General features: G+C 35.1%; 1 protein-coding gene and 1 long non-coding RNA gene across 7 annotated transcripts; one reads left to right on the top strand and one right to left on the bottom strand.

Moving 5' to 3' along the window:
* Window positions 1-30,574: 30,574 nt before the first annotated feature.
* On the bottom strand, window positions 30,575-57,597 carry LOC123551902 (uncharacterized). Of its 6 annotated transcripts, none has more exons than XM_053541453.1 (17): window positions 57,507-57,567; window positions 54,335-54,382; window positions 50,594-50,690; window positions 49,412-49,941; window positions 49,003-49,129; window positions 43,341-44,553; window positions 42,455-42,626; window positions 41,062-41,175; window positions 39,709-40,005; window positions 39,397-39,456; window positions 37,483-37,592; window positions 36,786-36,834; window positions 36,405-36,518; window positions 35,758-35,844; window positions 34,704-35,120; window positions 32,285-32,401; window positions 30,575-32,049 (listed from the first exon to the last, which is right to left on the bottom strand). In XM_053541453.1, exons 4-17 carry the CDS (start codon window positions 49,896-49,898, stop codon window positions 31,853-31,855), a joined length of 3,561 nt encoding a protein of 1,186 aa, XP_053397428.1. In that variant the 5' UTR covers window positions 49,899-49,941; window positions 50,594-50,690; window positions 54,335-54,382; window positions 57,507-57,567; the 3' UTR covers window positions 30,575-31,852. The 6 variants fall into 6 exon arrangements, with proteins under 6 accessions (XP_053397428.1, XP_053397425.1, XP_053397426.1 ...); XM_053541450.1 differs by lacking the exon at window positions 57,507-57,567 and adding an exon at window positions 54,656-56,483; XM_053541451.1 differs by lacking the exon at window positions 54,335-54,382 and having other exon boundaries at window positions 57,507-57,597.
* Window positions 57,321-61,023, top strand: LOC128556407 (uncharacterized). The gene is made up of 3 exons (XR_008370629.1): window positions 57,321-57,459; window positions 58,486-58,582; window positions 59,058-61,023. It is a non-coding gene; the product is annotated as an uncharacterized LOC128556407 (long non-coding RNA).
* Window positions 61,024-72,089: the final 11,066 nt, after the last annotated feature.

Raw genomic sequence — 72,089 nt, 5'->3', positions numbered from 1 at the left:
TTCATAGTTATCTACCCTGATTGTCTCAGTCCAACTAATAACAATAATAAAATTTCAAATAAGTCCTATAAGTACTTACCGATATAAATTCATTTTGATTACAATCAGGGGAGGTAATCAGATATAAAATAACTCTGAACCTATGCTTGGATCTGATTTGTCATGGAATCCAAGAATTATTGTTGTTGAAGTTATTTTGGAAGTTTGTATCAAATAAAACCATAAATGAAGTCTCTATATGGCTGCAAAAGCCAAAATAGCAAATTTTGGGCCTTTAAGGGGCCATAACTCTGGAACCCATGAAGAAATCTGGCCAGTTTAAGAAAGGAACCAAGATCTTGTGGTGATACAAGTTGTGTGCAAGTTTGGTTAAAATCGAATCATAAATGAAGCTGCTATTGTGCAGACAAGGTCAAAATAGCTAATTTTGGCCCTTTCAGGGGCCATAACTCTGGAACCCATAATGGAATCTCGCCAGTTCAAGAAAGGAACCAAGATCTTATGGTGATACAAGTTGTATGCCAGTTTGGTTGAAATCAAATCATAAATGAAGCTGCTATTGTGCAGACAAGGTCAAAATAGCTAATTTTGGCCCTTTCAGGGGCCATAACTCTGAAACCCATAATGGAATCTCGCCAGTTCAAGAAAGGAACCAAGATCTTTTGGTGATACAAGTTGTGTGCCAGTTTGGTAAAAATCAAATCATAAATAAAGCTGCTACTGTGCAGACAAGGTCAAAATAGCTAATTTTGGCCCTTTCAGGGGCCATAACTCTGGAACCCATAATGGAGTCTGGCCAGTTCAAGAAAGGAACCGAGATCTTATGGTGATACAAGTTGTGTGCAAGTTTGGTAAAAATCAAATCATAAATAAAGTTGCTATTGTGCAGACAAGGTCAAAATAGCTAATTTTGGCCCTTTCAGGGGCCATAACTCTGGAACCCATAATGGGATCTGGCCAGTTCAAGAAAGGAACCGAGATCTTATGGTGATACAAGTTGTGTGCAAGTTTGGTTAAAATAAAATCATAAATGAAACCTCTATCGTGCAGACAAGAAATTGTGGACGGACGACAGACGAAGGGCGATCACAAAAGCTCACCCTGTCACTATGTGACAGGTGAGCTAATAAAAAACAAACAGAATTATACTCTCACTCAAAAATGATGTTGCTTCAAAAATGAAACTAACTTTCAGTATCTTGTCTAAGTTTATTTGAAAAATAAATGAATTTTGACAGCTTCAGTAATTCCTTCCTGTTTTCCATAGACAATAGATTTTGGGCCATCTACAGTAATATGGTTTTAAATATTTTCTTTGTAATTCTTTATACAACGGACATACAAGAAGAAAGTGATATTCATTTTCTAAAGAATTAAGATTACAAAATTTACATTTTATATGTTGCCTCTTTCTATTTCAAAATATGTGATGATAATCTAAATCTACTATTAAAGAGCAATTCGAATTTTTTTATCTTCAATTATAATTATTAATAAGTATTTTTCAAGATTAAAGGAATGTTTAAATCTACTATAAGAGATCTTGAGTAATTGTTGAGAATTGTTAATGTAAGCATATCAAGTTTGATACTAATTGTCCAATATTCTCTGTAGATAAAGAATTACTGTTACTATCCTGACTTATCCATATATCCGACAATCCCAGGTTTTCTAACAGCATTTTTATTTGAAACGCCCAGTTTGAATTATTATTATGTACAGTTATGTTATTGTTTGCATCGTTACGCAGTACATGATAAATTCTTTTGTAGTGAGTTTCATTCGAATTCAGTAAACGGAACCAGTAGCATACCATATTTATCCTTTTTGTTTTCTTATTCTATTATACTTAGTACGCATGCTTGTAAATTAATTCTATTTCCCTCATTTTTGTCTTTCACAAATGTATTTCTTGCTTTCTTGAAATTATTTTTTGCTATATGTAACAAGATTCATCAAACCATTTTGACTTATTAGATAATCGAGAATTTGTTATTATTTCAAATTATTGATAAAACTTGAACATGTACAGTTTATCATTATAATGACAAAATATACTAAAACATGCAAGACAATGCTGCCAATTAATTAACGGTTGATAGACTTCACTTGCCTATTTTTTAAAGGATAACAAAAACTAACAATTACGTTGTCAACAACAAATGATGCGCGATACAAACAATTTTAATATAACATTTTTTCCACAATAGATTTATTGCTTATTTCCTACACAAAATCAGCATAATATTTGGACAAAATTAATTGAAGTCCGAAAATCCCCAAATTTTGTTTTAATCAGCCAAATCATTAATCTTCTAACACTTGATTGACTTATATAATTTATTTTCTCACAATATAACAAACAAGACAAATGGGTCATTTTTTATTCGATCTTATTTTTTACCACTGATAATTTATTATACAAAATTTGCAAATATATATATATATATATTTCTATACCATGATGTAAATTATTTGATAGCGGCTTTTAGCAATGTATTTTTTTTTATGTCACAACAGTGTTAATTGATAGCAAACTTTCAAACCTTGCAAAACAAGGCTAATTTTAACATCAATAAAATATTTTACTTTGTAGTTATTATTATCAAAAGTACTTTTATTTTTTTTGAATCACTGAACATCAAACAAAGGGATTAAATATTTTTTTAGTTTTGTAACTATTATCAAAAGTACCTTTACTCATCAAAGTCACATTTTCAATCATTGAACAAACAAATGGATTAAAAGATAACCTTGTAAATAACTTATGTTTAAAGTTAATTAACCTAATTATAATACATATGAAATTATTCATAACTATACAGCCCCCTCCCCCAAAAAAAACATTATAATCATATTTAATAATAAAAACAAATAGGGGGTGAAAAGTCTTCATATGCTATAAAACACCAGACTTTTCACCCCCAATTTGGGGGTGAAAAGTCTTGGGAGGAAAAGTCTTGGGAGGAACAGTCTTGGGGGTGAAACGTCTGACACCCCTGAAATACCTAGTATTGTATCGATTCTGGAGACTCTGGCCTTCAGTAGACATATGTATCTTATGAAGGGGGCTCATATTTCGCTGCATACTTTTCATTTTAAACTCATTTAGGATGAAAATAAGGCCATATTTTTGTCCCAGGTCCGATACTAGTGCCTAGGTGCTTCCACCTGACATTTCCGGGTCGCGGATATTGGTGAAAATGCTGCAAATACAAACTCATATACAGTCAGCAGGCAGCATTCAGGTCCGATGTCGATTAAGTGGATCATATAAACACTAGGTGGAAGCTTACCCGTTAGTGACGAGAACTTATATTATCTACATTGCAAGTAATTTTCTGACAAATTCTGTCAAGACCTAGAATATTCCAGAACATGTTCTAGATTGACCCGAAGTCATTTGTCTGTGAAAGCAGTCTAATAGACATAAAATACCGTTCTATACCGTCAGGGTTAAATGGCACTAATTTATTAGTGGTATTCTAGGGTATAATTTGATTTTTGCGCTTTCATTTTAAATCCGCCAAAGAACTTCATTTAATACGGCGGATGAATACTTTTTATTCAGGCTAGACCCAAAGTATCTTGGAGCGGGAGATTTTAAAAGGGAACGCGCGCGCTGTTCTTGAGCTTTTCCCCTGTAAACATGAAGCCATTGGGCCAATGTCAGAAAACCGTCAAAGGGTAATCGTTGTTGGGCAATTGTTTAATAAGTATTGTAAATACAGCTGTTGGGCCAACGTTGAAACAACTTTCATCTTGATCTTGATTGGTTATGGTGAAACGTAATGAAACATTTACTCACCGCGCCTGCGTCAAGTTGCTAATATTTTAGAATTCACCCCCACACCCCGGAGGTAGAGAGTCCCAGTCGCAGACTGTATTTGGAATGAAACTGTATTTTAATGTATTAGTTCTTGCATAAATTCTGTTGAAATGGTCACTATGCATATTCTTTGTAAAACGAGATGGACGTTGCAGGTTATCAAGTGGAAGATTTGCCATAGAATTGAGTCCTTTGCAGAATAGAATTACTCTGTTTTGCTTTCTTCTTTCTATCAACGGAGTAAGTTCCAGTTCGCTTAAAATTTTCGTCATAGAACCCAGGTTCGTAACTGTAGTTGGAAGAAATAAATCTAGCTGATCTTTTTTGGACGTTTTCTAACTTGTCTTGTAAATACATCTGATGTGGATCCTAAGCTGATCTAACATATTCCAAGACTGGAATTTTAGTAATCCTAGGGTTCTATAATGCTTTGTTGCAGATTTCGTTGATATGTTTATTCCAGTTTAAATCATTTGTGATGTGTACTCCTAGGTATTTAATAGATGTCAGAAATTCAAGACTTATTCCACCCAAAGTGTAGTTATATTTAACAATATCTTTCTTTCTGGAAAGCGTCATCATATTACATTTAGCAGGTTGGAATCTGATACCCCAAGATTTGGCCCAATTACCAAGTTTATTAATATCTGATTGTAGGTCCAAACAGTCCTGCTGGTTTTTAATTTCCCTATAACAAACACAATCGTCGGCAAACAGCCTTATATTTGAAGAAATGTCATTTGATATATCATTTATATGGACTAAAAATAAAATTGGTCCGAACATCGTTCCTTGAGGCACTCCTGAGTGTACGGTAGAAAAATCTGAACTGGACCCGTTGACTATAACTCGTTGGTTTCTGTTAACTAAGAATGCGTCTATCCACTGTAAAATATTCGTTGGGATTCCGTATTTGTGTAATTTTAATTTTAACAGTTCGTGGGGTACGGTGTCGTAAGCTTTTTAGAAATCAAGTATAAATATATCGACTTGTTTAGAATTGTCTATTGAAGTAGCCCAATCATTTATCACTGTGACAAGTTGGGTTTCACAACTATGATGTTTACGGAAAGCGTGTTGATTTTTGTTTAAAACAGAATGTTTATCAAAATGACTCATTAGGTTCGAGCAAACTATATGTTCCAGAATTTTACAACATATACACGTAAGAGATACCGGTCTATAATTATTTGGTAGAGACCTATCGTTTTTCTTATAAAGAGGACATATAATAGCAGATTTCCAGTCACTTGGAATTATACCGCTGTCAATTGACTTTTGAAATAAATGTGCTAAAACACCTGCAATACTAGGTGCAATTTCCTTTAATACTCTTGGATGGAGGGCGTCTGGGCCCATGGCTTTGGAAACATTTAGACCTGCCAGTATTTTTTCAACATCTTTATTTGTAATAATAATAATATGATTCATTTTGTCTACTGAAGGTTTCTCATAAGGCAAAGAAGAATATTCTGTTCTAGTAAAAACACTAGTAAACTGATTGTTCAGGGTTTCTGCCTTAACTTGGTCTGATTCTGCAGTTTCACCGTTTTTAGTTTTCAAAGGGGGGATTCCTTGTTTGTCACTTTTTTGGCTGTTTATATATTTCCAAAATGGTTTAGTATCCTGTCTAATTTCACCTATCAAGTTGTTAACATAGCTATCGTGAGCGGATTTAACCGATTCCTTTATCTGACGCCTTAATAGTTGCCACTTATTTTTTAATCTGATATTACCAGTTTTTTGTTTAAATTTGCATGGGTCTTATTTCTTCGTTTCACCATACATCTTATTTCACGAGTAATTCATGGAAGCGATTTAGATACTTTAGAAACTTTACTAGGTACGTGGGATGTCACTATTTTCAATATAAAGTTTTTAATTAATTGCCAGTTTTCTTCAACAGCTCTGTTATTATGATATCCGTTAAAATACTGTTCCTGGGCAAACTTATGGGTTTCCTCCATCATGGTTTCGTAATCACCTTTAGAGTATTGGAAATAAGTCCGTTTTGGTTGTTTTTTTTTCTGTGGAATATTACATTTCAACGCTCCCGTAATAATATCATGATCGCTTAGTTTGTCAAGGGATATGACATTTTCAGTTTGACCAGGTAGAGTAGTAATTAATAAATCCAAAGTGTTGCTTTCTCTAGTAGGAAATTCAATAAGTTGTTCTGCACTAAGTTCGTGTAGTATATCAACTAATGTTTGGCCATCACTATCGGCAAGACAAGAAGAGGTTAATTTATTGAGTTTACATTTCCAGTCAATTTTTCTAAAGATAAAATCAACAAGCACATGTATGCCGGTAGTAACATTTGATTTAACCAATGACTTAATTTTGTCCATCTGTTGTTTAAAAAGGTCCATATGATCTACTGGCGCGTCAGGCTCTCTGTACCAACTACAAAAATTTGATCTTTACCGTTTAAGGTTAATTTAGCCCACACGGATTCTGAACCGTTTTCGACCAGCTTCAATGGCGCTGAACTAAGGTGTGACTTAACGAGGAGCATGGTGCCGCCCCCATTTAAGGTCCTATCATTTCTGTAGATGTCGTATCCTAAACTATCAGGAATTACCTCATTTGAATTAATACTACTATCAATTTTTGTCTCTTGTATTGCTACAATGTCTGGGTTTTCAGTGTCTAAGAAAGATTGAAATTCAAGCTTTTTCCCCCTTAATCCGTTGATATTTACAGATACAAAAACAAGTTTATCACTCTCTCTTCTGGTCTGGATCTTTGCTCTCAAAAACTTGGCCCTTGCCTTTTGGAGTTTTTTGTTGTTGGTTTGTGACGGTTGTGTTTCAGCCTCTCGCCTAGTTTCTGACAACTCCTCCTGAAGGCACTACATCTGTAAAAGAAAATAGTTCTCTGCTGACTGGAAAACAGCATTTCAGTCAGAGATATCTCTGCATTTGGCCCAACATTGATTTTCAGGGAAATACTTACACAGAGAAAACATCGTTGGCCCAACGTTGGCCCATTAGAAATAATAATATAATAATTATATATTTACATGTCACTGTTTTATCACAAGCCCTATAGGTAAACACGTTGTGTAGGTGTAACATGCAGTATTTGATTAAATACTTTTCTGCTCCAATTCGTAATCATAGTTTGGACTAATTAAACTTAATACTTATCTGCAGCCGTAATGATATTTTGAACTAAAATCTACTACCTGAAGAATCTAATTTGTGAAAAAAAATCTGCTATAACAAATATTTAATAGTGTACAATCATAAAATGTTTACAATACACCTGTTGAATATTCCAGAACATGAACTCTCGTTAACCCGAGTTATGTAAGAAATCCCAGAAATTGTGGTTAATTTTACTCTCTATGCGAGATTTCTAGCTGCATAGACGTGTGAAGTAAAGGAAACTACTATACATGTGATAGATCTAGATTTAACAAAAAAACATGACTACACAACCATCTAGATTTAGTTGTGATGGCGCTGGTTCTTTGAGATCCTTCCAGGCAGAATCAGTGCCGGGCTCTGAGCCTCGACAGAGTCTACCTCATACTAATGGAGGTAACTCCCATCGCCTTAGAGCTAGGAGAAAAGGGAGAAAATCTACTGGCCACACGGGAACAAAAAAGAAGCCAATGCAACCTTTCAGGGTTATGCATTGGAATGCAGAAGGACTCCTCAATAAGAAAATGGACTTAGAAAACATCTTGTTTGATAAAGACATTCAAGTCTGCCGCATCCAAGAGACTCACCTTAGTGAGGACAAATCCTTCAAGGTTAGAGGCTACCAGTGCTTCCGTTGTGACAGGTTGGGTAGGAGCAAGGAAGGAATCATAACAATGGCGAGAAACAACATAGCGGCAACACAGATCACCGTGCATATGGATAACTCCGAGTATCAGGTGTTATGCCTAAAACTTAGAGATATGGAGTTAAATGTTGTCAACCTCTACTCCCCAAATGACAAACCTCTATCCCTTGACACGATCCCAGTGCAGGACTCAAACTCCTAGTCATTGGCGCCTTCGACAGCCACTCACAGAGCGGAGGATATGGCCACATAGACAGACGTGGAGAAGAGGTAGAGTCCTGGCAAGATGATCATAACTTGTTGCTGATCAATAACCCCGACGACCAGAACACTTTCTATTCCAGACGTTGGAACACCACTTCCACTCCTGATCTTGGTTTCTGCACTGAAGCCATCCACAAGAATATTGCAAGAGAAGTAGGCCAACAACTAGGCGATAGCGATCACCGTCCTGTTTACCTCACCTTGCAGTATAGGACCATACAGGAACCAAGCTTACCTCGTTGGAACTACAAAAAGGCTGACTGGAAGAAATACAGAGAGCTTACAGATGAAACCTGCAGACAGATTCGCACTGAAGGCAGGGACATCAGTAAAGTCACAAAGGACTTCAATGCAGCCCTACTCCAGGCAGCCAAAAATGTATTCCTAGAGGTTCCAGGAGAGATTTCAAGCCGTACTGGAACGAAAAACGCTTCGCATTCTACGGAAACTTGCTGGTACAAACTGGGGAGCTCACGAAAAAATACTCAAAACAGTGTACCTTGGGACCATCAGACCCATCCTAGTGTATGGCTCCTCAGCTTGAATAACAGCGGCTAAGACAAATCAGCAGAGGTTAGACACGGTCTAAAATCAGGCTCTCAGAATCGTCACCGGAGCCCTGAAATCTATATCCATTAAGGCCATGGAAGATGTTACTGCCATCCCTCCATTTCCCAAGAGAAGGGAGTCTAAAACCCTGTAATAAGCCAGCAAGTACCAATACCTGCCAGATCATCCCATAAAAGACCAACTTGAAGGGCTTACAAAAATTCGTTTAAAAAGAGGCAGCTTTGTACACGAAGCCAGGAAGCTCAACAAAACCTTTACAGAGCATCTTGGACAAGCCACTACTCCTTTCACTGTTCGAGATCTAGCAGAACCGTGGAAACACGACCAATCCAACCTGACTATACATATTAACGTTCCTAGTCTTCGCCCCCTGGTACTTCTGATAAAACGGTCAAGCTATCCTTTACACAGGCCATGATCCAAGACATATACCCGCCAGAGACACAGGTGTACACAGACGGCTCAGCCTTAGCTGCAATAAAAGACGGAGGAGCTGGCATCTTCATACTGCTTACCTCGGGATGATCAGAGACAAATAGTATTCCAACCGAAAGGCACTGTACCAACTATAGAGCAGAGGTTGAAGCCATCAAACAAGCTATTCAACTCGTTGAGGAGTCTCCAGAGAGCTGTCCCAACGTGGTTATCTTCACGGATGCTCTGTTAGTTCTCCAAGCACTGGAAAATTCCAAACAAACATCCATCTCCAGGGCACTGTTCAGCCTATGCAAATCAAGAGTTGTGTCCTTACAATGGATATCTGCACACTGTGGTGTACCTGGAAATGAGAATGCAGACAGCTTAGCCAAGCTTGGAGCTACAGATAACCAGCCACAAAATGCCATTACTCACGAGGAGAAGGTGACAATGATCAAAGCACTGACAAAGCCAAGGCCAACCAAGGATGACTACCACCTACTAGACAGATGGGAACAAGTCATCATCTTTAGGCTCCGCACAGGACATAATATATTAAAACTGCTCGCCCTCAGTTTGGTCGAAAATATTCAATTTCACAAAAGCAACATTTTTAGAACAAGAATGTAAAATGAAAAGGCATGATCAACAAAATAAGCGAAAATCTACGTAACGTTCTGAGAAAATGGCTTATGAAAACAGCTTTACGGATTCACCGCTCTATATACTGTAAAATCATTTAATTTCGTGGGCATGAAATTTCGTGGTTTTGGTCAAACCAGCAATTTCGTTGGGATATGAATTCGTGGATTTCAACTTTTGAACATAAAATGAATGGGAATTTTACTTGTTCGTTGGGATTAAATTTTGTGGATTGACTCAACCACGAAATCCACGATAATTAATCCCCCACGAATATTAATGATTTCACAGTAGTTATATTGGAAAAATAATAAACCGTTTGCAACGCTTTACATTTTCCTACATAACCATATAGTGCTGTGAATCCGTAAAACTTTCTGCGGGCGAGCAGCTTTAAATGCCCACATGTGCACAAAGCTTAAATTGTCTCCTTCTCCGATGTGGCCTGGAACAGCAAACTGCTGAGCATATTCTGCAGAGATGTCCATGTTTGGAGAACCAAAGGAAAAGTATGTGGCCAAACAGCACCCCAATGAAAATCAAACTGCACGGCAAGATGGAGGACCTGAAGAAGACGACATCCTTCACAGCTGTATCAGGGGTGATGGTGTCGGTGGTGAACGCAAAGAAGAAGAAGAACAAAAACCAGGTCTTTTGTTTGTTTTGGATTTAACGCCGTTTTTCAACAGTATTTCAGTCATGTAACGGCGGGCAGTTAATCTAACCAGTGTTCCTGGATTCTGTACCAGTTCAAACCTGTTCTCCGCAAGTAACTGCCAACTTCCCCACATGAATCAGAGGTGGAGGACTGATGATTTTAGACACAATGTCGTTTATCAAATAGTCACGGAGAACATACGCCCCGCCCGAGGATCGAACTCACGACCTCGCGATCCGTAGACCAACGGATCGCGGGGTCGTGAGTTCGATCCTCGGGCGCTATAAACTGTAAGTAGAAGTTTTTGTATATAGGTTTTCTTTTTGATAAAGTTGTGAAAACTTATACAGAATTTCTTTTTATAGCCTGTATGCATGTAGTATCCATATGACTTTAGCATATGTTGAATACATTTATTTAAAACTGGTGGATGGCACTAGTGTTGAGTATTTAATTCTGTAAATATAATAACTCATATTTTCGTTAATTTTAACATATGTTTCTCGGTTAAATACAGACAAAAATAAATTTCATACGTTTTACTCAAGTTTATGTCCAGAGGTATATGTGCATCTGTATAGTTATTGTTATTAATTTGCCGTAGATGGTTTAATTAACATTATGATGTTCTAATTTTTACAGGGTGCTGTTCAAGAGACGCCTAGCACTGTAGTGCACAGTAAAAAAAAAAAGAAAGAAGCTGCAACTTCAATGAGAAAAGAAAACAATCAGACAGAACTTGGATATATAATAAGTTAAAATGCAGACAGTAATTCATTTTAATAGGATTTAATCAGTGACTGAAAAAAGAAAAATAGATTTAAAATAGGCTGGAATCAATATTTGACATGTTGTCGTGATGAAATATTCGGTTATATTTTTCCAAGAAACTAGCAGACAAACTTTAAATAAATTTAGATTTCTTCTTATTAAATGTAAAATAAAATCACAATTATTTGAAAATAAAATGTGTATTAAATAATATTAGTTTTTGTTTACTTTTTTTCAAATTCCTAATAGTTGTGATAGCTTTGGCATCCTTCTTTTGACCAACCATGATAAACGAAAAAATGCTGTTAGCCCAATGGCGGGCCAATGATAAGTGTAGGATACCAGTTGTTGGCCCATTGGAGGGCCAACTATAAGTGTAGGATACCAGTCGTTGGCCTGTTGTGCCAACGTCGCGCCAGTTAGCAAAATGGCGTTTGGCCAACGTTGGCAATTTTCACTGGGCCAAACGTTGGGCCAACGCCTGTCTGCTATCTTGGAGATCATTACATCTTTTGGCCAGGACGTCACGAAAGTATTTCTAACGGAAGCTTACGGAATCGCATTCATAATTAGATTTAAGCACAGATACTAAAATCTTTTACTAACACTAGGTCCAGGAGGAACTGACTAGCAGCAATGCAAATATGACATTTTGATTTAAGGGAACAACGAATTTATATAGACTTACACTCACACTTAGATATTTAATCACTTATTTCTAGCATAAATATATATTTACAACATATTTATTAGACCTTTAATTTAAATAAAAAATAACCCGTTCTTTGAAATGCCGTCTATACTGTTTTGAATTTTGCCCATCTGTCAAGTCCACTCACAAGTAGACAAAGGTTCTTTGATTTCTCAGCAGTCATCGCCGTTTATCCCCAATATATAGAGCAGAGTGGTTACGCATTACGTACAATGGTGTCAGGATAGATGTTAATAAACTGTTAACATCTAGAACCCCGGAGCATTGGGATCAACAGGACGTGTATTTTTTTTTAAAGAAGAGAGCCTTGGCGGACGCATTTCATGGAAATTTGGGCGGATCCATGGTTTTTCAACATATTTTTGACGGAAATCTTGTAGGACAGTTTGACGGATTATTTGACATATTTTAACGCATTTCTCAACGGAAATATTAACTGATATTTTTCCAGATCATCTGACGTATTTCAAATGAATGTAACGGAAATTTTTATGGAGTTTCCAGGGGATTTTGGGCGCGAATTTTGTAGTTTTTTTTTACCGAGGTTTTGACGGAAATATTGACAGATCATCTTACGTAGTTTTTAACGTTTTATTTTGTTACGGTATTTTGGCGGGAAAAATTATTTAATTTTTAACGAACGAGATTTTTGATGGATCTACTTGGACAGGTATCTCATATTTTGGAGACTGTACAGACCTGGGACAATGATCGGAAAAGAAAAGCTGTTGCATTTAGCTACATCAGTGAAACAACTGACACGGTTACATTATGGTTCCTTGACCCCACAAGAGAAACGTTCATATAAAATATACTTACCCTGCGACTGGTTCAACGATTTGGAAACAAGAGACAACAGACAATATGGCTGTCGAAAATGCAAAATAGGACCCGTGGGAAGAACGTTTGTGTGTTTGTTTTGGATTTAACGCCATATTTCAACAGTATTTCAGTTATGTAACGGCGGGCAGTTAACCTAATAGTGTTCCTGGATTCTGTACAAGTACAAACCTGTTCTCCGCAAGTAGCTGCCGATTTCCCCACATGAATCAGAGGTGGAGGTCGAATGATTTCAGTCACAATGTATTTTATCAAATCGCCACGGAGAAGATACGCCTCGCCCAGGGCTCGTAATCACGACCCCGAGATCCGTAGATATGCGCTCTCCCTATTGATCTAAGCAGGCGGGCTCCGTGGGAAGAATGATTCCATAGCCACATTTGGGGACGAGATTCGTCTTCATGCACAAAAGGCGTACATGATTCTTAATCCTGAGGCTCAGGAAATGCTCGCGCTGCAGCATTTGTATAAGAATATATCACCTGTGATGAGATATAGATTGATGGATAATGACTACAAGAGCATCATAATATAATAATATATACACTGTCGCCGTATGAGGCAGACGTACTTTCTTTGCTCTTGAATCTTACCATAATAACTCTGTTATTTGTGCTGAGATTGTGCTGAAAATTGGATATAATGGATATGGATGTACATTTTGTACTTTGCATCTGTGTGTGCTTTTATGTTGTGGTAGCTTCAGTGATTCAGTGGATTGCATCCAGTGAGATTAATTTTCTTCATGAATTTACATCAGGCATTACCTGTCGTCCACCTGTAAAGTATACCTACACTACAGATCAGTTATTGGATATTGGATCTATCGAACAATAGCGGATTAGGAAAACTAGACCCTGCGGCATATAGAATTATAAACCTGTAAAAAGAAAACGCATAGAAGTAAACGAGGTGGTAAAAGTAAAGTTATTCCTAATCAATAACTTTAAAAATTTGATATACCCTTACAAATGCAATCAGAATAAAAAATATACGCGGACATGTATCTTGCATTACTCTGAACTGTAGATCTGTTGTGAACAAAGATGATTGTGTGGGTCAATACCTCATGGATGAGAGAATAGATTTCGCTCTTTTGACTGAAACTTGGTACTCGGACGTATCAGTTTGAAACTTCTGATTTGAACCAGAATGGATATAAATTAAGCGTAACTAATAGGAAAAATCAAAAAGGCGGTGGTGTTGCGATCACTCGAAGAAACACGAGAAACAGTATCAGTTTGAAACTTCTGATTTGAACCAGAATGGATATAAATTAAGCGTAACTAATAGAAAAAATCCAAAAGGCGATCACTCGTAGAAACACGAGCAATATGCGAAGGGTAACTCACGGCACTGTTCGAAGTTTTGATTATGGTATTTGGAAACTCGTTTTCAAAAGTTTAACCCTACACGTAGTGGGTGTGTATAGACCCCCGGCTCTATCGACTGGTAACCAGTTCGTTGCTGAATTTTTTGATTTCATCGAAAATATTTTACCACATTATGACAATTTACTTACAATGGGAGATTTCAACTTACATATAAACGATGACAACAGTTCTATTACAAACTTCAAGAACTACCTAGTAGCAATGGACCTGGAACAACACGTTGATTTCTGTAATCATACACGAGAACATAGCTTAGATCTAGTCATAACTGAGTCACTAAATGCCAGTTAATGGTGTTCATGTGGAGAAATGTGAGCCTGAACCATTTTTATCTGATGACTGTGTTGTTAAGGTTCTCTTAGATGTTTAGAAAACGACTATTATTAGTAGGAGCGTGTCATTTAGAAACTTTAGAAATTTGAACGAATCAAAATTTTCCAGCGACCTAAGTGCAATAAACGTTTTTTCACAGAATATACGACCCCCTGAATTTAGCGACTCCCTGTCATATGCGACCCTATTTTATGCTCCGGACGCAATTTACTATTAAAAAAGTCTAAATTAAGCAACCCCCTGCCTTACGCGACAAGCGACTGTGAAATCAGGCTTCCGAATCGATATTTAGACCGTTTTCAGCGGCTTTGAGACGCTCCCTCGCAAGATTTTACACGGTAGAGTTACCGTTCTTTATCTCGCGTGGAGTTGTTTGAGACGAGAACTTATTTGTTTACAAAAATTGGCTGATGAAAAACATAAAAAAAGAACCGTTTTGACATTAGAACAGCGTGTTAAGGCACTTGAATTGCTCTATTAGGGAAAACCAGCATATAAAGTCGCTGAAGAATTCGGAGTCGGTGCATAAATTAACTTTATTCCTGGTGAATCAAAAATATGGCGGTATTTAACAGGGAACGACGAAGTAAACACAGATTAAAGATGCAGTCAATAATCGAATAAATGTCAATGAACAATTAGTACACAAAAATATAAATATCATAAACCTCAGTGTGTAAACAGTTCAAATGGAACATTTATATTTTAATGCTCCCCTTTATTTTCTTGCCAGATCATGAGCTTAAATTTGTTTTATCAACATCATACGAATGATGCAAATTATTTGAAATTGATATTTTATCAATATGCAATTAAAGAAATAGTATTTAATCATTTTCCACTCCTACCTTAAAAGAGGCCAATATATAAGTATGCGATATTCATGTATTTTAATTGAAAAAATATATGAAACCAGCGTCATCCTGTTAAGTGAGACTGTTTTAAGAGACTCTCTGTCATATGTGACCTTTTTCGCTGCTTCCCAAAGTCGGTCTCTTAAAACAGTCTCAACTGTAGATAAGTTTGTGAAAGAGTTTGAATCGGAAATAGAGGATGTCCCGAATAAGCACGCTCTCCTAAAAGAAAAAAAAAATAATTCAGAGAGCACACAAACCGTGGTTCAGTAAAAGATTGCAACATCTAAAGCAACAAGTTAGAAAGTCCGAGCGTACATGGAGGCGTTATGGTAAAACAGATCAGTTTGAGTCGTATAAACAAGTAAGAAATGAATACAATTTTGAAATCAAACGTCAAAAGAGAAACAAACTCAGTGAAAAGATAGAAAACGCTAAAGGTGATTCCAAGACTCTGAATGGCTTGGTATCTGAACTAACTGTACCAAATCTGAAAACCCAATGCCTCAAGAAGAGTCTAATAATTGATTGGCCGAAACATTTGTTGGCGTTTTTATGGCAAAAATCTCAAAAATACGTCAATCCCTAACTTAATACCAAAACTTTGAACCGCAATTAAAGGATATACAAAATTTAAACAAATTTACCGAATTGATTCAAGATGAAGTGAAAAAAAATCTCATCAATTAATTGAATGCTACGTCTTCAGAGTTAGATATTTTGCCAACACGTATTCTGAAATCCCATGTAGATGAACTTCTCTCTAGTATCACTAAATTGGCCAGTCTCTCATTACAACAAGGTGTTTTCCCTTTGAAATACAAACAAGCAGTAGATAGAACTCTGCTATAAAAATGCAGGTCTTGAACTAGAGCTTTCCAATTATCGTCCTGTGAGTAATTTATCATTTCTATCAAGACTTATTGAGATAGCTGTTCTTTACAGATTAAACAAACATGTAAATCAAAAAGGTCTTTTGTCTAAGAACCAGTCTGCACATAGGAAATACCACCCCTGTGAATCTGCGCTACTTCGGTTGGTCAATGATCTTCTAAGTGGTATGGAGAAAAAGGAAGTCACAGCCCTTATTGCGATTGACTCAAGTGCGGCATTTGACACTGTCGACCACGACATTCTTCTAGATGTCCTAAAAGGACAATATGGCGTCTGTGATACAGCTCAGTGGGTACTCCTATTTAGGCCTCGTACTTGTAAGGTAACTATCAACAATGTATATTCATCAGACCGCCATCTTGATTGCAGTGTGCCCCATGGCATTTGCCTTGCTTGGTCCGTGGCTGTATCTTACCTATGCTGGAACTCTTTTTGATGTCATTCCAAAATCCATATCAGTCTACCTTGAAAGGTGCGCAGTTATAATCAATGACTGGATGAATACAAACAAACTGAAAATGAACACTTCCACAACTGAATTTAGTATGTTTGGTAGCAGACCTCAATTGAACAAATGTTTTACAAGTTCCATTAACACTGCTGGTGATGATGTCAAACGTGAAAGCACAATTAGATATCTCGGTGCATGTTTTTACGAAACCTTGAACTTTAGAGATCATGTAAATCGCAAATGTCGTACAGCCATGTTGAATAACCTACGAATTAAGAACATCTGAAAATACTTAACAAAAGCAGCCATTGAAATTTTAGTTTTGTATCTAGTTATTTCACATCTGGATTATTGCAATGTCAAACTGTATGGTGTAGCTAACTGTGAGGTGCGTAAGACGAAAAGTATTCAAAACATGTGCGCAAAACTTGTCATTAACAGGAGGAAATTTGACAGTTCCAAACAAGCATTGTAACACTTACATTGGTTGCCGGTGAAAGCAAGAATTGAGTTCAAGATACTTCCTTTCATGTATAGTTGTCACATTGGCAGAGCACCTCTGTATTTAACAGAATTGCTTACAGAGTATATTCCTAGTAGACAAGGTTTAAGATCGTCTGAAAATTCTGAATGTCGTAAGTGCAAAACTTTCAATGATAGAAGTTTCTGTACTATTGGTCCAAAACTTTGGAATGAACTGCCGTTAGAACTACTCAAAAGTAAATCACTTGACACATTCAAAAAAAATCTTTTATCACTGTATTTCAGAGATTTCGCGGCTTTTTGATAACTGTTTCTTATGCGAAAACAGCAAGTGATAGTTCTTAAATTTTTGTAAAAGGTTTTGCATTCAACATTTATATTTCCAAGGTTTGTTTAATTAAACGCACTTGTTGGTAAGGCTTTATGGGTAGGGTAGTGTGTAGTATTTTTATCTTAAATAGTATATGATGGCGCCATTAACAGGGGGGTTTGAACCTCTATATGCAGCTCGTCTGGGCGTATCATGTGATGCTTTAAGCACTGGTATTCGCAATGGGGGTAAAATGACCTCCAGAGGAGTGATGCGGTCATGACTGTTTGTTACAATAAGGCTGTTATTATTGTGATTATTAATATTGTTATAATAATAATAATAAATATAATTATTATGTACAACGCCACTGAATATATCATTGTATAAAAATAGGCATTTAATAAAATTATTCAGTTTCAGTTTCATCAGAGAAGCCGTAGAAGTGGTCGAGAGGTACGAGGTGGTGTTAGGAAAAAAGGATGCGAATGTAGGGGTGTCACATGTTCGCGGCACTGCAATTGTTTGAGGGAGGATAATAAGAAAATACAAGGCGCTGTTACACAGGCAAGCTCAAATGATATGAAAGAAATTAAGAAAGCTATAAGAAAAATTGAGTATCGCCTAGAAAAGGTAGAGAGTATATGAGGGGAAAGTATAAGGTCTGCTTTTCATGTGGTTCCAGTAATCACAGGAGGTGCACACATTGAAACCATCAAGAGGGGAAATCTCTTCAGGACCAGGAAAACTCATACGTCACCCCTCTAGGTCGTGATGTGATGGAAAATTACCAAAATTCGACCTAGCCATAGCAACATTTCAAGCAAGTTGAATGGAGTATCTAGGATTGGTCAAGTTGTGAAGAAAATCAACCCCCTTGGACAATGGATTATATACAATTGCTAAAATTGGAAGTATTGAAGTAAATGTTCTGCTTGACGGTGGTGCAACGTCTACTTTACTGTGCAAGGAAACTTATCAACGGTGTGGTGGGAGGGTTTGTTTCCCTTTATCAATATGATCTGACTATTCAATGTGTGGATGGTACTTGGATTCAATGTTGTTATATTTTCTGGTCCTTTGGGATCATGGAGTCCATTCAACATATGTGTAATAGAGTTCCGCTTAAGCCGGTGCTAGGGGCGTGAGAGGTGTTGTACATTTCATTACCTCTCATGAACAGACTCAGTCAAACCGAGTCTGCTATTATTCTTCTTGGTTGCATTCTTTGCTTCCAAAGGATCTTTTTACAGATCTTTTTAAAAAATGTTTATGGGCACGTAGATGTAGAACTTACATTAGGAGATTTTACATTGAAGACATCCATCATTGTTTGTGATATATCCTTAGATGGTATATTAGGACAGGACTTTATAATGGAACACATTAAGACATGGAACTTAGAGACACATGAATTGTTCACTAAGTGCAACAAAATAATTAGGTTTCATACCAGAGGTGGGAATAACCGAGTATGCAGATTACATATTAAGGAGAAAACGGAAATACCACCAAAATCCTTCAAGCTGATACCCGTGAAGAACTAAATGTAATTATGCTTCCTGAAACGGAATGATGCCGTCTTCATAAGGTTATTAGAGGAGTTATGAACCCGAATGGCAAGGGAACCGCTGTGGGGTTACTAAATGAAAATTAAGTTGAGGAAACGGTGGAAGATGGTCAAGATTGAGGCGAATGTCACCCTATTGTGGAGAGTCTGGAGACAGATGGCACTGAGAGCGAAGGGTGTGCAGGGAAAATTAATGTTGACTGTACTGAAAGTCTGAAACCAGTTCGCCCAGTGTAGCAATATTACCAGATCATTGATATCAAATGTTTGAAAGAAGTTCTGATAATCTGTAACCAGCAGATAGGGAGAGATTTGCTGCTTAACTGAACAAGTATCAAAATAAAAAAGTGGAAAACCACAGGTCGCCCAACACGACATAAATGAAACTGTTGCAGACTCGGATGTATTTACGAAATCTTCTGACGACTTAGACTGTACAAACATGGTCAAGCTTACAATTAATACTGGGAATTCAAATCTTATCCATCAACCAGTCAGACGACATCCTTATGGGAAACGTGACACGGAAACACAAGAAGTGGAAAAGATGTTGGAAAAAGGTATAATAGAAGCAGCCAGTTGTTTTGGTTTCAAAGAAGGACTGCCTTGATGCCCTGCCTGGATCGAAATGGTTCAATTGCACGGATCTCTGCTCGGGATTCTTGCAGATAGAGATGGATGAAAATAACAATTTTAACAAGCAGCCATGGATTATACCATTTCCATGTGATGCCTTTCGAACTTTTAATGGACCTTCCACGTTTCAACGGCAAATGAAAAATGTATTACGTGGCTTGCAATAGGAAGAATCTTTATTGTATATGGACGACATAATCACACCAGGGGAGTCTATGGACCAATGTTTGGACCGCCTAGAGCATGTATTTCAAAGATTGAGTGAAGCAAAATTGAAGTTGAAACCATCCAACTTATTTTTCATATAGTTACTGAAAATGACATTGAAACAGATCCGGACAACGTAAAGGCTGCAGGGACGTTCGAAGTTTTAGTGCTATTATTAGTCATCCACCTCTGATTCATGTGGGGAAGTTGGCAGTTACTTGCGGAGGACAGGTTTGTACTGGTACAGAATCCAGGAACTCTGGTTAGGTTAACTGCCCACCGTTACATGACTGAAATACTGTTGTAAAACGGCGTTAAACCCAAAACAAACAAACAAAATATTATGGAGTGTGTAATTGTAGATGACAGGTTTTTTGGTTCCGGGTTTATCCCGCTACCAAAGTTAAGTGTATTTCTGACAATCATGTAGCATCTTTATTTGATTCCAAATCACATCCAAAGGAATTTGTTCATGTGCTACACAAAGTAGTCCCATTCATGAACAATGCGGATGAATTATCAATGATCAAGCAGTTCTTATTCATCCTCTATCCATTCACAAGGTCTGTCAATGATTAGGTATTCCAGCCCATGGTTACATCACTGACTTCCAGCTGTTCATGTAAGGTCAGGCAGAGTTTATCTTAGATATGAGGCACATTAGTATTTGTTTCTTATACATGTATATTTATAGATTGGCATTTAAAATGAAAATAACTCTAGCAAAACCTGCAACCACCAGACATCTCAAGGCTTTGATTTTCTTTGGAGTAATCCTCAATACCTCACACTTATCCGGATTGAACTCCATACATACTTGATACAGATATACTGTAATGATATATGGTAGTAAATACGTCTCTACCGCATGACTAACGAAGTAAGATAATACATAAGATACAGATATAGACAGATAGATAAACAGGCATACACTCTCTGAATTTTTGTCAATATTTAGTTCCAGTCTTATTAACCGAAATATGAAGGAAAAAGTAAGCATATTACATGATATTCAAACATGATGTGATCTTCTACAGGTGACATTTTTATTATTCACACTTATTGCATATATATCATACGATGACAACGATATTGTACACAGACATAAATCTAGCCTTTATTCTATATTCGAAATCACTTCCTGTTTATGTGCGACTGAAAATTAAAGTAAAGTAAAGTAATCGGTTGAAAGTATATCAGTTGAATGACCTCAGTACAATGTAATACAAAACTATCCCTCATCGGTGTGGGTTCGAGCCTCACCCGGGGCGTTGAATTCTTCATGTGAGGAAGCCATCAAGCTGACTTACGGAAGGTCGGTGGTTCTACCCAGGTGCCCGCTCGTGATGAAATAATGCACGGAGGGGCACCTGGGGTCTTCCTCCACCATCAAAGCTGGAAAGTCGCCATATGACCTTAAACTGTGTCGGTGCGACGTTAAACCCAACCAAAAAAAAAAAACTGCCGTACGAATAGCCACCTGCGGGTTATTTCACTATTCATACGGGACCGTACAATTAGCCATTTCCTTTAGCGTAGTTACGGACGTATCCGAATGATGGCAGTTGTGTCACTGAGATCGAAAGTAACATTTTTATATCCATCTCCATCGTCGGAATCTATTCAGCCAATGTCTTCGTGAACGGACGTTTTATGCGTTGCTGTAGAAAAATGACCTTCCTATTACATTCGCTACAGAATCCTATCTGGCCAGAATTATAACTTTAAACAAGAGCTTCGCCAAGCGGGGCAATATACGCCCGAAGGGTTTCATCAGATGATGGGAGCAAAATTTAAAGAACTTGACTGTTGAAGCCCCAAGGACAGGAACAACAAAGGGAAGAAATTCACAAAAAAAAGTTCTAAGTCCACAAAAAAATCCTTACCGGGTAAAGGTATTGGAGGTAACATCCATGTTGTACCACAGAAAAGTGATCTCGGTTTTTCCCTACGGCCAATAATAAAAAAGTTTCAAAATAAGCTATTTATAGAAAATTAAAGGGAAGTAATTCAAAAATATTTTTATTGTAAGTGAACAAAAAGGGATCTGCCAAATAAAAATAAGAGCACTGCAATGCAGAGCAATATACACAAAGCAAAGTCATATATGACCTTTGACCCCTAAGTGTGACCTTGACCTTGAAGCGGGTCATCCGAAACATGCGCTCTGCACGTCGTCTCGGTGTGGTGAACATTTTGCCAAGTTTCTTTGAAATCCTTCAAGCAGTTCAAGAGTTACAGAGCGGACACGAAACAAACTGATATGACCTTTGACCCCTAATTGTGACATTGACCTTAAAAGCTAGACATCCAAAACATGCACTCTGCACGTCGTCTCGGTATGGTGAACATTTGTGTCAAATTTCTTTGAAATCCTTCAAGGGTTTCAAGAGTTACAGAGCGGACACGAAATTGCTAACGGACGGACGGACAGACGGACACCGGGGGTATAACATAATACGTCCCTTCGGGCGTATAATAAAGTAAAAGGTCACAAAATATGAGTGAATATATATCGAGTTTTGTCCTATGTCTTAATGTCTGCCGGGCGAAATATGTACACCTGTAGTTACTAGGCGTAGGAAAATTGGACAAGGGGAGGCACTCCCTAAAGAGTTTGGGATTAAAGTATGCACTGCCCCTCACCCACCGTCTTCCGAACTGCAACATGTTATTTTCATAAACTCATTTCTTTAAAGTATACATTCCTTGAATATGGCATGTCAAACGTTGCTTAATTATATATGTATGTTATTATTATTGCATGTTTGTTATTGCTATTCAATGTCGTGTCATTCATATTCTAAAATTTGCTATTGTTATTGTATATGTCGTTATTCTTATGGTATGTTCGATATTCTTTAATAATATGGTAAAAGTCATTATTGTTATTCTATGTTTCGTTATTGTTATTGTATCTTTGATATTGTTATTCAATGTCGTGTCATTCATATTCTAAGTCTTACCATTGTCATTGTATATGTCGTTATTCTTATGGTATGTTCGATATTCTTATGGTAAAAGTCATTATTATTATTATTATTATTCTATGTTTCGTTATTGTTATTGTATCTTTGATATTGTTATTTAATGTCGTGTTATTCATATTCTATGTGTTACCATTGTTATTCTATATGTCGTTATTCTTATTGTATGTTCGATATTCTTATTGTAAAAGACTTTATTGTTGTTGTATATTCTTTATTGTTTTTTGTAAGCTTGATATTCTTAATGTATGTGCGATTTCCCGCGATATAAATAGCACAGCGACGCTATACAAATACAATCACATAACATAGAATAAGAATGACACGTTTTGTAAATAGAATCGTCAGATATTGAACAACAGTGATGACTTTTACCATAACAATATCGAACATACAATAAGAATAACGACATATACAATAACAATGGTAATACTTAGAATACGAATGATACAATAAGAATAAAGAAATAAAGAATAACAATAATGACTTTTACCATAAGAATATCGAACATACAATAAGAATAACGACATATAGAATAACAATGGTAAGACTTAGAATATGAATGACACGAAATTGAATAACAATATCAAAGATACAATCAGAATAACGAAATATAGAATAACAATAATGACTTTTACCATAAGAATATCGAACATACAATAAGAATAACGACATATAGAATAACAATGGTAAAACTTAGAATATGAATGACACGAAATTGAATAACAATATCAAAGATGCAATAAGAATAACGAAATATAGAATAACAATAATGACTTTTAGAATATGAATGACAAGACATTGAATAACAATAACAAACTTACAATAATAATAACATACATATATAATTTAGCAACGTTTGACATGCCATACTTGAATACATCTATAAAAATATGGTGTCCATAGAATTGGGACTAAAATCGCGCCGAGAACACGCCAAATTGCACGGTTTGAATTTAGTAATTTTCTTGGGCGAGATATACACAAGGCTTATATACACCATACCCAAACCCATACCACACATTTCACTGATCTTCCATTTTTCTATAAACAGAGAAAAGGGACTTCACAAAAAGAGAATAAGGATCGCACCTAGAAAACTCGCCAAACCGCACGTTGGAATATTCAAAATTTACAAACATCCCTAACGGGAGGGGATCACTCCCCCGCATTTACTCACTTCCCCTTTTTAAGACTGCGTCGCATCCCTTTTTCATTATCCTGCCTACGAGATTGTAAAAGCATGTTTTTATTGTTTGTATTCTTGTGGACTCCAAATAAATCTTCTCTTATCTTAGGCAGATCGTCACTTAATGAATACATGTAGCAATATATAGCATCATTTTCAGGCAGATTATAATGACTTTTTAACCGGTGCGGTTAAGGATTTTAATATATTTTATATATATATAATAATAATGATTTAAGGTGGACTGCGCCTAATTTGAAGTTACTGGGTTTCGTTTCGAAAATTTGATTAAAATAAAATTCAGCATATTCCTCATAGACTGCGTATTTTACTTTTTTTTTTTATATTTCTGTAACTTTTTTCTCTGCAAACCTTCAAAAACGACCACTGACGTCCATTTTTGATGAACCGCGATTTCGCGTCCGTCAGACGATTTCCGTAAATCGTTCTGTTCATTCTACAAAAATCGATTTGCTTTCTACTCATAATATTTCATTTAAAATGGTGTATAATTTATGGAGATCATTTTAACGTAGAAGTCGATATTTACGTTAAAGTGACGTCAGAGCGCCAAATATGACGTTGAGTTTCGAATGAAAATTTTGCTTCAATCTTGTCTCATGTAAAACCCAAACGATAGAATTGAGAAAATACTAACATGATGATGAAAATTTTATTTTCTATCGATTGAAGGAATAAAATTATGGGGTCACCGAATTCATTTTCGCGTAAAATTGCATTACGCTACCCCTACCCCCAAATCACAAGATAGCGCAATTGAGTATTTTTTCCAGTATATCCTCTTTTCTTCCATAAATCTACTATTTTATTTTTCTTAGTTCAATTAAATCATAATACTCTTTAAAACTCTGCTATCTTCGGCGAAATCATTTCAGTGTAGAACTTAGATTTTAAGGTTTAGATTCAATCGTTCAGAAAATGCGACAAAATCGACACCGCATTACCGTTGCCCTGAATTACATTACTCCATCCCTATCCCAGATTTAAAAAAAAAGAAGATTTTCTTATGTCTTGGTATAAAGACAAACACATTTTGAGTTCTTTATAACTGTGCAATAATTTCATTTAACATTAAGATTGAAATGATTTATTTTGCAAGTTAATGGTAATACATGAACAGTCCTGTATCGATGCACATTTACAAAAAATAAATAAGAAAACAATAGAATATAATTAAAATCTTTTATTTGAATTATCTCAACCTTTTAATTTTAACAGTTACCTGTACAGAATTCCATGACAAGCCGCTATTTCCGTTACGTATTATCTGAGCGTAAAACTGGATACACACATAAAGAAATGATTTTTTATGCATGTAATAGCGTAGAGACAAACAAATAGAATACATCTTTAGAAAATTTCAAAAGCCCTAAGGTAATTTATATCATTATGTTTGAATAAACTTTATTAATTTATTTAAATACTACATTTTTTTTATTTTGGGAAATATTTCGATTGTTTAGACAATAGTCGGACACACCGACTTCGAATGAAGTGCATCCTCTGTGAATACCTCAGGGGAAACAGAGTATAGGTGTTATACGGATGTTGTTGCTCTGAAAAGGTTAATTTATTTAGTAACTTGGCTAGAAGAGAAAAATCATATTTTGCTAAGAGGTTTTAGCTCTCCAGCCAGTGTTTCTGGATTCTGTATGCTCAACAAATTACTTCCGACTTTACCACATAAATCAGAGTTAGAGGACGAATGATTTCTGACACGTGCCTCCTATCAAGTCGTCATGCCCTACCCGGGGATCGAACTCACGATTCATATATCTGCGCTCCTTCTACTGAGCTCAGCGGGTGGGATAAAAGAAAGAAAGAAAGTAGCGGTTGTGACTGAGACCCTCCGTAATTCAACAGCGGTTGATTGTTAAACATGTGTAATTCTATGTTGCCATTATCTATATGTGAGACTCAAGAATCGTAACTTTGTACGGAGGACTGGAGGCTCAAACTTGCAACCCTTGCTTTCGTATTTACGAGATATTAGGATTTGTACGGGCACGTGTATATGTGCAAGGTTTCACTTCTTATTTTAATAAGCGTCTTAGGTGTCCAAATTCAGAATGTAGCGATTTTCAACATTCATCGGAAGTTTATAAGGATATGCTAACGCGTATATGTAACCTAGGGATATTTTCTCTTATATCATGATTACGGAAATTATAGAAGTTATGATTTATTTCAAATAGCGCCTGTGGCATAAAATTTCAAAAGAATAAAAAATAAACTCTGACCTTTAAAACCGAATTCTGCCGTCAATATATATGAACATTTGCGTACAGCAGGTAATTTACCGGACAAGCCCGTGGCAACTAAATGGTCATCTTATGGGATTTGCGTGCGTGCGTGCTTTCATGCGTGCTAAGGGAGTATTAGGGATAATAAAAATAAAAACAAGATTCAAACAACCTTTACTACCGTGGCGGGGCGGCTAAGTCAATGGTCATACGTCTGAAATCACAAACTTTTAAAAGATTTGAACTTGTTGTATAATATTTAATTATTATATTTTACAATAATGATGTTTCAAGTGTGAACTACATATACAATTGCATATGCATAAATTTTTCATTTAAGCAGTGTATTACAACGGAAAACTTATTTATTGGTATTTTGAATAAGAAAATGATGAAAAAATAATCATTATTATAAAGAAATAAATTTAAAGCGATTTTTAAAAATAACATGATCAGTATTTTACGCAAAGTTGTCGCGTTGGCGTATGTAAAAATTCTGTATTGAAACCATTTCGCACCGGTCGCCAGTTTTACAGTTATAAAGACCTCTTTTGAAAAAGAAAACCCCTTTTTTCACGTACCAAGATTCGTTTCACGTCTGTAGTGAGCCTCTGATGAATGAGAGTGTAAAATACTAAGATTTTGATAGAGATATATCAGAAAAACACGTAAACTAAGCTATGTTGTGATTTGGAGGTAGGGGCAGCGTAATGTAATTTTACGCGAAAAAGAATTCGGTGACCCCATAATTTCATTCCATAAATCGACAGAAAATAAAGTTTTCATCATCATGTAAGTTTTTTGTTAAAATCTATCGTTTGGGGTTTACATAAGACAAGACTGAAGCAAAATTTTTATTCAAAACTCGACGTCATATATGTCGCTCTGTCGTCACTTTAACGTAAATATCGACTTTAAAGACATTTTTAAATTAAAATGTGATGATTAGCAAGCAATTCGATTTTTGTAGAATGAACAGAACGATTTCCAAAAATCGTCTGGCGGATGCGAAATCGCGGTTTATCAAAATGTAAGTCAGTGGTCGTTTTCGAAGGTTAGCAGGGAAAAAAGAAATATCAAAAAAGTAAAATACGCAGTCTATGAGGAATATGCTGAATTTTATATTAATCAAATTTTCGAAACGAAACCCAATATCTTCAAATTAGGCGCATTCCACCTTAATAAATTATATATTTATTGGTAATATCTATACCAACTCTTGACGGATGATTTGTCAGTAAATCTACTTGAAAGATCTACAACATGAAGAATTACACTCGCTCAGCTGCTACCTATAATAACCATTGTTTTCAAATGTAAATACAATCTAGTTACGAACTTGGACTCGTCTTACAAAGAGGGATAACTCCAATATATTTGTACAACGAGTCTGAGAAGTAGAACAATCAACATTCCCCGAGAGTTGGACACTATTTTTCAAGTAAAAATCTGTGAAAATATTCTTTGGAAGCATAATCAACATAATAACAGACTCGGTTTGATTGAGTCTGTTCATGAGAGGAAATGAAATCTGCAACCTAACACTTGCTTAATTGTAGTACAATGAATGTGCCCCATGATCCCAAAGGACAAGAAAATAAAACAACACTGAGTCCATTATAGGGGAGACAGCCACCACAGGGCACATAAAACCGTTGTTGTGAAAAATTTACGTCCGAAATTGTTTAAGTACATGTTGAGTAAAATGACCCTGAACAAGATTTATTTTGGAATAAAATCATTTATGAAACATGCAGAACCAAACTTTTATAACATTCTTCACAATTAGTTGTTTTGTCTCATTTGAGGGCCCCAAAACAGCTCAAAGAAACGACGACCTCCACATATCAAAACATAGACATGACTATTTTATACCTTCAATAAATTCGTCAATTCGAAATCTACGATGCTGAAAACGCGATACTGATTGGCACGTAGACATAGAACTGATGGATGCAAATATCCGTAAAGTTCAAAATACCATAGAAACCCACTTACCTAATGAAAACAAAACAAGCGAATGTGAGATAAATTTAGCAGGTATCCGCCATTTTGTAAGTTTGCAACTATTTCGCTCGCTAGAATTAAGTGTGCAATCACTTCACCACTTGCCCCTTAATAAATCAGCAATGAGTGGGGCGCAGTTAGTCCCCAAACGGATACCACTTACTTGTCTATATTAAGTTTTATTGTCAAATTTAATAAATATGCTATCTAACAGAAACCTATACAGAAGAATAGTTTTAGCTGTTTAGTTAATAAAATGAGGTCTATATGCACTACAGCGACCAAAATCATACCGAAGAATATTCCTCCGGCCACTAATCGATAGCGGTCAGATTTTTTATATAGAAATAAGAAGGTCATGTACACATTTTACTTAATAACAAAATTACTAAAAATAAGAAACCTTAGCTGCAAAAATATTACCAAAGTTCAACATTTGATTCATCACAAGGTTTTTTTAAAATTAAATTTTATCTTAATTTTTGATTCGTTCTTCACATGAAGTTAATGCCATCATTTCGTCATTTTTCCCGTCTTTTTTCCATATAAAATGTGCAAAAATCTCATACATGCGTTTTTTCAAAGCATTTTTTTTGTATAAAACCATTGATATGAAAGCTTAGGTGCAAGAAATTTCCTACTCTCATTGAATTTATCTATTGAATGATATTTATTTCATTTTTGTGAAATAAAAATTTGATTCGTTCTCAGACGGTTTATTTCCACTAATTTGGAAGAAAAATTAACTTCAGCGCGAAGTTGTTGTTGTAGCGTCATAAGCAGACGATATTATTATGCCGCGTGAACATGCGGTATTGTGATCAAAAGGTTAAAGTAATGATTTAATCATTTAATGTAATTTTACTTCGCAAGTAATTCATTTTTTGTTAATATCACAAATTAACAATATAAGAAATGCAATTAAATATTGCAGTTAATATTTCGGTTCTAAAAAGAAAGAGATGCGCATTTCTTCTTATGTTGTTATTCTCACCTTATTTCATATACATTTAAATATCAGTGTCAATTATGCCAATTATGTCAATTAAACATTAAAAGAGATAGCTTTTCTATCGGCCCTTGGAACACAAATGCAAACACTCGCTATTTTTTCTACTCAGTTACAGTACAAAAAGGTAAAATATAGAATTTTTTGTATATTTTACTTAATAAATTTTAGTAAATAAATTCAAGGTCCGCCTTGATCAAATTAAAGGTGGAAAATATGTCCGGAGTATCAACGGTTAGCCATTGTTTGTTACTGACTTTAGAATGCCAAGGCAGCAGAAATACATGTCTCTGTCTACTTCTCTAAAGCCGTGCAATGAATTCATAATGGATCTTCAGCTTCTAGGTATCCAAAAATGTGGCATTCCCCAGTCCACCCTTAATAAGGGCCATGATAGGGGACGTAGCTTTGGATACGACACGCCCAGCATGTAAATCCCTGTACCGTAATCTATATTCAGTAATACGCCAGTCTCTTGTTTTGTCAAGTCTAGTCCCTAGTTTAGTATAATCAGTCGAGTCTAGTGTCAAGTCTATTCTCTAGCCTATAGTCTCTAGTTTAGTATATAGTCTAGTCTAGTGTAAAGACGTTTAGTCTAGTCTTTAGTCTAGTCCACGACACTCTCTAGTCTCCAGTATAGTCTAATCTCTAGTTTGGTCTAGTTTGGTCTAGTCCAGTATCTACAGGCAAGATCATACAGCACTGTTATTATAAAACTTATTTACCAAACATTTTAACGATTAAACAATTGAGAAAACAGAACAGCATTTAATATGCGCGTGCAGTTTTATACTTAATTCTAAAAGCATGCATGCGTTACCTTTAAGTGCGTCACATTATGCACGTTACCTTTTTCCGTTTGACGTCACTTTTTATCGTCGGGTAAGCATATTAAAGGTAACAAAAATACTGAAAGGTGAAAATTCTCATTATTTCGATAACTTAAGTCTATGAATTATTCGATCTTGATTGAATAAAAACATGGCAAAATTATTTTAAGCGGTTTTATCGAAAGTTATACGAGTGTACCAATTTTCCACAAATCTAAAAATTTGAAAACGTCTTTTTTCTTTTTTCTTTCCAGCATTTTGCTGTTAAAAGAAACAAATATTATCTAGCATTGAAACGCATATGTAAATGTAAGTTACATTATTAAGGTGGAGACAACTCCACCGCTTAAAAAAAGCAAACTAAGGACTAGAAAGCTTTAAAAACATACACGAATATATTTAATTAACATCATGAATCTAATGGGGAAGGTGAGGTTGCAAAAATAAACCTCTCTAGGTTATCCAGATGATATAATCCGTAACATGGTACCTTTCCTACCGTACGGACCGTGTCTTCTTTGCCGTAGAGTGCATTAGGGCAGCCCAAACACATTTAGACCTGCGAACTAAATAACATTTGAACGCTCCATGTTTAGTAATGGTGGTGCATCGTAGTTAATTTGCGGATCAAGGAATAGAAAGAAAAAACAGCAAATGTATGAAAATGTCATTTAATTTTTAATTACAAAACATACACAGAAAGCATCAACAACTCTTACTGCTCTTAAACATTATGAAATAACCTATAAAAACAGGTATCTATATGAACGATACACAACGGTTGGGATACAAATCCACAATATTAAAGCAACAAAGTTGCATCCCCACTCATTTCTGATATAGAAGTTTGGATAATTTCAAATTTATTACTGGAGAAAATACAATTCATTTCAGAACAGATCAACTTTTGAAAGTGAATAAGCACTACTTCATTAATGAATTAAAATTTAACATTTTATTGCGATATATAATGAATGAAATTTAAAATTAAATCCCAAGAACTAATCTATCAAATAAAACAAACTCGTTGACCAGAAAATACCACTGTGCATGCTATACCCTACCCCTGGATATACTGTAAGAAGCAAATAAAAGTGTCCTTTTACACCTGATTACCCGTACAATCTGTAGAATAATTGATAAAAAAAAAATTATAATCAAGACTCTACTATATACGAAGTATATATAAAATAGTTATGTACAAATACATACTCATGATACTAGTACATTTATCATCTGAAACTAATTTTAAGCCAAAGTTACATTTTCATTAAAATATGCATGTACCATTGCAATTATTTTATCAACATGATATTTTCTAGAATGATCTGTAATCATGCACATTTGGATAAATAGTGTAAACCATCGCCTTTGTAGGCATTATTTTATTAACTGTAAATGGGATCCAAGTAACTACTGTTGCACTCTACGACACCGACCAAACTTCTACCAAGCTGATCTATTGTTCTTCAGAATAGATACAAATGAATGAACCCAATAACCTAGACAGTTTCATGTTCTTTGAATTGCCCTGTTGGTAAATGTTAAGCCTTTAGTTAGGAGCAGTCTCGTGTATTATGATTTAACAATCAATAGATTAACAAAAATAAAAAATAAAAATGCATAAACAAAATTGAAAAATAACTATGTTCAGCATTAGGTGCAATATATGTGTTTTACTTGCAATCATCTTTTCAAAACAAATATTTAAAATTTAGAAAGAGGATATTTGTCATTCCCAAAACCTGTATCAATTATAAGTTTACGTATGTTTTCCCCTTTTGTTCATTCAAATCATACCCACTCTAACCTTGGCCAGAACAAGATTGAGGAGCTGTGCTTTCTACAGGCTAAAGTAGGACTGTGAGGACTTCCCAGGTTGTAGTAAAGAGACAGGACACATGTAACAATTTTTATAGATGCTTGTAGCTCTTCAGGACATGAATGTCTTCACTGTTCCCTTAATTCTCTTTCTGCATATAGGGCATCTCTGTAACCGTGCAGCACAGGTATCGCAGCATACTAAATGGCCACACGGCAATAAGGTAGTGTTGACTGCTCGCACCATACAAATCTTGCAAGTCTGCATTTCTCGCAACTTTTCGTTTTCTGCCTTCAGTGATTTTGCATCTAGAAAAAAAAAACCAGAAAAAAATTGGTTTGAAACATCATTTTAAACTTATTGTAAACTTAAAATTGTAAAACCAGCCATTCTATATAATAAGATTTTTTTCACTGTTACAGTATCAATCCAAATATCTGTTGATGTTTCACTACATGCTATGACAAATATTGTTAAATCCATAAACATAATATCTTATCTTGTATTATAGTTGTACTTGTATAAAGTACAGACTAAACTTACCTAAATCTCCCCCTGTAGCACCTGTTGTTTCTGATTTTATCCCTGCTTTATTTTTAGCTCTTTTCTTTGCAGTTTTCTTCTTGGCTATTTTATTGGTAGGCTCACCGTTGCTAGCATCTGAAGGACAGCATGGGGTTTCATAGTATATACATACTTCTTATATTTCAAAATTTGATATTTTGTTTCTCAATACCAGAGGTTGTTTACTTTAAGGAGGTTATGCTGGCAGTATTTAAGGCTGAGCCATGATATATTTGTTCCATTTTAATTGCTTAATATAGATAACATTCTTGATATATAAGCCATGGTTAATTTATGAAACTGTGACAAAATGTCGAGTAAAAACAAGCTTTTCCTTTGATTTAACTAAGTGACCTAGTTTTTGACCCTACATGACCCAGAGTCAAAATCATACAAAACTTCATGATACCAAACATTCTGACCAAGTTTTATGAAGATTGAATGAAGAATGTGGCCCCTAGAGTGTTAACAAGATTTTCCTTTGATCTGATCTAGTGCCCTAGTTTTTGACCCCACATAACCCAGATTCAAACTTGGCCTGAAAATCAACAAGATAAATATTTTGACTAAGTTTCATGAAGATAGGTTCATAAATATGGCCTCTTAGAGTGTTAACAAGTTTTTCCTTTGATTTGACCGGGAGACCTAGTTTTTTACCCAACATGATTCAGATTCAAACTTGGCCTAGAGGTCATCAAGATAAACATTCTGACCAAGTTTCATGAATATAGGGTCATAAATATACCCTTTAGAGTGTTAACAAGCTTTTCCTTTAATTTGACTGGGTGACCTAGTTTTTGACCCCATATGACCCAGATTCAAACTTGCCCTAGAAATCATCAAGACAAACACTTTGACTAATCCTCAAAAGTTTCAAACTTAAAATGTGGTACCTAGAGTGTTAACAATATTTTCCTTTGATCTGGCCTAGTGGCCAAGTTTTTGATCTGACATGATTCAGATTCAAACGTGGACTAAAGATCATCCAGATAAACATTCTGGCCAAGTTTCATGACGATAGGATAAAAAATGTGGCCTCTACAGTGTTAACAAGCTTTTCCTTTAATTTGACTGGGTGACCTAGTTTTTGACCCCACATGACCCAGATTCGAACTTGACCTAGAGGTCATCAAGACAAACATTCTCTCTAATTCTTATGAGTTTCAAACTTAAAATGTGGTATCTAGAGTGTTAAAAAGATTTTCCTTTGATCTGACCTAATGACCTAGTTTTTGACCCGACATGACCCAGATTCAAATTTGGCCTAGGAATCATCAAGATAAACATTCTGACCAAGTTTCATGAAGATAGGATCATAAATGTGGCCTCTAGAGTGTTAACAAGCTTTTCTTTTGATTTGGCCGGGTGCCCTAGTTTTTGATCCAACATGAACCAGATTAAAACTTGGCCTAGAGATCATCAACATAAATATTCTGACCAAGATTCACGACGATAGGATCATAAATGTGGCCTCTAGAGTGTTAACAAGCTTTTTTAAAAATTTGACCTGATGACCTAGTTTTTGACCCCGGATGACCCAATATCGAACTTTTCCACGATTTTATTGAGGGTAACATTCTGACCAAGTTTCATTAAGATTGGGCCAAAATTGTGACCTCTAGAGTGTTAACAGTCAAATTGTTGACGACGAGGGACGACGACTGACGATGACGGACGACGACGGACGACGGACACAGGGCGATCACAAAAGCTCACCTTGAGCACTTCGTGCTCTGGGGAGCTAAAAATGTCACATGTAACATAAATATCTTACTAAAGTTATACAAATCATTTCCGAAATAACATATGTATAGAAATTTCTGTGGTTTAGTGTACAAAAAAAACAAAAGTTGGATTTCAAAATATGTTTAAAAATCTAATTTCATTTAGTTTTCAAGAAAAGGTAGCCATTATTTAAGTCGAACAGTAAACTATTTTGTGCCAGAGGTCTCGCTTCAAACACATATTCCGGACGAAAGTCGGATTTTCTACTTTTGTACACAAAACGGTGAAAACATGACTATACCTGTGGTTATTCGGAAATAATTTACTTAACAACAACTAAGATTTTCAGACTTAATGTGTGACATTTCTCTTTTTAAATTTTCATTTTACATGTCGATATACAGGTACATTAAATTCAAATCTGTTGAGACAAACTTTCTTTGGCTGCTGATTTGGACTCGTCAATATAAAATTAGATGAAAATAACATTTCTATATTAATCTGAGGCTAGACATCTATTTGGTAATGTGCAACTTTAATCTCCCTTTCAGTACTTCTTCTCCAGAGAATTAGTAAAAAAATGATAGTATAACATTTATGATAATAACAATATTATGAATTATCAATTTACACCATAAAATTAATGATCGAAGCTAAAAGACAAATGTCAAACCTTCTTTGGTTGCAGACTTGGATTCTCCACTGTCACCACCACATGCTCCGGACTGCTTTTCTACACTTGTTTTACTAGCTGAATTAGAGCTGGAACTATTTCCTGAACCAGTCTGCTGATTCTCATGTGCAGATGAGCTTCCTCCTGCTGTAGCAGAAGCTGAAGTGCCCGACTGTTGGACTTCGGCTGTAATAGAAACTGATGATGAACTCACAGTAGATGTAGCTGTACCAGCACTGACTATGGAGGTTGCAGTAGATATGCTTGAAGTCGTGTTCACAATGGAAGTTCCTATACTGGTTCCTGTGTGTACAATTGAAGATGGGATACTGGTTACTGTATATACAACAGAGGAAGGAGTGCTGGTTCCTACTAAAGAAGTTGCTGTAGAAGTAGGTGGAGGTTGAATGCCTAATTCTGAAATTAAAAAAACAAAAAACTTATAAGATAATCGTGTTATCATGTTTTGACCAAATTGTTTTCTTCAATGTTGAATTTGAATTAACTATTATATTTCAAAATATCAGGACATAATGAGAAAAATATAAAAAAGTGATGAAAATATAATGGAGTGCTTACTTTTATTTATGCATTTCGAAAATTCTGAAATACACCCAAGCTGTCAACTTTTCTCACTTAAATACATTCGTTTGTTTGTGTTTTGTTGGGTTTCAATCCAAACTGTAACAGTTTAGGCCAAACTATGACTTTCCGGCTTTAGTAGTTGAAAGAGACTCAACGTTTCTCTCGTATATTGCTATGCATCTGTTTATAAACAGTGACTTTATGTCAGCCTGCTGGATAGTTTACTCCCATGAGAAGCATTTGATCCCAGTTGGATTAAAACCAATAATAGTGACTCAGTCAGCAAATATAACCATTGGGCCAAGGCAGCCCTTCCATTTAAAAATATCAAGAGGGCGTCACAGAGCAGTCAACATAACAATGCTTATGATGCTTAAAGATTCCAAATGCTCCGTTAGAAGATTTTAAAATGTCCTTGCAGCTAGGACCAGTCATTCCATACAGTGTCAACAGTTATACAATAACTTACCTGTATTGCTTGAATTACCAGTTAAACGTCTCTCTTCATCATTTAGTAACCAAGTTAGAACTTGATGGGTAGTGACCATTGATGACCCTGTAGTAAGAAAAAACATAGATCTGTAAACATACCTTGTGCTCATCTTTAAAATGCTCATCTTAAAACTAGAGATTGTTTTTCAAGAGTAGAAGTCAACAAATCAATGACCATAACCCCGCTGAAAATCATTAAACCAGAGCAAGCCGATAATATGCACAACGACTTGGAATAGATCTGTGGACAATGTAAATTACGACAAATCAAGGGCCATAACTCATTTGAGAACATGCTGATGACAAGCACAACTCGGTTTGGCAGAAGTTTTGTGTGAATCCGCCGTATGGTGTCAGACGGGTTGCGTGGACATACTTTGTGACAGACAAACGGACCGCACCAAACAAAAAATACGTCTCCGCACCACTTTGTTGGCGGGAGACACAATAATCTATTTCTTAGTTACTAAATTCACCGTCATTTTACAATAACCACAATCAAAATGAATCTGTACAAAACAATTACTTATAGGAGTATCATATAATAGTACATATTCCTTTTTTATCTATGATATTGACACTCAACGATTAAAATGCTTAGAATGCAAGAAATGTAAGACAAACCTGTTTGTCGTCTAACAGCTAAGATCGCCTCCCTTGTTCGATCAGCAGAGTAGCCCATCTCCCGCATAACTGCGGCAGCTTCTGTTGTCATTGGATCGGGAGGATTACGAGTTTCTAAAAGATCAACACAATTTTTAGCGTTAAGTTCTGACACTAAAAAGCAATACAGAAGCACTTGCATTTATCAAAATCACTTTTTACTGAGCTTGAATATTTTGAGACTTAATAAATATCTCTGAAATTGGTTCATAATATTACTATTTCAATTAAAATGCTCTAACTATTTTGCTATCCAGTAAAGAAATGTAAAGAATATTTCAAATTGGACATGATAAAGTGAAATATGTTCTTTGAGTATCTAATATAAATAATGCAACATACCATCCCGTCTTTGTGCAATCTCTATTTGTTGTCTTTGTTGCTCAGCCATCTGCAAAACAAGTGAAACTTGCAGAAAATAACTTTTTCAAATACGGAGCACATGACTTCTACTATCAATACAATTTAACAATAGACAGTATGTCTGAAGTCATTTGTCCGTCACCTTTGATTCACAGGAGACAATTGTCAGCTTAAAGCTAAGAACAAATCAGTTATTGTATAGATTGAAATTTTTTATTTTCTGAACAATGTCCCTGTTAATACAACTAAATATGCTTTCAAGCCACGCTTTTCCACTGTTGGGTTTAAGGTGTTTCTCTAATGAAAAGCCATTACTAATAAAGGTACACACACCCTCGCTTAAACATTTTAGTGTTGTATAAATTTCAGATTTCTTCTACCATGCAGACCTAAAATCATTTTGAACATCTTAAAATTCCTGAATTTCAATCAATAATCTAATTAAGTATCCCACTGGATTTATTGCAGGTTTGAGTGTGTAAGCTATCCAGTCTTTCCATTAAACTCGAACAAGGCTTAAGCTAACAAAGTAATGTGTTTCATTTAAAATCATTCTGCACTGCCAAAAACAATTATAAAACTTTTATTTCAGTTTCTTTGGAATAAGACGTATCATCCCTCCACTCTGACTAGCTTTATTTCTACAGCAAAAGAAATGCACTACTTCTAAACTTACATGTTCTTGATGCCGTCTCTGTACTGCAACCACATATCTCTCTCCTTTCAGTTTGTTGACATATTCACAACGCGGGAACCATCTTGTATGTTCCAACATCGGATCATCACCTGTTAAACATATATCGTTGAGAATACAAATCAGAATCTGACACATTATTGTAACTATTTAACTATTGTGACTTACTTGACAAAATATCAAGAATACCTAATTCAATTGGAAGTTACTGCCTAATATTATGGTATGTACTGATATGCAAGTTTTTGTTAATTTGAAAAATAAGGGAACATAAAAACTGTTTTGATAAAGTAAAAATTTTGAAAAAAAAATATCTAGATGTTTTGTTTTAGACCAAATCCTTCAAAAATAGTTTGCTGTGTTCTGACCCGACATCTTAGAGTTGGGTAGAGTTGGGTAGAAAAGGTGACTTTGATATATTTTCTTACAGTCAATACAAATCTAGTTAAAATCTAATTAAACTACTGAGGGGCCTCCGTGGCCGAGTGGTTAAGGTCGCTGACTTCAAATCACTTGCCCCTCATCGATGTGGGTTCGAGCCTCACTGTGGGCGTTGAATTCTTCATGTGAGGAAGCCATCCAGCTGGCTTACGGAAGGTCGGTGGTTCTACCCAGGTGCCCGCTCGTGATGAAATAATGCACGGAGGGGCACCCGGGGTCTTCCTCCACCATTAAAAGCTTGAAAGTCGCCATATGACCTATCATGTGTCGGTGCGACGTTAAATCCAAAAAAAAAAAAAAGTTAAACTACTGACAGAGCAAAATTTACAGTTTTTGCATGACTCGAACGACTATTTCTGCAATTATGACTGAAGAAAGAGAATAAGATATTACACTTTTAAAACATTAAACATAATCTGTCAATTTTCCAGGGAGCAGAGCGAACAAATTTATTCATTTTGTATTTGTATGAAACAGAAACAACTTCTGTTATTTCAGCTTTGCCATAGATCCTCAAGATGTGATGCAGTCTCGGTCATGGTTCTGTGAGTTTTGACATAGTGTTGGATATGTTTATTAAAACGTGATGTAGCCTAGGCTGTGGTTCATTAAGATGTTGTGTAACCTTGGCTATGGTTCAGTTAGATGTGATGTAGTCTTTCCCATAGTGTATAATAAGATTTGGTGTAGCCTTCGCCATTGTTTATCAAGATATGATGTAGACTTGGCCATAGTACATTAAGTTTTGGTGCAACCTTGGCCATGATTCATTATAAGACGTAACGCAGCCTTGGCAATAATACATTAAGATTTGGTGTAGTCTTGGCAATGATTCATTAAGATGTGATATAGCCTTGGTCGTAGTACATTAAAATTTGGTGCAGCCTCGGCCATGATTTTCTAATATGTAACTTTATCATTGGCCATGGTTCATTAAGATATTATGTAGCCTTGGTCGTGGTACATTAAGATTTGGTGCGGCCATGGCCATGATTCATTAAGATGTAATATAGCCCTGGCCATGGTTCGTAAGATGTAATATATAATTTATTATTTCCCATTCCTACACATTTTATTCGATTGTGTATTTTGAGGAATATGCTCAAACCACTTTATTAATTTCACAAGATCAGAAAATATCAATTGTTTTTTTCCTTAATTATTGAAAGGCAAAAGGAAAATGATTGTTTAGATTGTTTCAATTGCACATTATTCTAACTAAAGGATTTCAAAAATGTATCACGTAGTGTACTTTCAAGGACACGTGTCTATATCTACACTTACTGCTCTAGATATTTCATGATCTGTCTCATGACAGTCAGAGAGACAGACACAGACAAAGAAAAGTATCCTGTTTTGTTACTCTGCTGTATGACGGACAGTATTAGATACATTATTCATCAAAAAGTTATTCATCAAAAAGTGAATGAAACAAAGTCTCATCATGCAACCTACCTGGCTCCCAGTTCCGCAGACCCCCACCACAACAATAGCAGCGAGTGAAATCTGCAACTCCTGTAAAATACACGATGGTTTATTGTTATTAAAATATATCCTGATACAAGTTCATTGTTGTTTCTTTTGTTTTACGTTTCCAGTATGTCAGTGAAAATATAACAACCTCATATGTCAAAAGCTTAATTTGGCAAGTTATCTAACTAATTAATGCAAGTGTGATTTTCTCATTTTGCACATTCCGTCACTCTCACCAGAAATAACAGATACAAAACCATATAATATGTTTTTCTTTAGACGAAAGATACCCACCAACATAGAAGAAACCTGCTTCTGACATCTGTCTAGGGGTTTGATCCAGGTAATCTGGCCATCCTTGGTATGAGCTAACTCTAGAATCTATATTGACATAATCTGGATGTTTAGGATTATCTACCACCACTGTTATTGTAGGGTCTGTTCTTCCTCCAGCACCAGGTGCTGGGTTAGTTTGTCGTGTACCGGCAGCTGCTTCTGCAGAAGGTGATGGAGTATTGCTTTGTTGTAAACCTTCTGTTGCTCTTGGAAAAGAAGTCAGTGCACCTGTGCTTGGGCCAGCTGTTCTCAAACCTAACCAAATCAAATATTTTTATATCGTTTGTTTGATTTCCTTTCAATGGGACTTATTCAAAAGTTTTTCAAACATATTACTTTCAGCTTCCTCAATCAATACGGTTACAGGATGTATCCGGCATGTGAAATGTTAGGAAACCGACCGCATAAATCTGTTCTTTTTGTTAACTGCTAGTATTATGTTTTTCAATGAATTAGGAATTGGTGATATCATTCCTTTGTAACTAAATATAAGGATGAGAACAAGGTATATTTGGTAATCATTTTAATCCCTTTGATATCATAAATTACAATAGGCTTTGGCAAGAATCCATTATTTTACCTGAAGCAAAGTATAGATACAAGTCAAAAATAAAAAATATCTAAAAATACCTAACTGGATTTCGTCATATTTGTGTCTACTTTTTGATCCACCTAATCTGACCTCTCAGTGCGACATTGATCGTCCACCTAATTACTTGTATTGTATGCTATGCACAACGTTTTGATCAGGTTAACAACTGATACTAGTTTTATGAAAATCTTCCCAGCAGTTTTGGAAAATATGGAGCGGGCACAAAGATAAGCGGTTTAGACAAAATGGAGTGGGCACAAGTTTTATATCTTTGAGTGTGACTTTGACCTTGGACTTACTGATCTGGGTTTTGTACTCTGCATGTCGACTTTGTGAGGCAAACACATGGATATAAGTTTCATGAAGATCATTCAATCAAATTAGACAATATGGATTAAACACAAGCAATTTAATCTTTGACCTCCAAATGTTTGACTTTGCACCTTGTCTTGATGAGGTTAACAAATGACTCTAGTTTAAGGGAAATATTTTCAGTGGTTAAGTAGATATGGAGCGGTTACAATGGACATACGGACCGATGTACATGCGTGACTCCAACTTAACCCTGCACATGCTAACTATCTGGAGGTATAATAATAACAAATGTAATGTCTGTCAAAAAAGTAAGGTTGTTAGGTTACTGAATATCAACATGTTACGCCGAAAATTGCGACTTATTCAACCAATCTACTAACTTATTATAAAGATCATGAAATTACCTGAAAAAGCACCGGCCCCCACTGGCCCGCCTAGTATGGAGGAGGGGCGGGTACTTGGTAGCTGACTCATTGTAACTGAAGACGAGGAACCACTGTTGAAAGGACCAATGCCAACTATAAAGAAAAGGAATAAATAATAAAGCACATAATAACTGACTTTCGCCAAAGTAACCATTACTATTTTTGAATATACCAGTTTGCAAATTATTTGTCAAGTTGGAATTAAACTGGCATTAACTGCAAGATGCTACATTCTCAACCTGTTAAACAAAAGTGCTTCTTTAAAAAACGTCTGACATATTTAATTGTTAACCAAATGTGTAGTTTAACCAGTATAATATTATCTATGTAATCAGTTGTATGAAAGTACAATCTGGAAGGCCACAAAACATATATTGTGGTTCAGGTATCATGTCGGAAATAAATGTTCGATAGGTACAAACTTGATTTTCATTCCTAATTTTATTCAGTAATTTGTGCAAAAAAAAAAATGATGCATTTACGTGTGTTGTTTTATCATTTATTTATTTGTCTGTCTATTGATATATACATTTGTTCAAAATCAGTTTTTTGTTACTTTGTTTCTTAATGAAATCAAGCACTTAAGAATATCGTCTTTGTAGGCAAGAAATCTTAATAGCATTTACAGCTTTCTTTACCAAACTTCAAACTGTGACCAAGTCACAAAAGAAGCACAACCTAGTTTACCATCGACAGTATGTAACATACATCACAGGGCAGATACTGATTGATTCGGGCTTTAAAATAAAACCACTGTATTTTATTCAAATGATTTTTTACTTTAATCACAATCATACTGAACTCAACTATTCATGAGAGCGTGTTACATAAATTTATGACACCAATTACTGAACAATGGGAGTCATTAAATTTTGGTCAAGTACTGAGTCATTTGTCTTAATCACCAGTTTATTTAACATTATAATATACCATATCAATCTGGCGAAACCGGATCAAAACATAGGAAAGAAACATACTGGTATCTGATCCCAGAGAACAAGTCAGACAGCAGATCAACTTTGGTTGTAAATTAATTATCCTTATTGATCCTGTAAGTTTTATTGAGAAATAACTCATTGTTCCAAATGTCAGCAAGGTTAAAGCTTGCACTGCGACAATAGAATGTTATGGGTAATATCTCTTTCCTGGTATAATGACATCTGAGCAAGTGTCCCTCCGGGCATTGTTTCAGGCATGGTAGAATCACTAACCTGTGAGCAACCTAGATGGCTTCCTCACGTGAATTATTCCATACCCCAAGAGAAACCGCATCGGTGAGGGAAAATTTATTAGAAGTCAGCAACCTTACCCTACGGTCACACAGTCCCCTCATCGTGTTAATGATAGCTGAGTAAGTATGCCCTGTACTTACTATTACTTACAGCACCTGTAGCAACATTGTTTCTTCTTGGTGCTATTATAGTGGAATAAGACTGCCCTGTCCGCCCGAGGGCTCGCTGTGTACGTGGCTGAGACAATGCCAGTAGGGAACGATCTCTACTCTCTGGATCTTCTGTTGGCTGTAGTGGAATGCTTTCTCCTCCCTTAAAAATACAGATATAGTCATACATAAATTGTTTTCATTACAGTATTTTCGAAACTGGCACGAATCAGAGCAATTTCCTTTTTGAAACCTTTCATTCGTATACAAACAGGACGAAGTCCAAATAAAAGACACTAGATGGTTTGTTTTCAACAGTTGAAGTTAATTCTATTTGTGTCTAAATGGCTTGGACGTTAATATCGTATTTTTTATCACAGGTCTAGTGCCAGAAATGTAACAAATGACAAAATAGTTACTGGTTATCTAATATTGTTACGTGTTTACAAGTTGCTGTTAACCTTTTTCAAAGAATTATTTCCGCTGAAGATACTCATGGTTAGCGTGTCTAACAACGGGGTATCTGCAAGGCAACTCTACTCATACTGCTTAAATAGTATTTCATTTCTGCAAACATTTGTGATTACAGTATGACATTAATAAGGTAATAGTATCCTGTTCTACGGCAAGGATATAAGTTTTAATGGGTGTAACGCTGAATTCACTTATTCATTCTAAGTAACTGACGACTTCCTGACATGAATAAGAGATGGAGGACAAATACCCTAAGAAACGTTGTTTTAGTTCAAACATCATGGAGACATTCAACCATGATGGAGAATATAGGCTCGTCTGAGATTCGATCCTACGATTTCCTGACTGGAAGTCTTGTCCTTGTGATAACATACATTATATTGTACACATAAAATAAACTTACACTATTGCCAATATTAGTCTGGCTAATGTTAATTCCTTGGAAACTGCTTGAAACTTCTCTCACAGCTGCAGCACCTGTACTCGTAGATGATGATGAAGTGACAGAAGAAGTCACTGAACTACCTATAGAACTTCGAGAACATCTAGCTGGGGTTTTACTATTGTCTCCATTTGTTATTGAAATGTTCAAGGTTTCTTCCTCTCTGTTATCATGAAAAGGACAATTTGGTGATTGTCTTCTATGCTCTGCAGAAATGTCATCAAACATCTCCCAGTCAGAGCGCCGAGCTTCACAGAGATAGCACCTCGTTGACATAGGTCCTTCATTGTGATCATGGTAAAATCCATTTCTAGCAAGAGCCAATGCATTTCCATTTCCCGTGTAATTATGGAATGAAGCCAATCGAATCCATTCATATTGCATCCGTTCACGTGTTGTAGGCGGTGGGCCATTATTAAGTCTATCAAAGTAAGAATCTAATCCAAATATTGTTAAATTTCTATGTTCAATATGCAATTCTCTAGAGATTTCTTTTGCCACAAGTTGTCGTTCTACATCTTCAATACTATTTTGTGAACAATCATGAGTCTGTTTTGCAGAGCTTTGTCCACAGAATGTGGGGAACTTTGTTGTCTCGGAATCAAATTCAGCTGATTTTCCAGACGAGTAATTGTTTTCAAATAAACCTTCCTGTACTGGAAGTGGTATAATAACTCTTTCAATTTCTACGGAGTTACCACTGTGTTCAGAACAGTCTTCTGTTTCTGTTTTTTTTTTCTGACTTATATATTTTGCCTTATGTGAACACTTGTATTGCTTAACTCGAGTTGCTGACGTACACCATTCATTCTCTGATACTGCTGCTTGATTTTCAGTTTGCTGAGAAACACAGATAACGCTATTTAATGTACTACTAACTTCTCTATTTGCGGACAACAACACCGTAAAATTCTCACTTTGCTCGGATACCTTATGATCATCTGGCTTGGATTCCTTATTCAGATATTGTTTAGTTGCCTCGTTATTATTTTGATTAAATGATCCATGAACATTTTTCTCGGTTGTATCGTTATCAGTTTGCTTCGACACCCTATTCAAATTTTTATTCTGCCTTTTTCTTCTTCTCTGCCTTTGTGATCTAAGTTCATTGCTCGGTATCTGTGTTGTGTGTTCATGCTTCTGACTGTGTTCGTCTCTTCTCGGATGACTATAACTGCATAAATAGAAATAACTGTCATATGCTTTAAAATCAATTTAAAACTATGAATCATTACTTAAGTTTTAATATACATATAATTGATAATTACAAATGTATGACTACTACACTGTCTCATATTTCTCTTAACCCTTTAACTTATATGTAATTTATATATATTTATATCTAACTTTTTGACATTTTTTTCATGCATAAACTGTTCCAAATGAAAGGGAAAATCCTCATTATGATTAGATGTCTCATAATCAATTATTGATCATTTGTACCATATTTAAAATCGATATAGCAAACTATTAAAAGTGGTAATATGTGCAATACTAATACGTAACAAGGCAGTCTGAAAGACAGCTAAATCCCCCGCCACTGCTATGGATAGTGAAAGGGTAAACCTTTGATTTTAACTGTGACCTTGACCTTGAACTGACATGGCTGACTCATGAATTCTGCACAACGTCCTGATGAGGTGATCATTTGACCAAAGTTTCATGAAAATCCTTCAAGGGGTTTAGGAGATACAGAGCTGAAACCTTTGACCTTCAGTTGTGACCTTGACCTTGAGTTGACATGGCTGACTCATGAGTTCTTGATGAGGTGATCATTTGACCAAAGTTTGATGAAAATCCTTCAAGGGGTTAAAGAGATACAGAGTGGACACCAAATGGAAGGCTCAAACCTTCGACCCTTAGTTGTGACCTTGACCTTGATCTGGCATGGTTGACTCATAATTTCTGCACATCGTTCTGATGAGGTTATCATTTGACCCAAGTTTTATAAAATTCCTTCAAGGGGTTTAGGAGATATAGAGCGGACACGAAATGGAAGGCTCAAACCTTTGACCTTCAGTTGTGACCTTGACCTTAAGCCGACATGGCTGATTCATAAGTTCTGCACATCGCCTTGATGAGGTGATCGTTTGACCCAAGTTTGATGAAAATCCTTCAAGGGGTTTAGGAGATATAGAGCGGACACAAAATGGAAGGCTCAAACCTTTGACCCTAAGTTGTGACCTTGACCTTGAGCCGGCATGACTGACTCATGGGTTCTGCACATCTTCTTGATGAGGTAATCATTTGACCCAAGTTTTATAAAATTCCTTCAAGGGGTTTAGGAGATATAGAGCGGACACAAAATGGCATGCTCAAACCTTTGACCTTAAGTTGTGACATTGACCTTGAATCGACAAGGCTGACTCATGGGTTCTGCACATCGTCTTGATGAGGTGATCATTTGACCCAAGTTTCATGAAAATCCTTCAAGGGGTTTAGGAGATATGGACCGGACACGATTTTGTCACGGGCGGAAGGGCGGACGGAAGGACGGACGTTCTAACGAAACGGTATTTATGTGACACCCCCATTGTTCTCTCTATTGTTCTATCAGTCACATAAAAAGAAAAAGGTCACATAAACAGAACGGAATGAATGACATCAAAGAGAAAGTACCGTTATGCAGTCACTTAACCATCATTTCGCGGGCACGGACAGACGGACGGAAGGACGGACGCAGACCATTCCTATAATCCCTCCGCCACGGCGGGGGATTAATAAACATAGGGCTATGGTAGCCCTATATTGCACACATGACTTTCACAGCTCAATGAGGTAACCCTTTTAGAAAGTCATCAAAGAAAGTTTCTGCTTTTGTAGCAAGACTGAAGATTCAGGAGATAAGACTTTCAAAGATTTCCAAAACAGCCAACCATTTTTAACAAATCACAATGAATCAATTATTTTGGTGCAAAGCCATCAAATGAACATTTCTACTAACTCATTTTGAAATTCGGCAAGTGGTTTCTGACTTGGATAGAGGGAAAATATTTACGGTAGCAATGTTTTGACGAATCTAAATAAATGTGACAAAGGCGCTTCAAGAATTACGAATTAATACATGTAACAAAAGGATACTGGTGGTACATTCCAGTCTATGGACATTTTACAATATTATCATATTTCATGACATAACAAAACTTGTTATAAGATGGCGACGGACACTTAACGCTGAAATGCGAACTGTCCAAATGTCCGGAAGAGAAGCAAAACAAACAGCAGACAGGGACCTGCAGCGGTGACCGTACGTAGAGGATTAAGTCAGTACAGAACTTTAACATTCGGGACAGTTTCAAGGAAAATCTATAAATAGTCCTTACTATTCACATACTAGTATAGGAGAAATGTGAATATATTCCATAGTTGCAAAAGATCTTGACAAAATTAAATAATTTGAACATTCTTTGCAGTGGATCGGATCATCCAACGAACATTTCTGTGAAACTCTATAACAATCAGAACTGCGATTCAGACGGAGATGCCATTTGAAAAGTTTCTATTTTTAACTCTGGCCACCATATTTTAACGAATCTAAATAATCAGAATATTCATGGTAGAAGGTCAACTTTTGAATCTTAGTGTAAAATTAGCCAGTAATAGGATTTTTGACAAATCTGTATTACGACTCCTTCCAACGTTAGTGTATTTGGCAAATCTAAATAATTTGAATATTCTTAGTAGACAAAAAGGATTAATAAAGATCAACTGACCGCAGCCTTTTGATACAAGAAATAACTATTTTGATATATGTATGTATGTGTATATCACGTAAATAAACAGAAAAACATAGACAAAGTAAAATATTAAGAAAACAAAGATACACAATCAAAGTGGAAGTACAAAGTAGGATATATGCTTGGAACGGTCTTAAAAACACGACTGGGAAATTCAAATTGCAGGTCGCTGACGCACAAAATATCAATCTTAAACCCCACCGATTTCCAAAGTTACATGACAGTGTAAATACAATTTATCACCGCAATCAAGTTTGACGGTCACAAGTTTGAACATGTAAGCAACTGCGCAGAAACAAAATCTCTATCGGACAGGCGGACGGACGATCGAATAAAAAAGTATGGCTACAGTTTAAACTAGAACTGTCACAGGAGTGACTCATACCCCCACCATACGGTCTTGTCACAGAAGAATGGCAAGAAATCTTAAAAATACTTAGTCTTTGGAGTACTTCATCCTGGGCTTCCACATATAAGTAATATTAGTATAATACTAGTATAGTAATACTAGTAAATATAAAAAATCTCTAATATTACAGATACACTAAAAGTGAATACAAAAAAAGTGTCTTACCGACCCATGTTACCACAGAAAAATGTATTTTTTTTTACATAGGACTTATAATAAAAAAAGTTAGAAAAATACCTAAAATATTGAAAATCTAAAAATAGGATTTCTAAAAATAGACTAATTCCTGGAATTTAAGGGGAAGAAACTCAGTACAAAAGTTAAAAAAAGGTTACTTCCCTTTGGCTCTAAGCCAATCAGAATGAGATATAGTGAAAATACATCAAAATTAACCTTAAAATCTAGGTAAAAGGGGACACAATTCAAGAAAAATTAGTGTCAGAGTTATGCACCTTGTGTCACATGATGTAAGTGATGAGGTGGAACATCTATTTTAAGTCTGAATCAAATCCATTCAGTAGTAACTGAGATATAGTGAAAATACATCAAAATTAACCTTAAATTCTAAGTAAAAAGGGGCATAATTCATGAAAAATTGGTGTCAGAGTTATGCACCTTGTGTCACATGATGTGGGTGATGAGGTGGAAGATCTGTTTTAAGTTTGAATCAAATCCATTTTGTAATAACTGAGATATAGTGAAAATACATCAAAATCAACCGTAAATTTAAAGTAAAAGGGGACATAATTCATAAAAAAAATTATGTCAGAGTTATGCATTTTATGTCACATGATCTGGCTGATGAGGTGGAACAACTATTTTAAGTTTGAATCAAATCCATTTAGTAATAACTGAGATATAGTGAAAATACAACAAAATTAACCTTAAATTCTAAGTAAAAGGGGACATAATTCATGAAAACGTGGTGTCAAAGTTATGCACCTTGTGTCACATGATGTGGGCACATGATGTGGGTGATTATGTGGAACATCTATTTTAAGTTTGAATCAAATCCATTCAGTAGTAACTGAGATATAGTGAAAATACATCAAAATCAACCTTAAATTCTAAGTAAAAAGGGGCATAATTCATAATAAATTGGTGTCAGAGTTATGCACCTTGTGTCACATGATGTGGGTGATAGGTGGAACATCTATTTTAAGTTTGAATCAAATCCATTTAGTAATAACTGAGATATAGTGAAAATACAACAAAATTAACCTTGAATTCTAAGTAAAAGGGGACATAATTCCTGAAAACTTGGTATCAGAGTTATGCAACTTGTGTCACATGATGTGGGTGATAAGGTGGAACATGAATTTTAAGTTTGAATCAAATCCATTTGGTAGTAACTGAGATAATAGATTTCGGGACGCGACGGGACGCGACGCGACAAAACGGACTCCTATATACCCCCCCCCCCCCACTCTCAAACATGTTTGGTGGGGGTATAAAAATGTCTTTAAACAAACCATACCTCCAAATGACAAACACGAAAAGCATTGAACAAAGACTAGTGACTGTAGCTATAAAAGATATCACCAAGGACAGCTCTAGTGAGGACAGCAACTTGTCAGAAGGTCCCTTCTCATGCAATCTTTCTCCTGAAATAGTTAGTAAAATTATAAAGTCACGCGTAACATACATATGTATGTCTAAAGCAATATTGTTAAAGCGGGCTGCGATTACAAATTTTGGTGAAAAATTGCAGTTTCTGCTGCTGAGGACTATATTACATTTTGAAGGTGTGAATATATAAGATTTACTTGTGTAATACATAATTTACTTATACAATTATTTACAATCTTTGGACAGCAGTGAATATAAAATCATAGTGAAATTTACTATAAAAGCATGATTTAATGTGATACTGTAAATAACTTTACCTATAGTACAATATTCAGCTGAACCACATGTCCTCCTCTTGCAGCATTCATAATGAGAGTCACTAGTTAAATTGCTTGATCCGAATTCAGATCTTCTATCATAATTGCTTTTCATGTAATGTTCAAATGTTTCAAAAGGATAAAAAGCGTCCGCATGTATACAGCCACAAAAATCTCCAGGTGTCTGTTGTTTGCAATATTCTTTCTTACACTTTCTACACCAATCATGTGTATTTGAGTCGCAAGTCCATACACATTCTTTCTTCGCATTGAGACAATCTGTCGTTGACATTCTGCCTGACCCGATTTTTATTTTGAAATAAACACTTCCAAAATGTTTACCAAGGAATGGATCCAACAATATCAGATTATCTGTCACAGACATCAGCTGGCACTTCTTTTGATAACATTCTGCGCAAACATGGGCTTTTAGAACGGTGCAATAAAGTATAAACACTGCACACGGATGTAAGAATGAGATGTTCATTGTGTTTTAATTGCAGGAGAGCTTCAAGTACCTTTCATTTCAGCTGAAAATTGTATAAAACATTTTCAATTCACGTAAGTATAGGATTTTAATTTATGATACATGATACTATGTTTTACTGAATTGAAGTTTCGATTAAAAATCAACTTACTAAACAGTTTTTTTTCTTCATTGATATAAATACATTTATGGTTATGCACATTACAACAAACAAGAGGGCATTAATGGTCCTAATTTCATACCCCAAGGTATAGTACGCGAAATGACGTCGGAGATACACTTCGAATTTCTTCTTGTATTTTTTAAACAAAACAATCCTAGAAAATAACATTTAGCAGTGCGATCTTAACCGAATCAGCGAACATCCTAACATAACTTTTACAATGATACAATAATGAATTAATCAGCGCCACGGATGCATTGGCACTATTTCTGGATGAACTCTCATACACAGAGCCTATATATAAATGTTATCCCAGTCTCATTAATAGACACAACCGGTAACCCATATGCGCAATTCCTGGACATTCCAATTCCAGAAGCTTCCCAATTACCAAGCATCAAAAATACACACTTCATTATCCAGCAACGAAATGCTGGTTAAGGCACACTGAGCAAAATTGTAAGATCAGATTTTGGCTGATAGTGTCTACCTATGGCTCTGGCTAAAAGTGAGAGAAATGAATAATACTTACAAATGCCCTCCTACTTTCTTACTCGGGGCTTGGGACCCGAAGTCGGCACAGTTACCTCTGTAGAATTTGGATTTGCTTCGTAGGGTTCAGTAACAGTCTGCAAAGAGACAAAAATATCACTCAAACTTACTTACCAGTAGTAGTAGTAGTAGTAGTAGTAGTAATAATAATAATAATAAGAAGAAGAAGAAGAAGAAGAAGAAGAAAACAACAACAACAACAACGATGAGAGAGGACCTTATAATAATGCTACAGACCAGGTTTGATGAAGACCCATCGAGTAGTTCCTGAAAAGAAGTCTTTAAAGGCTTTTTCTACTTTCAGCTTTGGGGCCTCTAAAACAGGCCAAGCAAAACCATTTGAACAAACTTGATAAAGATCCATGCCAAGCTGCTACTGACCACGTTTAGTGTAATTCTTGCCAGATTTTTCGAGAATAGTATTGAAATCTGAATAAAAATATATACGTGGCTCAAATTTCTTTGCTTAAGCTTCAGAAACAAAAAAGTAGGTGAAGAGGTCATGGTAAAGATTATTCAAGATAACTACTGAAATCAGTATGAAAATTTATACAGGTGGTCCAAATGTCTTTGCTGTAGCTTAAAAAACAAGAAAGTAGGTCAGTAGGTCAGGGTTATTAATATTTAAGATGAGTATTGAAATCTGTATGAAAAGTTATACACGTGATCAAAATTTCTACGCTGTACCTTCAAAAAGAAAGATAGTAGGTCAGTAGGTCAAGATTAAGACTATTCAAGATGAGTATTGAAATCTGTAGCAGAAATTATACATGTGGTCCAAATTTCTTTGCTGTAACGTCAAACTCAAAGAACGAAGGTCATTAGGTCACGATTAAGACTATTCAAGAATAGTATTGAAATCTGTATTAAACATTTTACATGTGGTCCGAATTTCTTTGCTGTAACTTCAAAAACAATACAGTAGGTCAGTAGGTCACAAAGACGAGTATTGAAATATGTATAAAAATTATACAGGTGGTCTAAATCTCTTTCTTGTAGCTTCAAAAACGAGAAAGTACGTCAATTTGTCATGATTAAGACTTTTCAAGATGTATCAAACATTATACTTGCGGTCCAAATTTCTTTGCCATTGCTTCAAAAACAAATAAGTCTATGTAAAATAAGAGATCACCCGAGGCGCAGTCAATTTTGAACACAGGGTCATGATTTGAACAAACTTGATAGTTGACCACTATACAATACTAAATACCAAATATCTAAGGTACCTTAAGGTTCTGGAAAAGAAGATTTTTAAAGATTTTATAAGTAAATGTAAAACAAAAGTCCCCCACCCCCGGGTGGCATATATTAACCCAAGTCACGATTTGAACTATCTTGGTAGAGAATCACTAGATGATGCTACATACAAAATATCGAAGCCCTACGCCCTGTTGTTTTGGACAAGAAAATTTTCAAAGGTTTTCTCTATATAAGTCTATATAAACCATGTGACCACTAGGGCGGTGCCATATTTGACACCAAAGGAAACATTTGAACAATCTTGGTAAAGGACTACTATACGATGCTACATACCAAATATCAAAGCCCTAAGCCATGTGGTTTTGTACAAAAATAGTTTCAAGTTTTCTTTATATAAGTCTATATAAACCATGTGACCGCCAGGGCGTGGTCATATTTGACCCTAGGGGATAATTTAAACAATCCTAGTAGAGAACCACTAGATGATGCTACATACAAAATATCAAAGCCCTAGGCTCTGTTGTTTTAGACAAGGAAATTTTCAAAGGTTTTCCCTATATAAGTCTTTATTAACCATGAGAACCTCAGGGCTTGGCCTTACTTGACCCTTGTGATATAATTTTAACAGTCTAGGCCCATTAGATTATGCTACATACCAAATATCAAAGCCCTAGGCCATATGGTTTTGGACAAGAAGATTTTCAAAGTTTTTCCCTATATAAGTGTATGAAAACCATGCGACCGCCCACTGGGCGGATCCATATTTAACCGCAGGGGGATAATTTGAACAGTCTTGGTAGAGGACTACTAGATGATGCTACACACCCGATATCAAAGCCCTTGGACAAGAAGACTTTTAAAGTTTTTCCTTTCGGTTGCCGTGGCAACCAGAGTTCTATACGGAATTAAATTGAAAGAAGACATTTAAATTGGCCTGAGGGTTTATGAGATGTTGTTTAAAGGAAAATGTTGACGGACAATGGACGATGGAGACGTACGACGGACAATCACTGACCACAATAGCTCACCATTCAGCACTTCGTGCTCAGGTGAGGTAATGATGTTTGATTGAATATAGCAGTAGTCTATCCCAATAACGGGTTGTACACCGGATTAAGTTAAAATCTGATGTCATCGCTTTGTTTTTAAATGTTTTAGAGTGAAGTTGTACATATACATATAATTTCAGTAATGGAAGTCTTTTTAAATTCAGACTTGTGTAACCTGGTTTTCAACAAAGATCAAGGTAAAAAAGATAAAACATAACTGTAAAATAGATAAACGTAGTTTGACTACAGAATTTTAGGCGTATTATACGGAAGAACAATATCAATCTGACTCCTACTTTTATTGTCATACTCGCGTTTTAAAGAGTACTTAGAAATCATTATGTCACATGTGTTTTTTTTGTGGTACATGCATGTTAAACTTGATTTATGTAATCCTCTACCTGATTTAATTTCTGTTGTTTTTAAGTTTGCATTTGAGTATGAATTGAATGTACGTGTTTAGGTTTATGTCAGTATAAGACATTTTTTAACTCTAATACGGACTCTTTTCATATATTATATATAATTATACATGTATATACATTTGTTTGATAATGCATTTGATTTATATGTTTTGATACGATTGCAAGTTTGTTTTTTGTACTGTTTTTTGTCTTGTTTGTCTACTTATTCTTTTACAATTTTCACATTATGGAGGATATTAAATAAATAATAATAATGGTTTGAGAGTTCAATTTATAGACTCATCTTCGGCATGATTTACCTTGCCTTGTTTTGGTAGGAACCACCATCGTACTGAATAACACTACCTAAGTCTTCTATATACAAATTATAAATAAAACTATAGGTAAACTCAAAGTACTTATTACAAATATTTCTTCTTAAAATCCATTTCAACTTTTACATTGTACATGTTGACTATATTTAGTTTGACCTTTACCGTAATTTGAACAGAACTACTTTCACGAGCGTAGCTGGATTAAAAATTTTAAGTCTCTCCCCCTCCAAAGAACAACGTATTTTCTTGTTATAGTTATCCATTGTGGAACATAATTTCTTTCTAAATATGAAATTTATATCTATCTTGTTTCGGAACCACTGTCAGTATATTAAAGAAAATGTGTTTTGTTTTATGCCCTTGCTGTATATGTAAATGTACCCGGGTTGAAATAAAAGAATAGTTGAGTTGAGTTGAATTGACTTCCCAGTAAACATTTGACGTCGGTTAGACGTCGTATAGGCATCGGACCCTGACGTCGAATTAACGTTGGATTTGGGTTGGATTTGCAAACCGTTTAGACGTCGGATCCCGACGTTGGCTAGACGTCGCAATCTGACCATTTTCCAACCAAAATCTAAGCACTTTCCAACCAAAATCTAACCAAATTTTCAACATAATTTGCAATCAAACAAGTAATCAACACATGTATTTTATCATTTTTATTTCACATGATAGCGACATAAGTGTAATATCATAAAACCAAAAAGGTAATCCAGTAATTGAAACTTACAAGTTCAGTCATGTCTGCATGATTCTTCAACTCCGCTAAAATTCTTTTCTGAAATGTATAAAATTTGACTGTTTCATCATTTCATAAAAATCAAACATTTATACAATTATGCTAGTGCTATTACTAAAGAACTTAATTGCTACGTGCAAAACAAACATGTTATATTTTAAATTCTAAAAGAAATCTCTATAACCTCGTAAAATGTAATGAAGTTTATGTTTAACGCTATTGCTTTTTAAAGTAATAAACAAAATGCATCAATCGTAACATTAAAAAGAATAACTATTAAAATAAGTACAAACCCAAAAATTTGCTACTCACGTTGCGGATCCCTTTGTGTAAAGTATTTATAAACCCCACAAATATCAAATTACCGGAAGACTCGTGTAAACCGATGCAGGCTTATCCTGCGAATGCATGACTAATGAACATGTGTAGAAGAAGATCCTTAGGTGAATTCAGAATAATTTATTCATGTGTATAGAACGCAATTTTTCCTGAACAGTTTTAAATTGGTAAAAAAAATCCGTTTCTGAAAATAGACAATTTCATACGATTTTGTAACATAATTAATAATAATGTTTGATGTGCGAATGATTTTTGTTTTGTTTTGGTTTTAACGCCGTTTTTCAACAGTATTTCAGTCATGTAACGGCGGGCAGTTAACCTAACCAGTGTTCCTGGATTCTGTACCAGTACAAACCTGTTCTCCGCAAGTAACTGCCAACTTCCCCACATGAATTATCAGAGGTGGAGGACTAATGATTTCAGACACAATGTCGTTTATCAAATAGTCACGGAGAACATACGCCCCGCCCGAGGATCGAACTCGCGACCCCGCGATCCGTCGCGACCCCGCGATCCGTAGACCAACGCTCTTACCTACTGAGCTAAGCGGGCGGGCTGATGTGCGAATGTGCGAATGAACTATTATTTATAAGCGCGCATGTTCAGGCATAACTGCCATTAAACTATACTAGCAAAATTACACCAGTTAATTTTATAACTGAAAACATTTAAACAAACTTTCTATCCAACCTAATTCCAACGTCTCCTAGACGTCTAAGTCTGACGTCTATAAGACGTCGTGGTTATGACGTTGGTTAGACGTTGGATTCAGGTCGCCGACGTCCCGACCAAAATCCAACATCTAACCAACGTCGGTACGACGTCAGGTGTTTACTGGGTTAACACAAACTCTATTTCGCCCTTGTATAGCTGTGCACTCTGGCTACGGGACCATTTATTCCGATACGATATGAATGACATATTGCATAACAAATACTATCAACGAATAATATGTAACTTTCTTATTGTATCTTATAAATGTAATACTGGTAGATAATATAAAATTTGTTACTGTGCAATTCCATTATTACAAACTTCTATCTTTCATTACATATGCCATTCTTGTATAATCAAACATTTTGCCATACAAACAATATTACAGTCAAACCTGTGTTAAAGACCACCTCTGAACAGAGACCACCTGGCTCTACAGACCACATGTTTTGTTTCCTATTTTAACATTTACAGTGTATTTTAACCTGTGAATTTTAAAGACCACCTCCCGATAAATACCACATTTAGGGTGGTCTTTATAGACGTTTGACAGTATTCTGAAAATTCGTATCGGAATTCTCCATATCATTGAAAAACACGACGTCCAGGAAACAACAGAGAATGTGGCTCTGAAAACCTGTGTCCAAATAACAATTCAGTGCTTTTCTCAATTGTGTGCGTGTGGGCTTTACACATTAAAATCATTAGTTTTAATTGCAACACAAAAATTCTTTATGTTAAAAAGCAAAAATTAATTTAATTTCTTATAAAGAGCTTTCTTTCTTGTTAACAAGGAATTTTGACTCACTTATGTGCTAAATGTAGTATATGCTATAACTAACACTTATCTACAGTACTTACTTATTATAACTTATGCTTATTTTCAATTTCAATTATGAACCAAGGTTCCTTATCTAAAAGCAAAATTATTCAAATCCTTATAAAAAATACTTTCTTTTTATATTAAGAAACTTGAAATTCATACATTGCTAAATAAAGTGCACGCTAGAACTAACAAATATCTACAACACATTTTACTTGTAGCTTATGCTAATTTCTAATTGGCCAGTTTGGGAATAAACAAATTCCCGTTGGTCAATATCTATACATACTCGACTAGTGCGGTTCAATAAACCATTAACGGACCGTGACCTCGAAAGGTGACGCTATCGTACTGTAGACTATCCCATGGTCTAGAAATAATATAATATTACATCTGTAAAATCGAATTTATCAACGGTGCTTAATAGATTAAATAATTCTTCTAAAACATTTAAAACGAAACTAGAACTAAAATACGTAGAACTTAAAACAATTTATAGTTTATACGTCATTCATACGTTAATAGTAAGAAGTCCGGTTGTTTCACTCCTTATTTACGCAATCATGGGTTTACCAACAATTAACTACGTCGTACGATAACGCAACTACAATAATAATTACAACAGCTACTGTTTCAACAAAATTCTACTGTAATGCAGTTATCAGTTATTAAAAATGCACCACATTTTCGGGATACATGGGCTTAGGTAAAAACTGAGATTTTGCAAATCCTACTGGCCTGGGTAATTTAATAACGGGGATGAAGGATACTCTCTGACTCAGAAATTCGGAAATTTTGAAATTCCGCAAGACAAAATGGTGCATTTTAAGTCATTTGTATTTGTTTTTTTATCGTTTCACTCCGGAACTCGGTTTACGTCTGGTTTTTCCAAGATTCAAGCACGCATTCGGGTACAAACAAACCATTCTATAAATAGATTGCGCTATGTAGCATTGAAATATGTCGAAATATTAAACCCACACACGAACACAAATTCAACCTTATTTTATAAATCCAATACATAATGACGTTAACAGATATGTCTTTAGTAAATAGTATCAGTTTGGCTTGTCTATTCAAAGAAATATTTGATGTATTAAAGGTTAAACTTTAATTTAATAGTTTATACAACAAATCGGCGATATTTGTACCTACACTGATTTGGGAAAACCCAATGCCGGATTACGACTTAGTACACTAGCAAGATTATTTGTAAAACACATAGAATAATATTTCTGAGGTTAGTTAAAAATTTAAAAGTAAGATAAATAAATAAAAAAAACTTACATTTTTAATTGATTAAATTCTACTTCTTTCTGTCGTATAAGTTAGTGACTGATGAAATGTTATAGTCCATCTGTTTTAAATAGACGCGCTGTACATATTTATAGCTTAAGCGGGAAACCAGTATACTGGAGTTCCAATATTAAAGATGATTTTCTGCGACCAGAAGTTTTACAGACCAGAAATTGTTATTAATGTATGTGTGACCACTCCGCAAAAAGAAACTTATGGGTGAATAACGTGCTTGTTTTTTTTATAATACACAATTACGCTTTAATGTAGGAAATATTACTCCATCCTACATGATATACAGGTAGATCTATGAAATATTTTTATATTCAGAATACAAATAATAGTATGGCCTGCTTGATATTCTTATCAATAAACACAAAAAACACTTCCGGCTATGATTCATCAATAACTGGACAGTCCTCTGGTTTCAAAATTATCACAAGCATGCACATTGCGCCTGCATATTGTTTAATTGTTAATAGGTTACGGCCATGTCAAATTGGTTAGTAGTGCGTCGGAACGACCGTATCATAGATTTTATTTTCGATAAAAAAAAAAAAGAAATAGAAATCACCCGCTCACAAGTACAAAAAATCTTCGATTTTTTGTTTGTTTGATTAGACGGCCAATCAATAACAGCAAAATTCAGTTAACAGGTCTTAAACACTTCTTTTACTAAAAAACGGACCCTGATCTCTTAGAATATGAATCCCTTTTGTTAGCGCTATTTCTATTCTCTGGAAAGTGAACAGATAATTCGATTTCAAAGCAATTTACTTATAGACGGGACACCCTGATTTAAACTTCATTTTCTATTCCTGGACACGGTTCTGTAAAACCGGTAGTTTGGTGTTATCATTACCTATTACTCTTCTTATAGAAGTATTTGTGCTCTATGTACTGAGCTAACTACCCAGGGCATTTTTATCTTACATTTCAGCCTTTTTCAGTACTTTTTTTCATTTTACAGATCAACCACTGAGGATTGTTTGGCTTGATGCAATGACCTTAAACAGTTAAAGGATTTTCCAGGAAGGTATATACACCACAAGCTGGATTGTTTGGGGGTTTGTAAATTTATTCATACATTTTTACAGTTACTATACTGCTATTCCAAGAAAGATAAAGAAATTAAAGTAACATAAACATAAATGATCTATTTTATTCATAACATTTTAAGAGAAAAGATTTTAATTATAGGCCCATTCAACAAATATGTGTTAGTATATTAAGAAGTGAATAAGTAATGATATATAATAATTAAATATAGCATGTATGTATGTTTACATTATGTATGATTGCATGAATTGTGTGTCTAGTCTGTCGGAATCTTAGCTAGCTTATGTATTCTTGAAAAGCTACTTTTTCTGCTTGAATACTGTAAGATTCTTGGATGAGTTTACACTTATCAATTTTGCTTTCATTCAGCTTTTAACAAAAAGACTCTCTTAAGCTTAAAAAGATGCTTTACAGTCTTATATTCTGTAACCTTATACTAATCTTAAAATGATGTTCTAATGTTGTTGAATTTTTGTTTTGCAGTGATGAAAGAACTATGAATATGTGAATGGGAATGAAACAGAAGGAATTAATATGTTCTACTGATCATCCAGCTGAAATCGTGCCTATGGAATAGAGTGCATGTCACAAATACTGATATGAGCAAATTACTCCATATTGCACAAATAAGGTCATGTTTCCTGCCCTCATGACCTCAAAAAGTTAAACATTCTAATTCAAATTACAAATGTGTTTCAAGAAAAAGTAAAACTGTGAGAAATATTGGGTAAAAGTATTTAATAAGTGTTTTGTTGCCATGACAGCTGTGAAGTGGTTTGAAAAGCACTATCTTAATTGTTCTAACAATACAGAATTTAACTTATGAATTTTCCAAAACTGCATGCATGAAATACTAAGACATGTCCGTTGAATGAATCCTAGTTGTTTCAAAACTACAACATGTGTGACATTTAAAGCACAACCTTTGGATGAAAAATTTTTACAATCAAAACTGCCTTGCCAGTGTGAGTGTAGGAAGGATTTTCCCAGAAATGGCCATGACAGAAAACTTCCAGTATAGCAGAAAATATTTGTTACTGGCTAAATATAATATATTTTATTTCAAGAATTAATCATGTAAATCCATGGTTATAATTGTGTTAAAAGATATTTTTACATGAACTTTGCAGAAATAGCTATTTTTTGTTGCAAAACATTGTCAGTTGCCATGGTAACACAAATTTGACTTAAATTTAGATTTGTTTGATTACGTAGACAGCATGTTTCTTGTTTATATTCTACTAATCAGACTGTTCTGCAAGAAAATATCTTTTATGTGTAATCATTGCATTAACAAAACATGTCATAACACAAATCTGCCATAAAATGGCAGAGTTGTAATGCAGGTAGGCATATCAGGAAAATATGTAGTTCTCAAAGTTAAATTATATTACATGAAATATGTTTTTTTTTTTTATAAATGATCATAATTGACCATTTGTGGTGTAAAACAAATGTATACTGAACAGATGCTAAATGAATGTTCTGATTCTTTCTGGAAAATTTACAAAAATACTACTGTTTTAAGAAAATAATGCATTGTTGCCATGGTAACATTAATTTGACTTTTAAATTATTTTGGATATCATCATATGTAAACAACATCTTTCTTGTTTATATGTTATATTTTTTAAGCTGTATTATGTTAGTGAATATATTTTCGTATGTAATAATTGCATCAGCAAAGCACTTTGTTATCACACAAGTCTGCCTTAAAATGGCAAGAGTTGTAACTGAGAGAGGTGCATCCGAAAATTACGATTTCTCAAACAATATTACATTAATTTGCATGGAATGATGTCTCTTACTTTTAAATAAGAAAACAGACAGCTTTTGATGTAAATATATGGAAAAACACTTCAAATATTCAAATTATTACAAAGAAATTGACAAAAATGTTAGTATTTTTGTAAGAAAATACCACATTGTTGCCATGGTAATGTTAGTATTTTTGTAAGAAAGTACCACATTGTTGCCATGGTAATGTTAGTATTTTTGTAAGAAAATACCACATCGTTGCTATGGTAATGATTCACTGATCCGTATTATCTAAGTCTTCTGAAATTTTAGCAAACTCACAGTTGATAATAACAGTCTATAATTATATCTTCTTGTCTGATTTTCTTTCTTACTGTTTGATAGATAAGGTGTCTATAACAATAAGATTAATGTCCTAGTTTTTGGGATGTTGTCTAATTTGATATCAAATAAAATCTGAATTTTGTTCAAAAGAATGTCATAAAACAGTTGTCTGTAAACTGTTTGCACACTAGAAAAAGTTAATTGTGTATTTATTTCACATTCTTTGTAATGTATTGCTAGATTCATCATGAGACTGTTAAAAAAGAGGTTAAACAACAGTGTTGCTATAGAAACGATTTTTAGAACATAAATATTTTTATACAACATGAAAGAAAGAGACAAAAAGAAATACATTCCATTAATTGCGTGTTGCCTTTGTTATTTTTTCATATATTCTATCTTGATATTATTTAAATATGGAGTCATTATGAAGATATACTGCCTCAATTTTGATAATAGACAAAAACATGGTGTCCGAAAAGTGGTAATATCTCCATGATAACTGCTGATTTTTGTTGTCAAATTGAAGATTTTTACCTAGAACGGGTCAATCTGTCAGATTAGCCCAAAACCCCATTTTTGACCAAAATTGCATTTGGACCCAAAATCTCATGCTCTGTCACATATGTTTAATATGCATACAATCTGCAAAAACGACTACAGTGCGAAATGTAGAGACATTTTATACTTTACGACCAAGTGATTACAGTAGTTGACTTTAAATAACTCTCCCATTCACCTGTGGGTTCAGAAAAATCATTCAGATAGTTTAAGCTTGCTGACCTAAATGCAACTCTGAATTGATATACGTATGACATTTAACCATTTTAGAGCCTAAATAAATCAAAATCTAAACCTTTATTATTATAAATTGTAATCAACCGTTTTTGTTTTTTTTAAAACAATAAAAAAACAGAACTTAAACATGTATTTTTGTGACTTATAAAAATGTGGATGTGGTATTAAAATCTAACAAGGTCAAATACAGGATTTTGACCTGGGGTCTGATACATTTGATAACGACAGGTATAATGCGCAGGCATAACATGTCACACAAAAAAGAGAGAGCATTATTGTAAATCGACACAATTTTACAATGACAATTCTAAAATTTATTCGTCAAGTTTATTTGTATTTTGTGACTTGGAAAAAAATATTACAAAATAACATGTTTAAAATACTGATTCTAGCGTTAAAATGATGGGATCGTAGGCGTTGGAACAAGGAGGCGGGCCAGTATATACGTTTATCCCCACCCCTACTCCACGCCACCCCATTATTTCCGTGACAAACTGATTTTGCACAGAAATAACAGTAGATATAAATGAGGAAAACAAATTTCTTTATGTATTACGCGCATTAAACAGTTAAAGATTAAAGATGTATATTTTGTTGCTACAATACGGAGAATTTTTATTGTTAGATGGGTGAAAAAAATAAGATAAAATAAGCCTATGGGTAGGATTAAACCTATCCTACGCCAATTTACACTTCCATTTGTGACATAGAAATAAATAATGGCACTGACCTGTAGATCGTACAAAAATAGTTATTGTAGATATGGGGAAATTATTGCTATATTTCTTAAAATGTCGTTGAAACTTAGTTACTGATCGGTTATACATATTGAAGCACGTGTAATTTTATTGTTTTTACTAGTTTTTCGATTCAATATTGAAAAGCGTTTGTAACGGGGTACCAAGGTAAATTGCTAATGTTAAACGGTCGTGTTTTAAACGAATTCCTCCGTGGTGTCATTGGATAATTTCTACTGCCGAGGCGGCCCGATTTCGATTCCTGGCGAGGACATTTTATTTAGTGATTTTGCATTTTTTGAGATATTTTAAAAAGAAAAACATGTTCTTCAAAACCACTGGACAGATTTACAACAAACTTCACAAGAATGATTCTTTGGTGGTCCCATTTCAAAATTGTTCAAAGAATTGAATTTCACACAGAACTCTTGTTGCCATGGCACTCGAGAGGAAAAACTTTTAAAAAATCTTCTTGTCCAAACCCGCAAGGCGTAGAGCCTCGATATTTGGCGTGTGACATCATCTAGTCCTCTATGAACATTGTTCAAATTATGCCCCTGGGGTCCCAAGTTTTACATAGACTTATATAGGAAAAAACTTTAAAAATATTCTCGTCTGAAACCAAAAGTCCTAGGCCTTTGATATTTGGTATGTAGTGCACCGTTCAGTTTTTTCGCTTAATTCTATGTGTAAACCGTTCACAAAGGAACGTGTCTACGCCGCTCAGCGTGAATATGTTGGTGTGGTCTGCGCCGCTGTGTTGACAATTTGAAGATCGTAAAAGGGTTTATATTTCCAGGTATGTTTTGTGGGGTCGGGCATTGCCATCGTGAAGAGCCGGTAAGGGGCTTCAGGATACCACAGAGATATTCAAACAGATATAAATATTGAGTGGGATACGACCGAAAATAATGTGCGTTCCTCGATTCGATTTTACTTTCATCAGATTGGCGCATTTTGCGTCAATGTGGTTCGAGAAACAATGAGGTCAACGGGCTCTTGGATAATGCCGAGGAGGAGCATGTTATTCCGCTATCAATTGCTGTGGGTGTGGCTGGTGGGGGTGTTGAGGAGGACATGTTATTAATGAAAAGCTGGAACGCCTGCCTGTGTTGACTTTCGGCGTCCGCCATCTTGGAAGTGTCTAGGCGTTTGCGGCCGTACAGCTTACAAGACAGTGCTCACATGACTTAAATTTTTGCAAGTGTTAATAATTTCAGATAGATCTAGATCTGAATATTATTTCCAGTTAAATTTTTCACCTTATAACTAAATTGTTTCTGAAAACTTAATTGTTTCTATTAATTTTAGAACACTAGATCTAAATATTAAATTCACGTTTTGCACAGAATAACTTACAGTAAATTCGATGTTATTTTACTGTTATTATCATATAGTAACGCCGTGTTACTTTTACACATTTGTTAAACGCATGTAAGTTACATGCACAATTATTATTGTTAATTGCTACAGTTGTTGATGTTGTATACATGTACCTTATTGTATATTACGCACAATACTTGTTACGGCGTGTGTGATAAAGATTGTTTTATTCGGTCTGTTGATATAACCTGTATATAGGCGCTGTTTATGTTTACACTTCGATACAGGCATATTGCGCAATATATTATGTATAAGTTTAACACATTTAATTCAGTCAGTCTATACATGCTATTTTAACAATTTAAATATGATTTGTCTGATGTAATTACCTTCACTTCGTCAAAATTGTCCCGCAAGTTTCTGTAGAAAATGGCCGTAATTATCAACATCTTTTCACTAATTGTCATCACTTTATTACGTCAGTTTAGTTTATTGTTTATTTCAGTCTCATCCATTTACATGTTTACAGTATAAAAACATGACATATACATAATAAAACACAAGTAAATGGCCACTCAAATTTGAATTACAAGAGACTATATATATAAAATTTCTACATATCACATATTTCACATAAATCAATTCTCATATATTACAGTAAAAAGCAAGACATGTCTGCTAATCATAACACAAAGATGTGTCCTAAAATTTAATTAAAAAAAAGGGTTATAAGACACTGAACCAGATTAGACAGGTGCACTAAATGTGCGCTAGTAAAAAATGGCTTAAAAAATGGCCGTATCCTAAGTTAATTGGCAATTAATACAGTTAGGTAAAATATTTTTACAGTCAGATTCATGAATGATATTCCGTTCTTTATCATTGTTATTATGTACAATTAAGTTCATGATCTATATTCCGACTATGATTGTACCTAAATCTTGTATTGCTAAGTACAATTTACTTTTGCCTAACGTCATGAAGTTCTAGATATGTGTATTGTTAGATATTATACAGTCAAGTTCATAATTCTTAGCTATGAATGATACATTGGTATAACTGAAATATTGTTTAATTTGTTGGTGATCGCTTACATATGATACATGTTACTTGTTAATTATGCAGTTCTTAAAATTATTAAGTTCGGGACGAACTTTTAAAGCGTAGGGGGTAGTGAAACGGCCCTGTCTGAGCCCATAAACTTTTAAGTCCAAAAATTTACCATGAAAGTTTTTCCCTATTTCTTTCTCCCTGCAGATATGCTGGAACAACAACATGTAATCGATAATGCTCATTCATCTTTATATGTCAGCCAAATAACTATTCATGGCTCCCAGTAGTTTACTTAATATTTACAAATAAGTGCCGAATTTCTTAGAATGTTCGCTCCTTGTCCGCCATTTTGTATCCGGTCATGGAGGCTGCCATATTGGCGTAACCCGGCAACCCTCAGCCAATCAAACGAGCAATAGTGAGCCAAAACGTTCTAAGCATAATTTGACCAATCAAATTAGCTCGTAGGCACCGAACTTTGGCTCATTTGGTCCTAAATATTTAAATTAGCTCAGTAAGTGACTTCTGGACATCCCCTTGACCATAGCAGCCGCTCTTTTCGTCAGGTAGAATTTCCTTGTATTATTTACGGTCTGTCACTGTATATATATTAATATTACCGTTTCCGTTATAATAAAAGCCCTCAAGTGCGTTTACTATTAAACTTGAATTTCCCGTTTAACCTAAGGGTTACTCATAAAAGAAGCCAGAGCGCTTATAAAGGAGTAATTAGTTTGTACATTAAAGGTATATTAATACGATAAAGGCCTGCGAGGCGATAAAGGTATTTTATACATAAAAGGTACAAACTTAGTCAGCGGTCATTGTCCATCTCGGCCCTGTCCCCTTTCGATGTTCCTTTTGGATATTGTGAGGCTCGTAGTTTATCAGTGTTATACAAGTACTTGATCATAAACTAATGTTAGGGAAGTAACGCGTCCCTAGGTGCATACAGTGACAGACCGGCTCCCGCGGCCCGGCCAGTAAGAATACTCCCTATATTTATCAAATATTAGAATTGTATTTATGAATGTTTACATGTTCTGAAATGAATGTTGAAATGTATGCTGAATGAAAATAAATGAAATGAAATAATACATATTGTGATTGTAAACTATACTTGTGTTGTGTTATCAAACTACAATAAAATGGTCAGTCGAGTTTGTGTCCTCAAGTCCTAGAAGTCCGTCGTTCTGTTTTTCCTCAAACAGAACCGCGTTAGATTTAGGTGGTTAGCTATTCTTACTAATATTTAACTCCCGCGTAATCTCTTGCCACAGAGGGTCGTCACAGTAGCATTGCCTTCTGGTCCTCTACCAAGATTGTTCAAATTATTATCCTGGCATGAAAAGAGGCCCCGCCCCGGGCGGGGGAGGCGGGGCCTCAAAGTTTTACATGGACTTATAAAAGAAAAAAAATCTTCTAGGACCACTAGGCGATGAAACATACCAAAAATAAAAAGCCTAGGCTTTGCAGTTTCAGACAAGAAGATTTTTAAAGTTTTTTTTCTATATAAGTGTATGTAAAACTTCGGGCGGGTCCTCCAGGGTAATAATTTGAACAGTCTTAATAAAGGACCATTAGATGGTGTCACACACCAAATATCGAGGCTCTACACTTTGCGATTTTTGGACAAGAAGATTTTTAAAGTTTTTCCTTACGGTTGCCATGGCAACCAGAGTTATGTGTGGAGCACAAGGCAATGCTACATACCAAATATCAAAGGCTAGGTCCTGTGGTTTCAGACAAAAGATTTTTAAAGTTGTTTTTTTTCCTATATACTAGTAAGTCTACGTAAAACTTGGGACCCCGGGGCAGGGCCTCTTTTCACCCAGGGGCAGAATTGGAACAATCTGTTTAGAGGACCATTAGATGGGGTCACGCACCACATATCGAGGCTCTACGCTTTGTGAATTTTAGACAAGAAGATTTTTTAAGTTTTTCCTTTTGGTTGCCATGACAACCAGAGTTCTGTGTGGAGCTCAATTCTTTGAATAACGTTGAAAGGGGGACAAACAAGGATCATGCCTATGAAGTTTGGTGTAAATCTGCCCGGTGTTTTTCAAGAAGAAGAGTTCTTTAGAAATCGTTGACGGACGCACGACGCACGACAGACGACGGACAACAAGCGGTCATAAAAGCTCACCATGAGCCTTTGGCTCAGGTGAGCTAAAAATAAAATAAAATTTTATAATCAGCAAATAGAAGCCTAAAATACTTAAGGTGAAAACCGATCACTTATTTCGGTTAAAGACATTCATAAAAAGCATGAAGCAATACCTGCTAAAAGCTATTTCCTGATTAAAATACAGATTACCTCTCTAAGGTGCCACACACCTTTATGCCTTGATTAGTGTTTACACTATCTACTTATTTTGATTAAAACCTGGAAAACGGACTTGCGCTTTTAAAAAAATATAATGACAAAAAAAAAAGATTTTCAATTCAATTCACAAAAGGTATAACATTGTAATTGGTTATTCAACAATGCATATAGAATTAACACAGATTTTTGCATTTTAATAAGTCTCCCAGAAAATGGTTTCATCGAATGTTATAAAATGACCTTGGTGATTTACAATTGTAATAATACAATAACTGTTATTCGTGTATCACAGATAAAAGAGCGCGGCCGCTGAACACGTTTCATGAAGTTAAGGTGATAAATGTGGCCTCAAGAAACAACTTAATAAACATAAAATGAAAACGATTTTCAATGCACAAAAGGTACAAGAGATAATTTGTTATTCAATAATGCATAAAAATATTAACACAGAGTTTTGCATTACAATACTATTCTGTGTTTCATTTAGCTTGGATTAAACATCATTTTTTTAAAAATAAATGTTATCTATTGAAAGATTTCTCACCTTCTAGATAAGAATTTAAGTCATTTATTCCTTACTATGTCAAAACTCTCAAAAAATAGTTTAGCCATTCTAAATTTATATACTCAATATCAATCAAATATCTTTATTACCCTTGCTTTTACAGTCACTTCCACAATTTTCCAAAATAAAACATTTATAAAGTGGCATTCAAGGACACTACTTCAGTAGACAACATTGTTAAATGCTATTATCATATACCTCACTATAAATATTAACAAAAAAGCCGTTTAAAACGATCATTACGGTCACCATTGAAGGATCTATAATGGCGCAGAGTGACTTATGCGCCATAATCGTAATGGCCGTAACTGGAACGTCAGCGCATTCTGACGTTAGAATTATGAAGCAACGTCTTCATGGCAGTGAAAGTGCTGAATAATTTTCAGATCGAATGTCATATTATGAATGCATTGTTGATAGAAAAAGGCAATACAAATGATACTTTTAAGTTTGCTGAAAATATGTACGGTGAAAATAGAAAAATAGATATGAGGCAAAAGGTCAATAAAAGACTAGTTGTGTTTTCCAGCTATAATGGCAGACCTAGTTTCAAAATGATCATCGGGCTAAAGCCCTCAGGTAATTATGGCACTAAGTGTGCCACTATGGCAAGAAGGAACGACTAAACCGTTAAAGACACTGATTCTGCTATGCGAGGTATGTGGCCTATGGGGATGATACGGTCTGCGTACTGACGGTAAGTGCCAATATACAAGACTGGACCATTGACAGATTAGCCTCTCTTTATCATAATAAGAACAGAACAGAACAAAAGTTTATTCAGTAATTTGTACATATAGTACCTCATTACATAATATACATTGACATATAAGATATGATCATGTGGCAAAGTTGTTGAAAATTTAAAATTTAAAATGGAGAACGGATTGTAACAAGCCGTAACGGACTGGTCTTTTTACCCCAAGACACCCCAGAACACCCAAAACACAGCAACCACCATGACACCCAGCATCAAAATAATCACTTATTTGATACTGTGAGTGGGTAACTATATAACATGATAACTCAAGGGGAACAACCCAAAACCGCTTAACTGTAAATAAAGATGTTGCAGTTATTTCCCTTTCAATTGGTGCGATTTTGACAGACAAACAAACCTAAAATGTACACTGGGAGGTCCCGGGGCAAAAAGACCGAATCGTAACGGTCTTAAAAATAAAGATGATGATGTTGCGAAGGAACACAAAAACCGTTACAATAACAACATCAGTGATTGCTATTCAATATTGATATGGTAACATAAACTGTCTGAAAGAATGAATTATGTATAATTCACTATGACAAAAAATAACTAGTTGTTAGTACTGCTGGTATTAATGTTTCCATGCAGGTATAATTGTCAATGTTTTTATGCAATGTGGGATGAGCACAATTAATAATTTCAATTGCCGTATACACATGAAACAATCATATCAACACTACAAATAGAGCTGCTTTTGAGAAAAGGGAATGCCTCCCACAACTGCCTAATCATCTAAATTGCAAGTCAAGTCTTTATATACAGATTACTCACAACAATTCAAGGGCCCAAACTCCGCTTTGGCTCATTATCGAACTTGTCCGAGGTCTTACGGTCAAACACATTTTATACAAATTTGGCGAAGATCGTATTGGAAATGTTCAACTTAGAGTGCGGACAACAGCAAAAAAGCCGATTTTTCGGTAATTCAAGGGCCGTAACTCCAAAATGCCTGAACCGATTTGGCTAGGTATCCAACTTGGCCCTTTATGGTCAAACACATTTTGTTCAAGTTTGGTGAAGATCGGATAAGAAATGTTCGGCTTAAATTGCGGACAAGAGCAACAAGGCCGATTTTTCGGTAAATCAATGGCCGTTACTCCAAAGTAACTCCAATATGCCTGGACCGATTTAGCTAGTTATCGAACTTGGCCGAGGTCTTATGGTCAAACACATTTTTTCAAGTTCGGTGAAGATCGATTGAGAAATGTTTGACTTAAAGTGCGGACAAGCTTTGTGACAGACAGACAGACACACACAGACCGGGTTAAATCAATATGTCTCCCACACCATTGTGTGGTGGGAGACATAATGAACATGTTGCCTTATTATCTAAGTAACATAGTATTCCTTTTATCGCTTGCTAGTCTGATATATCTACATAACTCTAACTGAACAGATGTTTTAGTACATTGCAATAGTTCGACAAATTTATGCATATTTGGTCTTTCATAGTAGTACTTTTGTATACATTTGCTACGATATTCATTATAAAAGTTACATTTCAAAATAAAATGAAACTCGTCCTCAATATCGTGGACATTACAGAGTTGACAAATTCTTTGGTTTCTCTCCAATCTATCTCTACCATATCTTCCAGTTTCTATGCGCAAACTATGTGCAGACATCCTAATACGGGTTAAATATTGTCTAGTTTTTTTTACAAACAATTTTTTCTAGATAACTTTCCATACCAAATACAGGTTTAATATACATATGCAAAGTATTTAATACATTGTTGTTTACAATATCAGAAAACCACTTTTGCTTAAAACAATCTATAGCCCTTTCTTTAAATGTTAGTAAAACACATTTGACTGATAAGCAAGTGGGTTATTCCATATATCTGAAAAACCATATTCTTTAAGCAAACATTTCACTTTGAAAACACAATTTTTAACACCTTTCTTACATTCATTTAAAGCATTGTCATACACTACATTTAGTAAAATATTGTTTGTATTCAATAATTTAAACCAGTACTTGATTATATGAACATATCTATTTATGTATAAAGGGTATCTTCCCAATCCGCCATAAACTGCCGCATTACTGGTACTAAATTTAACACCCAAAATAGATTTACAGAATTTTAAGTGGATCCTTTCTAGATCCTTACTTTTGGTAAATCCCCAAACTGGACAAGCATAATTTAAAATAGACCCAACAAATGAGTCAAACAATTACAATACAACATGTGGTGATAATTCGTACTTATTTACATTATATGACAAAACATTTATAGCCTTTAAGGCTTTCCCACAGACGTACTCACTACTGGTTATTAAGTACAAAAGAACCTGTATAGTTAAAAACAACACCTAAATAATTGAAGTCATCAACAACTTCAATTTGTTCATTATTATAAAACCAAGTTTCATGGGAATAGATATTACCCCTTTTGCGAAAAACAACTATTTTGGCCTTTGTAGTATTGACTTCAAGTCCCCATAATTGACAGTATTCATATAAACTATTAAGACTAGTTTGCAAATCTTCTTGGGAATGGCCCAATATTACCATATCATCCGCAAATAATAGTAAAATAACACAAATTTCATATAAAGATAATCCAGAATTTATATCGTTCTGTAAATACAGTTCCAAATCTTCTAAGAATAGAGCAAACAGAGCTGGAGAGTTATTTTGACCTTGACGTAAGCCCACTGATATGTTAAAAAAATCAGATAAACTAATACAATGTCTTACACAAGATTTGACAACATGGTACATGGCTTTAAAAATCCTCAGCAGTTTGCCATCAATGCCTAATTTGAAAAGTTTATACCACAGACCATTACGGTAAACTGAATCAAATGCCTTTTTCAGGTCAATAAATGCACAAGGTAACCTTAATTTTTGTGACAAAACATGTTCAACTATACTATGTACGACAAAAGTCGCATCTACTGTACTACAGCCTTTGCGGAAACCAAAGTGGGCATCTGACAAAATATTGTACTTATCAAACCATCTCTCCACTCTATGCGTCAATATACTAATAAATAATTTACCAAAATTACTTAGTAGGGTTATGCCCCTGTAATTGTCTGGAGCTCTGACATCTCCTTTTTTGTATATCGGTACAATATAACCATACGACCATGATTCGGGAAAATGTCCCTAATCTAAAACTATATTAAACATATCTGTTAAATGGCCAACTAATATGTCAATAGAAACAATAAAATATTCGTTCAGTAAATTATCACTAGGACATGATGCCTTATTTCTGTTTAGGCGTTTAACAGCATCTCTTACTTCAACAAAGGTAATAGGAATGTATAACTCATCAAAAATAGGGTCATTTACATTACAATCATCTTTAGAATTAAAATCTTCTGCTTTATTGACTACTGTTGTCCTTATATCATCAAACATTTTAGAAAAATACTCATGAAATTCATTTACTTTTATATCAGCACCCGACACTGAAGTGTTTCCAAAAGTCCTTAGGCTTACTTTTCTTTAGTTTAGCCAGCTCGTTAGATTTTTGGATTTTGTGTGCTCGTTTCTTTAATTTAATAATACATTTGTATTCCTTTTTTGCATTACATAAACTATTTCTATCTTCCTGTGATTTATTTTGATTAAAAACAAACAGAGCCTGTTTGTATTTACGTTTAGCCGTGATACAGTCGGCATCAAACCAGGAGTTATTGAAAAATTGATTTCGTTTAAAATTATTACAACGTTTAAAAAGTGGATCTGCTACTTCACAAATAACTTTTGAAAAATTCAAAATCAAATTGTCTACATCTACAGTGTCATGTACAACAGTGGCATATACAATTCTATGAAATGTTGGTAAATTCCCTATTAGGCCACGCCTAAATTCATCTTTGTGATCCTCAGACCATTTTATATTATA

This window comes from Mercenaria mercenaria, chromosome 4 (genome assembly GCF_021730395.1).
Source record: "Mercenaria mercenaria strain notata chromosome 4, MADL_Memer_1, whole genome shotgun sequence".
In the NCBI taxonomy this organism is placed as follows: Eukaryota; Metazoa; Mollusca; class Bivalvia; order Venerida; family Veneridae; genus Mercenaria; species Mercenaria mercenaria.
Note: the sequence above shows the minus strand (reverse complement) of the source record. Positions and strands in the feature narration are given on the sequence as shown.

What these genes read in the sequence shown, in the direction of transcription:
- LOC123551902 (XM_053541451.1), bottom strand. Translation starts at nt 49,898, where the DNA reads ATGAACATCTCATTCTTACATCCGTGTGCAGTGTTTATACTTTATTGC. An exon ending in AGCAGGTTTCTTCTATGTTG is followed by an intron (nt 39,457 to 39,708) that starts GTGGGTATCTTT and finishes TGTATTTTACAG; the next exon opens with GAGTTGCAGATTTCACTCGC. An exon ending in AGCTGTTAGACGACAAACAG is followed by an intron (nt 35,845 to 36,404) that starts GTTTGTCTTACA and finishes TTCTTACTACAG; the next exon opens with GGTCATCAATGGTCACTACC.